The 70934-nt window shown below is 41.8% G+C and overlaps 1 protein-coding gene across 1 annotated transcript; it reads right to left on the bottom strand.

Annotated features, from left to right (window-relative positions):
- Positions 1 to 29670: 29670 nt before the first annotated feature.
- Positions 29671 to 61519, bottom strand: LOC115461854. The gene is made up of 9 exons (XM_030191910.1): positions 61066 to 61519; positions 54997 to 55233; positions 52047 to 52253; positions 50173 to 50400; positions 47226 to 47355; positions 43377 to 43480; positions 41620 to 41733; positions 40828 to 40971; positions 29671 to 29985 (listed from the first exon to the last, which is right to left on the bottom strand). Exons 1-9 carry the CDS (start codon positions 61126 to 61128, stop codon positions 29671 to 29673), a joined length of 1542 nt encoding a protein of 513 aa, XP_030047770.1. The 5' UTR covers positions 61129 to 61519.
- Between the last annotated feature and the right edge of the window lie 9415 nt (positions 61520 to 70934).

Genomic DNA, 70934 nt, shown 5'->3' with positions numbered 1-70934 from the left:
CTAGGGGTGGAAAGAACTGCTGGACTGCTGCGGTAGCCCGGCGGTACTTCCTGTATAGCGAGCGGTAAGCCCACGTTGGACTTACCGCCACTTAGTAAAAGGATCCCTTAGTTATAGAATATGGCCAAGTGCATGTAAATCTACACGCTGGGATTTGCGCCATGTTTTCATTGGTGTAAATGGAAGCATATACTTTTAGGGGCTAAGATATCAACTAAGCATATTCTATTTACTGTGCCTAAATTTAGACAGTGCTTACAAAATATGCTTAGTCGGCACTAATTTCCACGCCAATTTTTTAGGTGCCACCTCCCTCTTTATGGCTTCTCACTTTTAGTGATATTGGGTACTGCTTTGTGGCTGTATGGTGTTTTCTGTCTGCTGCTTATTTTGTGCTGGGGTTCAGTTTGCCAGTGTTCTGTTGTAGCACGGACATAATACTATGTGGGATCAGGTTGTTACTTGGTGCTGGCTTGTGGTGCTTGTGTGGAGTGAAATAATTCTTTATTCAGTGGTTTTGTTGTTTTGGGCTGTGGTGTTAATTTCTGTATGGGCATTAAAGAATTGGGTATTGGAGTTCTGGTCAATTTAAAAGAATTAAAGGAAGTTGTTTTCTGTAAAGGGGGAAGGTTTATTAGTTTTATTTAGCTGCTTGAGAGTGGATAATATGTTTGGGATAGCTGTATGACATATATATATATATATATATATATATATATATATATATATATATATATATATATATATATATATATATATATATATATTTAAAAATCATGTTTGCTTTATTGGGATTAGATCTCTGAATATTAATTATTATGGTATGTAAGGGGTGGATTTATAGAGTAGAATAATTTGGTTATATTACACTATTTAGAAAGTGACTGAAAGTTGTTGTGGGATTGTGCAATGATTTATGGGAGTGTTTTGGGGGAATATAATCTGAGGAATTATTACTTTTGAATGGCTCCTAGGAGAGACAAATGTAATAATGTTGTAAACAGAAGTTGTGGTACTGGGCGTGGGCATGAGAATCCTGGGGTTGTTGGTTTAAGTGGTCCCTGTGATGTGACCCAGCAGTTGCCTTATCAAAACGTGGTAGTTGCATTTCTGGAAAGAATACTGCATCTGCCCAATCTGCAGAATCCAGGAAGCAGAGAGGTACTTCTAAGCAGATTTTGGCTGCCCCGGTCCATCTTCAATGGTTACATCTCTTGCATAGAGAGAGGGACAGTCCACTTCTGGAGGAGATCATAGGTCTAGAATGGATTCACATGGTGTTACAGTGTATTCAGTGTGTTTTAAGTGGGATGGTTGAAAGTGAGAGGGCTGGTTCACAGGACGTGGGGGCACATTCACAGTTTAGGGGTCGGAAGCGATCCAGTTCTTTACGGAAGGGTTTGCATGATAGAAAGTTTTTGAAGTGGTTCAGACATGTGGTTAAACATATGCAGGTTGAGAAAAGAGAGTGATGGGGGTTTCTAGTGATGTTATGGGTCTTTGGGATTCCTCAGGTTTGTGGGATTCATCAGGTTTGACGTCTACTTTGTCTTCTGATTCTGAGGAGCAGGTGAGAGATTCTGGAGTTGGTTCAATGCAAACTACTATGGTACCTTCTGAACAGTCTGCTAGTGTTTCCTGGGAAAATCATACATTGTGTGCAATAGCTCCGCTAGATAGTATTATTTCTCAGTAATTGAGACAAAAAATTTTGAAAGGTAAATTTATTGATTTATTCATGCTAATTGCCCGGGAAGAGGATAATGTTGAAATGAAAAAGGAAGGGTTTAAAGGGGAGCAGAAAAAGAAAAAAAAGTAGAGTTCCCAAAATTATCATGGATTGGTTTTTGAGTTTCAATGTTTTTGCAAGTGTTTGGGGGGGACAGAAACCTGCCTCATACCCAGGCTTGTTAAAGTATTCAGATCTTATTCATCATGCACATAAAACTTATGGTGGTTGGCTATGGTTTAACTATGATGAGCATTTTAGGAAAAGCATGGCATGAAATAAGTCTGACGCTTGGGGTGTGCATAATGTGGATTTATGGTTGGTAGAAATGATTCTGTCCAGAATGTTGCCTTTTTGTGGAGGAGTCTCAGCTGGAAATGTGTCCGCGGTTAGTGTTTTCCCTTCTTCACAAATCGGAAATCAAGAGAGGGTTTTTGTGTCTTCCTCTAGTGGAGTGTCGATGTCTGCGGAGAATCCTGTAGTTGGTCGAGGGAGTCTCAGTATTAATGTGTGTTTTCAATATAATGTGGGGTGATGTGGGCGTACAAACTATAGGTTTCATCATTCTTGTAGTCAATGTTCAGGTGCCCAACCGGTTTTCCGGTGTGCAGGCTTAGCGTCATTGGGCAGAGGTCATCTTTTTCTTGGAGAAAGTAAGTGCCCTCTCCTATTAATTTAAGTATTTTGGAGGTTTGATTATCTAATTATCCTAATGGAGGGGATGTGTATTTGCTTTGGGTTGGATTTTCCAAAGGTTTTCCTATTCCTTTTGAGGGACCTCTGTTAGTCCATAGATGTCAAAATTCTTTTTCTGTTGCTGAGCATCCTGAAGTAGTAGCTAAAACTTTAGAGAAAGAGTTGCAGCTGGGTCAGATTGTAGGCTACTTTGTGAAACCTCCAATGAAAGATTTTATAGTATTTCCTTTGAGGGTCATTCCGAAAAAGGAACCAGGATCTTTTAGGTTAATACACAACCTATCATATTCTGAGGGTAGGAGTGTTAATTCATTCATTGATTCTCAGTTGTATACAGTCCAATACACTTCTTTTGATAAAGTGATAGATTTGTTGTGTCAGTTGGGCCCTGGTGCTTTAGTAGAAAAAGCAGACATTGAAGCGGCTTTTCGTTTATTACCGTTTCACCCCAGCTCAATTCATTTACTTGGTTTTCAATTTCAGGGACAGTTTTATTATGACAAATGTATGCCTATGCGGTGTTCAATTTCTTGTGCTTATTTGAGGCTTTTGTTACTTTTCTTCATTGGCTGGTCCAGCAAGTGAGTGGAATGAGTACAATTGTACATATTTAGATGATTTTTTGAGGGGGTGTGGAGAATTCAATTCAGTGTGCTAGTCTATTGTCTGCTTTCCATTGCATAGCTGCAGAGCTTGGAGTGCCATTAGCTTGTGAGAAGTCTGACGAGCCAACTGCTGCTTTGGTTTTCTTGGGCATTGAACTGGATTCAGTGCTTATGTAGTCTTTGGTTGGTCATTTTAATTTTGCAACCCGTGTGATTCCTATGGGGCCGTTTTTTTTCCTGCCGTTTGGCCTTGCAAGATAGTGGGCTTAAGAGATTGCATCATAAAGTATATATTACTAAATCTGTCTGGGCCAATCTAAAATTATGGAATACCTTTTTGGAGTCTTCCAATGGAGTTTGTTTTTGGCAGAAGGAGGTGGTCACTTCTGTGGAAATGCAACTGTTTACGGATGCTTCAGGTGAATGGGGGTTAGAAGTCTATTTTGGACGATCATGGTGTGCTAAGGCATGGCCAAATTGTTGGAAATTGTTGGTCCCGTAACATTGCTCTGTTACAGTTATTCTCTGTTTGGGTGGCTTTATGGATTTGGGAGGACAGATTGCAGAATAGAATGATAATTTTGTGTTCAGCTAATTTTGTTGTATTGTATGCTATTAATAAGCAATCTTCAGAGTGCCCAATTTTGATCATTTATTATTTTATTGAGATGTCTTCGGCTTAATTTGTATTTGCACAGCATGTACCTGGTGTTTGTAACCAAGTGGCAGATGCTCTTTCTCATTCACAGTTGATTTGTTTTTGGTCGTTGGCTCCTGCGGTGGATGCATCACTTACAAAGATGCTAGAAATGTTATAGATGTCCTTCCATGAAGCAGTAGAGAATTGTTGCTGCAGACATTAGTGCCCAATATGTGGAAAAGTTATGGTTCAGGATGGGCGCAAGTCTTGTGATTCCTTGAATATTTATGCACATTATTGCACACAGATATCAAAGGAGTGAGCTACCCAATGAATGAAGTGCAATAGTTCACCTGTTAGCAGTCTAGCTAGACTACCACATGGGTGTTTAAGTTTCTGAGGGTTCTCCTCTTTCATGAGTGAAAAATGTGTGTTATATGACATGTTATGCTTTAGAGAACTAGCTTTGAGACCGACAAGCTCTTTGTTAAAATGCATTTGGGTTTATAACTGTTATAAGTATTATTATGAAAAAAGCTGTGGCCAAATAAATGCAAAGTGCTGATAAGGAAGGCTAAGAGGGACTTCGAAAAAAAGATTGCATTGGACGTAAAAACACATAGTAAAAAATTTTTAGGTATATTAACAGCAGGAAAGAGTCTTTATATGCAAGTTCCCTTGACAAAGGGAGGCATCTGGAAACAGGTTCTGAATTTGTAGAGGAGTTGAGAGAGGGAGAAGTGCTGGATTTGTGGAAGGGGGCTAAGGGAGGGGGAGGGAGAAATAAATCTTTTTTCACGTGCAAATAGATGGAAAACACCTCACTGTTATATAAGTCAAATAAAAAAGAGGAGCAGCCTAGTGGTTCAAGCACTCAGATGACAAACAGGGAAGAGAACACAAGAGCAAGCTGACTAATGATTCAAAATTCCTTTATTGACATCCAAAATAATAACTTGTCATGATGCCACATGCTGTTTAGAGGTGAAAAAAAAAGACTTAAACCATATAAATATGATTAAATATAACTTATATATTGTAAAAATAAGACACAAATAATTTATTATATACAAACATAATTCAATGTGTCATATATAAAACAAATATAAAAACAAAAATAAAAAATAAAATCTTTCATTAATTTCAATACAGTGATTGCAATTTCATTACATACCACAAGCTCTGCATTATCCGGATTCAGCTATGAAAGTTACAGTTGTTATATATATAAGAAATTATATGTGTGTGTTCTATTTTTGAAGTATATATGTTATTTATATTTATATGTAGTTTTGTTCATTACCCCTGAAGCAGCCTAAGGGTGAAATGTGGTGCCATGTTGGGTTACGATTCTGAATGTCAGTTATGGAATTTTGAATCATCAGTGCAGCTCGCAGTTGTGTTCTGTTGGATGTGTGTGTGAGCTGATTATACCTTTGTTTGTTTACCTGACAACCAGGGCAGCACAGTTCAAATCCTGCTGCTGCTGCTCCTTGTGATTTTGGGCAAATCACTGAACCTTCTGTTGCATCAGGTACAAACTTAGGGGTCTTTTTACCAAGCTGTGCTAATAAATGGGCTTAAGGTCCAAGGTTGCATTTATTTGATTTCCGCTTAAAGATGTGCCATCAAAGCAGGTTATAATCACAAATAATCAATAGAGATAAAGGAACTCCATTTCATTAAAGTGACAGGAGGGAAGAAGAGGGAAAAAGAGGGAAAAAGAAAAAAAAAGAGAAGAGAAAGGAAAGAGAAGAAAAGAGCTGCTGTGTTCCACAAGTCCCGGGAGCAAAAAGTCACCGAAATCCAAAGTTAAAGTCACAGTCTATAGTCTATTTATTTATTTATTTATTGCATTTGTACTCCACATTTTCCCACCTATTTGCAGGTTCAATGTGACTTACATAGTACCATCAAAGGCGCTTGCCCAGTCAGTTAATAACAGATACAAGGTTGTAAAGTGATCGTATAAGCTATAATTGGAGGGTCAGAATGGATGAAGATTGCGTGTTGTCCAGTACGATTATAATCTTGTTTTGTTGCTGGATGGGAGGTTTACGTGGAGTCGTTTGGGTAGGCCGTTTTGAAAAGGTATATTTTAATGATTTCCTGAAGTTCAGTTGGTCGTGTATTGTCTAGATGGAACAGGTGCACTTTCAGCTTAGTCTTAAACTTGGCGTGCCCTTTCTGCGTAATGGTAGTAAAAGAGTATTCCACAATGAAGGTCCCACTAAGCTGATCATTAATTTCTGAAATGTTCCCAAAGGACCTCCTGAACAAAAGGCACAGTCAGCAGGTGTTGCCGACTGGAGAGCAAGGGCCAAGAAAGGAAATAAGGTATCAAATGGGAAAACAAAAAAGTAGGGGTGCCTAACCAGCTTATAATCGAACGAGAATAACGCCCAAGTTCCGACCTAAATCGGGAGATGGGCGTTTATCTCACAAAAACGAATAACGCGGTATAATCAAAAGCCGAATTTGGGTCGCTTTCAACTGCACTCCGTCGCGGATGCGGACAAAGTGGACGGGGGCGTGTCGAAGGCGTGTCGAAGGCGGAACTGGGGCGTGGTTATCGGGCGAACAGAGATGGGCGCCCTTCGCCGATAATGGAACAGTTTTGAGCTAGAATTTAGGACACTTTTCCTGGACCCTGTTTTTTTACGAATAAGGCCCCCAAAAGTGCCCTAAATTACCAGATGACCCCCAGAGGGAGTCGGGGATGACCTCCCCTGACTCCCACAGTGGTCACTAACCCCCTCCCACCACAACAAATGATGTTTCACAACTTTTTACTTTCACCCTCAAATGTCATACCCTCCTCCCAAGCAGCAGTATGCAGGTCCCTGGAGCAGTTGTTAGGGGGTGCAGTGGACGTCAGGCAGGTGGACCCAGGCCCATCCCCCCCCCTACCTGTTACAATTGTGCTGCTTAATGCTATTAGTCGTCCAACCCCCCCAAACCCACTGTACCCACATGTAGGTGCCCCCCTTCACCTCTTAGGGCTATAGTAATGATGTAGACTTGTGGGCAGTGGGTTTTGAGGGGGATTTGGGGGGCTCAACACCCAAGGGAAGGGTGCTATGCACCTGGGAGCTCTTTTACCTTTATTTGGTTTTTGTAAAAGTGCCCCCTAGGGTGCCCGGTTGGTGTCCTGCCATGTGAGGGGGACCAGTGCACTATGAATCCTGGCCCCTCCCACGAACAAATGCCTTGGATTTATTCGTTTTTGAGCTGGGCGATTTCATTTTCCATTATCGCTGAAAAGCAAAAACGCCCAGCTCACACCTTGACGAATAAAACATGGGCGTCTTTTTCTTTTAAAAAATACGATCCGCCCCGCCCCTTCACGGACCCGTTCTCGGAGATAAACGCCCATGGAGATAGGCGTTTCTGTTCCATTATGCCCCTCTAAGTGTAGTACCTTGAATAGCATCAATAAAATCTTGTACATAATATGACATTCCACACGTAGCAATGGGGTCCCATGATCAGATTTACTAGCATTAACAAGTAGCTTAACTGGCTAATTTTGGATCAGCTGTCCTTACATGGGTCTTTCCCATCCATGACCCTAATTGTTGAGTTTCTGGCCATGCACTAAAGTCACCATTAACGCACAGTCATTTAAAAACGAGCACTTACTGCCTCTTTTTTTTTTTTTTGATAAGGGCTTCCATGTTAAATCTGTATTATTCATTTTGTGTCAGTTTTCTACCTGAATAGTGCATCCACATCAATTCTTTGCTTCTGACATGCCACCTCCCAAAAACATTAAAAAAAAATAAATACCACATGCTTGCAAGTGCAGATGGAAAAACCAATGCAGAACAATTTAACACATCCCATGTTAGGCCATTTTTGCTGCATTAGACACGGGAAAGCACCTAACACAGCTTAGTAAAAGGGCTCCTTATATTGCATTGTAAGCCCTCCAGGGACGGGGAAATACCTAGTGTGCCTAGTAGTGCATGGGCTACTGAAAAAGGTGTCAGCCAAATCCAAATAAAAGAAGTAAGAAATCTATGAGGGACCAGCTGGATCATTAGATGACCAATGGCTAAAAGGGATGCTCAAGGACAATAAAGCCATAGAGGAAAAACTATGTTTTGTTTTGATCTTTATTGAGGAGAATGCTGAGGAGAGACCCATACTGGAAACAGCCTTTGGTGGTGGTGACTCAGAGGAAATGAAGCTAATGACAATGAACCTGGAATATGTCATAGAGCAAATTGACAAACTAAAGAATAGCAAATCATCTGAATAAGATGGTATACACCCTAGAATTCTGAAATAATCTTATGAAACGGCATTACTAAATATATGTAACCTAGTACTAAAATTGACTGCAATACTCAAGAATTGGAGAGTGGCCAATGTAATACCAATATTTTGTTTAAAAAGGACTCACAATATCCACAAAAATTCAACAACACAAAAGAAAGTGGAAAAGAAACCAACTTCAAGAGATCAGTCCAGACCCAGGGTAAGATGCTCCAATAAACAATTTTATTTGGACCCAAATAAAATTGTTTATTGGAGCATCTTACCTTGGGTTTGGACTGATCTCTTGAAGTTGGTTTCTTTTCCACTTTCTTTTCTGTTGTTTAAAAAGGACTACCAGGGAGATCAAGGAAACAATAGATTTGTGAGCCATATATCATTGTCAAGCAAAATGATAAAAGCCATTTTCAAAATCATAATTAATGAACATGTGGATAGATATGTCCTAAATGACTCAGAGCCACCATGGATTTAGTAAAATGGGGGGTCTTGTTTTACCAATCTGTTAGATTGTTTTGAAGGGGTTAATATACATGTGGATAAGCATAAGCCAGCTGACATAGAGGGGCATAATCGAACGCCCATCTCCATGGGCGACTATTTCCGAAAACAGGTACGTGAAGGGGCGGACCAGACCGTATTTTCTAAAACAAATGGGCGTTCATCTTTCGGTTCGAAAATACGGTTTGTGCAGACCAAATGTGCCATGGATTTAGTCGTTTGTGAGCTGGGTGTTTGTTTGTTTTTAGCGATAATGGAAACTAAAACCTCCCAGCTCACAAACGTCCTACTCCAAGCAATTTGGTCGTGGGAGGGGCCAGGATTCATAGTACACTGGCTCCCCTGACATGCCAAGACACCAACTGGGCACCCTAGAGGTCAGTGCGGTGGACTTCAGAAACTGCTCCCACATGCATAGCTCCCTTACCACGGGTGCAGAGCCCCAACCCCCCTCCCCCAAAACCCACTACCCACAAATGTACAACACTACCATAGTTCTTAGGGGTGAAGGGGGCACCTACATGTAGGTACAGTGAGTTTTGGAGGCCTCCCATTTACCAGCACAAGTGTTACAGGTGGGAGGGGGATGGGCCTCGGTCCGCCTGCCTGAAGTGCACTGCGGTACTCACTAAAAGTGCTCCAGGGACCTGCATACACGCAGGCCTCTAGGACTTGTTGCTGCTGTATAACCTTGGCACACCAGTTGACACCTGAAGACTAATCTCTCCGAAAACGCCGTTTATTGGAATAATCACGTTTACTCACAGTTAACTGCAGATCAGAGGTTGTGCCCCACTGGCAACGAGTCTCCCTGGTACTGAGATTAGCAGTAGGTCAGAGCTGGCAGAATGCTGTACAATGCCCTCTTTCAGCAACATTCAAGGTAAGAACTAGGTTCTGTAACGTGGCTAACACATGAAAGGGATCTAAAACTGGCTTACAAAAATGGCCACTACCTCATGGACTACCAGAAACAAAACAGGGCACACTCTGACCCAGTAGGCAGGGGGAAAAGCACTATGAGAGTAGAGCCTACCACCTACCAACATTGTGAGCATTTAACACAAGCTAGTGGAATCACAGAGCCCAATACCCTACACCCACCACAATGCATTGCTGATGTGACTCTGCAGTGCACATAACAGAAAAGGTGTCACACTCACCCAAGAGCCACATCACAACCAGGGAAAGGCTGTCACAGGATAGAACACATTCTGCTGTCATGGAGGTGGGTACAGCATTTGAGGCTGGCATAGAGGCTGGCAAAAAAGGTTTTTCAAGTGGGTTTTTTTGGTGGGGGGGTTAGTGACCACTGGGGGAGTCCGGGGAGGTCATCCCCGATTCCCGCCAGTGGTCATCTGGGCAGTTAGGGCCCCAGTCCCGCCTTCACCATGCCTCTGACACGCCCCTGTCAACTTTGGTCGTTTCCACGACAGATTGCAGTTGAAGCCGTCCAAAATTGGCTTTCGATGATACCGATTTGGGCACCCACGGGAGAAAGACGCCTATCTCCCGATTTGGTTCGAAATATGGACGTCTTTCTCTTTCGAAAATAAGCTGGATAGTACATCAGGATTTTCAGAAGATATTTGATAAAGTTTCTCATGAGAGACATCTGAGGAAATTAAAAAGTCATGGGATAGGAAGTTTTTTCTTTTATACCAGTTACAAACGGTTCATTCTGTATTTGAGCATGATGCATTTCATTCTTTAATCCTTTCCCTCTTTATGTCTCGCTTAGATTATTGTAACATTATCTATGTAGAAATTTCTAATTCATTATTCAAGAGACTACAGTCATAACAGAACACAGCTATTTTTCTTTTATGTCAACACTAGTAAAAAAGGCCCGTTTCTGAAACCAATGAAACGGGCGCTAGCATGTGGTTTTTTTTGTGTGTGTGTGTATGTGTCACAGAGTTATTTTGTGTGTGTGTGAGTGTGTGAGGGTGCGGTGTGTGTGCAGGTTGTTGATGTGTGTCTTTTTTTGTTTTGTTTTGTTTTTTGCTTTGGGGTTGGGGGATGTGCTGTGCTGTGCTGGCAAAGTGGGTTGGATTGGTGTGTGGCTTTGAGGGTGTGTTTCTGTTGTATTGTGTGTGTGTGGTTTTGTCTGTCAAGGAGGTTTGTGGAGGGGGGTCTTTCTGTTGGTGAAATGTAAATGTGGTTGTAGGGGGGGTCAGCTTTTGTTGAGTGTTGTTTTTTTTGTTCCATGTTTTTTTTTTGTGTTGTGCTGAGGCAGCAGTGTTGTTTTAGATGGGCGGAAGGTTGAGGAGCACGTTCTTTGTCTGTCGGTATTTTTTGGCCGTTTCAGGGCTGCTGTAGGGGAATGCTGGAAGAGAAACGTGCTGTTGTAAGCAGCGCCATCTTTTTCCATTGGGCTGGGGTTCTGGGCATCCTGGAGGTGGGTGACGGCTTGCCTGAGGACGGGGATGGTTGTTTTAAGTTGGCGGAAGGGAGAAGAGCACGGTCTCGGGCCGTCGGGAGGTGATCCGGTATGTTCAGTCCATTTCAGGCCAGCTGCAGGGGAATGCTGGAACATTTATGCGCTGCAGGAATCAGCGCCGTCTTTTTCCGGGTGCTCGGGGAATCCCTGAGGTGGGAGACAGCTTGCCTGAGGCTGGGGATGGTTGGGCACGTCCTTGGCCGCTTCGGCAAAAGGGGAAGAGGAAGGGGGTGGGGAGTTACCTGCAGTCGCCTGAGAAACCATGTATTCTTTGTTTGTTTTGTATTATTAGTTTGCATTTCTGTTGAAGAAAGAGTGGATGCCTTTCGAATGATGGAGGTGGTGCGTCAGTGTGCGGTTGTTTTGTTAGTTTGGCAGCCAGTCTCCAGCGATTCCTAGGCAGGGAAGGAGTAGGGAAACACGCGGAGCGTGTTTCCCTACTCCTCCCCCTTCCTTGGTCGCTGTTTGCTGCTGGCTGGGTCGCGGGTAATCCTTCCAGCTGGGCCGCAGCTTGTTCTGTTCGCCCACGTCCCAGATGGTGACGGGCACGTTGTTTTCCAGCTCCTCTGACTCCATGTCAAGCGATCCCAAATATAGTCTGTGCTATAGGCCCTCTGGCACTCTTCAGTACTGGCATTAGGTATTTAAAAATTTCCCCCCCCCCCCTCTCCACTGGTCTATTTTTGCACATACCCACAGCAGGAATATTCTTCTCTCGTTCCAGTGGTGGTTCTGTGCTCTCCGTGCTGCAGAGATAATGAGCCTTTCTGCTGGGGAATGCTCCTCCCTTATTGTCATGTAGTTTCCTCTGATTGGTCCGTCTTACGTTGCCTAGTGTTGCCTGGGAACGGTGTTGTGATGGTCCTTTGTGTTTCAGAATGTTGAGGGTGTTTTTTTCTGATTGGTCCGTCATGTGAGGGCGGGGCAGAGAGACATGGTCAGTGTTCTGGCTTCACCACCATGAATCCATGAACCCTTCAGTGAGTGACTGAGTGACTTCAGAACGTTGTCTTCAGAACATTGAGGGTGAGTTTTATTATAGTAGATGTATCCCTTAGAGGAAAGGAGAAACAGGGGTGGCATGATACAGACGTTCAAATATTTGAAAGGTATTAATCTGCAAATGAACCTTTTTCGGAGACGGGAAGGCAGTAGAACTAGAGGACATGAATTGAGGTTGAAGGGGGCAGACTCACGACTAATGTCAGGAAGTATTTTTTCACGGAGAGGGTGGTGGATATGTGGAATGCCCTCCCGCTGGAGGTGGTGGAGTTGAAAACAGTAATGGAATTCAAACATGCATGGGATAAACACAAAGGAATCCTGTTTAGAAGAAATGGTTCCACGGAATCTTAGCAGAGATTGGGTGGTGATGCCGGTAATTGGGAAACAAAATGGGAGCTGGGCAGACTTCTACGATCTATGCTCTGATCATGACTAACTAGATAGGGATGGGCTGGAGTGTAAATTTTAAGGGGCTTCGATGTTAGCTTCAGAACTTAGTACAAGAACAGTGCTGGGCAGACTTCTACGGTCTGTGCCCTGAGAAAGGCAAGGACAAATCAAACTCGGGTATACAAATAAAGTATCACATACCATGTAAATGAGTTTATCTTGTTTGGCAGACTAGATGGACTGTACAGGTCTTTATCTGCCGTCATTTACTATGTTACTAGAAAAGTATGCCCCGACCCACCCCCCCAAAACATGCTTAATTCAGTTTTATCTACTTTTAAAGATTTAGGGCCCTATTTACTAAGCCATGCTATAGGTGTGCTAATGTTTATAGCACGTGCTAAAAATTAGCGTGTGCTAATGTTAGAGATACCCATAGGAATATATGGGTGCCTCTAGCGTTAGCGCATGCTAATTTTTAGCATACGCTAAAAAGGCTAGCACACTTTAGTAAACAGCACAGTATTATTGTGAGTATATAGATTTTTTTGGATGTACATATATTTAAACAAGGAGATAAATTGAATACCATGGTACCGTAAGTAAGTGGAGAGGAATGCAAATTACATTTTCATATTTCTCACCCTCAGGCATTGAGAGCCAGAATACCTAATGGGCAATTCCTAAGGATTAGAAGGCTGTGTTCCGCTATTGATGAATTTAATATGCAAGTTCAAACATTGAAGCAACATTTTTTGGACCATGGGTACCCCCTTCCATTATTCATAAGACTTACCTGTGAGCATGCTATGCGCAATGAGATTTGATGGTACAATACACAGATAAAACTAAGATGAATCAATTGACTGCTGTTTTACCACTTTCAGAACACAGTAATGAAGTGAAGAAATTGATCCTAAAACACTGAGAAGTTCTGACTTTACACTCTTTTCTTCATGAATATCCAGTATTTGCATTTCGACACTCTAGAAATGTAGGAAAAATCCTATCAAACAAGAGATTGGACATGAGATCTCCAATGTTGAAACCACAGGGCATTTTCAATTTGGATCTTGCCAGTTGTGTGCATCCACTATTGAAGGTCTGGAGTGGACAGATATGCAAACTCCACAAACCATTATCACAAACCTGCAATTCCGCTGTGGTTATTTATTGCATTGTATGCCCATATGATTGAGTATAAAATTCTGATTAAAACACGATTGAGCTTAAGTCTAAAATAAACTGTCAGCACCATAGGTACAACACGGAACTGATCAACATCGTACTGTCGCTGATATCTGCTGGCATATTCTGGATCAAATTGAGATGAGGAGGGAAGATGGGGATCCAGTGTCCTTATTAAATTATAAAGAGCAAGGTTGGATTTTTTATTTAAACACCATAGAACCTTATGGTTTAAACTTTGAAATAGAATGGATGGCAGTGATCTAGTGGATGTTTAAATTTTTCTCTGCTTTTTGTTTTAAATAGATTAGAGAATGTTCTGATTGACTGAGTTCCAATTATCTATTTGAGTGGTCCTTGTATATGAAATCAGGTACGGCCACCATTATGTATATGGCAGCATTATAGAGAAAACTGTTAACTATCATGTGTCATTTTTTAAATATATTTTGATTTATTTTTAATGATAACGCTTCTTTTAGGAGACTGTGTTGCCCTGAAGCAGATCCAAGAAACATAGCTATGTTGGCATATGGTTCATTGTGACAGTTATTCAGATAAGTTCACGTTTTGAAACTAAAATATTGTTTTGCATGAGAAGATTTTCAATGTATTATGTGTGAAAAAGTCTTGCAAAGAAGGATTGTGATATTGTTATATTAAAAAAAAACAAGGACCGATGAGGAAGCTTAGCAGCATGATATGCCTACTATATGAGCCGCTTCTGATGGTCCAAAAAAACCTTTGAAAAATCAGTCTGAATGCTTGTCAGTGATTTGAGCAATTGTATGACACATGAAGGAATTTAAATAGTGAAATAGTTATTGGTGCTTTTTTTGTGATAGAGAAAGAAATGACAGGTTTTAGCAGTCTGTTGTTGGATATGAGCAGAGAAAGAGAGAGGAGTCAAAGATGCAAGACTGGTTTTCACAAGAAACAAAATCACAAAATTACTAGAAAGAAAATTGGGGGGTTGCCCATATGGCAAGATATTAATCCTTCTAAGAAAAGATGGTTTAAATCGCTCTGAATATTGGCCAGTTTGCTTTTTAACAAATTTTGGGGCCCTTTTACTAAAGGGTGGTAGGGCTACTATGCAGTTAGCATGCAGGAAATCAGTACTACCACTGTATTATTACTAATGTTTTTCTATGTAGTTCAATTTTTTATTTTAGACTATCAATAGAAATCAAACAAAATAAAACATGGAAAAGAAAATAAGATGATACCTTTTTTATTGGACATAACTTAATACATTTCTTGATTAGCTTTCGAAGGTTGCCCTTCTTCGTCAGATCGGAAAGAAGGGCAACCTTCGAAAGCTAATCAAGAAATGTATTAAGTTATGTCCAATAAAAAAGGTATCATCTTATTTTCTTTTCCATGTTTTATTTTGTTTGATTTCTATTGATAACCTTTAAGAGTGGACTAACACGGCTACCACACCTCTTTATTTTAGACTGTATGAGAATCCGACTGATTTAGTATATAAAAATAAATGTATTATTATGACTATGAAGAATTTGCATGGTTTGAGTTATGATGAGTGGTTTAGGGAGGTGGCTGACACCGTGCTCTGACTCACACACATGACTGCCAGAGTCACAGACTGGTAGCCATCTCTTTTGAAGACATGCAAACACTAATGTCTTATTTGTCCTATTTCTCTGTCTTGAATAGATTGTAAGCTCTCTTGAGCAGGGATTGTCTCTTATGTATTTGTGTAAAGCATCACTTATGTCTAATAATGCTATAAAATGATAATTAGTAGTAGTAGTAGTAGACTAGACCAAGCAAAGTAGCTCTGTCATTAAGTTGGCATTTCAGCAAAAATGAATGTTCATCACATGAATTATGCACTTAAATATATGCTTCATTTGCTCAGCCAAACACCTAAGTCCCCCAAAAAGGGTGAGAGGCTGGTAAATGAATCATTTACCTTTATTTGAGTTGTTGAGCCTTACAATGAAGCAGCAGTTACACTGCTGAATGGTTTCATAAATAGTTTGAGGGTGTCCTGCATAGAGCCACTATCCACATCAACTATTGCAAATGACTTTTTTTTGCTAATATCATCTACAATAAGCATTCTACTGGGGCATGTGGCAAGATCTTTCCTTGAGATGTTTTCCTCTTGGATGATCTTGAGGGTGGTCACAAAGAAAGAATCAAGTAAGTACAAGTTAGCACACAATCTCTTGATTTATTCCCTCTGAAGTATATCTATCTCGTTCATCTCCTTCGACAGCATGGTGAACATGTTTAGAGAATGTGATAGAAATGCATTAATGGATTAGGGGGGCACTGAGCTAGCATTTCTGCTGTTTTCTCTGCACCTGGCAGCTTTCCAATGTTGGGTCTTAAGGTTGAAATCTCATTATTTTGATGTGTATTCCAATGAACTGTTCAATATCTTTGTTTTATTTTGAAATATTTAACATATTTTTGCATTGGAGTTCATATAACTTTGAATTCTCCCTATTTTGTGGTCTAAAGAAGAGTATAGAATTACCTGATTGAAATAATTCTTGTGTATTATTCTCTCTGTATTTCTGGCAAGTTATTTTATTGCTTGTAAATTTGAATTCTTATTAAAAAAACATTAAAAATTGTGTGTGCAAATTTGGGTGCATGCCTAACTTGTGCACACAATTTAATTGAATAATAAGTCAATTAGTGTCAATAATTTAGATCTTAAGCGATAATTGGTGCTAATTGGATTTAATAAAAATGTATGTGCGTAAATTTAGGTGCAGGATCTGTGCATAAATTTTACACTTGGGTCCAAAAAGGGGGTGCAGGTCATGGGCATATCAGGGGCATTCCTTTAATTTGCATGCGTTGTTATAGAATAAAGGGGATCCACACCTAATTTAGGCAAGGGGATTTACACCAAGGTTTCATTGAAGTAAATGGTCACACCTAAATATAGTCACAGTTTCCGGCACAAGGCGCTATTCTATAAAAAGCGCCTAACTTTAAGTGCCATTTGTAGAATGGCACTAATATTGCTATTTTTTTCAGCAATGATTTTTTTAGGCGCCATTTATAGAATTCAGTCTACAGTGCATAGGAATCCTGAATGTGATTCATTATCTTAACTTCTTGATCAGCCCAGATGACTCCATAACCTACCAGGAATTCTTCCTAGAATTCCACACCTTGACATGCTGGTTTAACATCTCATTAAAGATTTGGATTTGATTTTTAGATTTAATTATACACCTTCTCCAAATCTAAGATCAAGGCAAGCGATTAGACACTAACACTAACATTTTTGGAAACGGAGTTGGACTCTACATTAGTGCTGAAACAAGATATCACTGAATCGTATGAGATTCCTAGCTGGAGGTCTAGTATTGCATTCATGATGATTCTTATATGCTGGATATTCCTGTACAGGTTGACTCTTAGAATATGGTAGGAAGCCTTAACCACCAATAGTGGCATGAGGAGCTAATAGTATGAGAATCCTACCTGACTGGTTCCAATAGAGTAACTATATGGTTTCCACCTCCAGTTAGGTGAGAAACACAAAACAGGAAAAAACCTCTAGTCCAAACAACAGTAGTCCAAAAGAAGTAGAGAATGACACAAATGCTGATCAGCCTTGGAGATGAAGACAGGAAATCTTTATTAGAAGCACCAGCAATGTAGACCCGACACAGGTCGTGTTTCAGTGGGCACAGCCACCTGCGTCAGGGGTCACAGGTCTTACTCCGGCACGCATAGTGGACACACATAAAAAATAAACTTACCACCCGGGCCACACAGTAGCTGGGCAGTAATTCCAAATTGATGCATGTTGTGCACGTGTAGGTGCCAACGCAGCTTAGTAAAAGGGCCCCCGAATTCAGAAGTTGAATATTATTAAAATTTGGATAATTTATTGGTGCTGCCTTCACTGCATTCCTCCAGTGTACTGATAGTAGTGGACCAATTACACATATTTTCAGCCTACCACTACCTGTATATTGGCTGAAAATACAAGTGTACTGGAGCTCCATGTTCAGCAGCCACCATATTAACCCATATAGTGACCCATATATTGTTTGGACTAAAGATTAAATGTTAATCTAGTATAGAAGCTATTTAGGGGTCCTTTTACTACATTTCGATAAGCACTAATGTGAGCTTACTGCAGCTAAAAAGCCTTACTGAGGGATTTGCTCAAGCATCCTGCAGTAATTTTGGAATCAACGCTCACTACCCATGTGCTAAAAAATAGACTTAATTTTTTAGTGCTGGGGGAGGGTCTGGGGACAGAGACTAGGCGTGTTCTGTGCTAATTGGTTAGCACATCTACATCAGTGCATTCTAACCAATTAGTACGTGGTTAGCTCATGAGCAGGGCTGTGCCAACACGGTGAGCGGGATAAGCACCACAGGGGGGCGCCGACCTCTGGAAGGCGCCTACCGGCACCTTTTTCCTGAGGTCAGCTCACTTGCAAAATGTTTTACCTGAAGCTGTGATTCTCCTCTCTCCCCTGCCCTCCCCTCTTTGACCGCAGTGCTCACTGAGGCAGGCAGGCTCTGCTGAAGTTGTTTGAAAGAATTCAACCAGTGCTATATATGTCTTTGGTGTGGGAAGAACTCCTCATTCAGGGTGAGTTCAAACAACTTTCAAATTAAAGAGAACAGCCAGGTTTGGAGGGAGGTGTGCAAGTGAGACTGGGGAGAAATAAAAACTAAATAGTGTAATTGTTAAAATCTGTAAGTGGTTCAAAGTTTTTGGGTTTTTTTTCTGAGCTTGTACACCGAGAGGAGGGCATGACTGCAATGATGTGTGCATAATTATCAGGTAACCGGATAGCTACAACTAAAAGCCATTTCATTGGCTGGTGGTTCCAACAGTAGTTTCAAAATAGGAAGTTTAGCTGACGTGTAGTGTAGAAGAGCTGGTAAGTGAAAATCTGATTGGTTTTTTTTTTTTTGGTGTTTGTTTTTATATAAAAGATTATCCTTGGATAGGAAGAGTCTGTGATATGTGAAAATATATTTTGCTTTAATGAAATTGCTAAACTTTAGAGTCAGAGACTTACCAATGATCAGAAAAAGAAAGTCACCAAAGGTAGAGAAAAATCATTTTATTTTCATTTTAGTGTTTGGAATGTGTCCTCTTTGAGAATTTACATCTGCTATCTTATTTTGCAATATATAGCAATTTGTTTCTAAGAATATTGCTGACAATTCCTGTCAGTGTGGCAAGTGGTGAGCGATCATTTTCACGGTTAAAAATCATAAAAAACTAGTAAAAAAATGCCTGTTTCAAAAGGGAAGGAAACGGGCACTAGCAAGGCCATCCCCCACCCTCCCTCCCTCGCTGTTCCAGACTCTGCCGTCCCTCCATTTTCACCCCCCCTTTCCGCAACCCAGTCGACCCCCCTTCTCGGTGAAAACCGTCCCCCGCCGCCGTCCAGTACCTGTGCTGACGGGGGACCCCAACCCCCGTCAACAGAAGTCCTGTGCTGGCCTTCGAGGCATTGCTTCTTCAATGATTTTGTGTCCAAGTTGCTCTGCGTGCGTCTGACGTCAGGTACTGGACGGCGGCAGGTGACGGTTTTTGCCAAGAAGGGGGGTCGACTGGGTCGTGGAAGGGGGGTGCAGTGGGCTGTAACACAGGGGGAGGAGTAGGGAAACACGCTCCGCATGTTTCCCTACTCCTCCCTTGCTTTGGTATCAGCTGTCACTGATGTCAGTGTGTGCCTGCCTAGCAGACCACCTCCGAGGGTGGCACGGTCCCAGGCACATCCTGTTGGAGGTGAGAATTATTATATAGGATTATTTGCGATCAAGTATTTTGCAAGAAAGGCTTGTAAGACTTGCCATGGTTGCTATTGAGAATGATATATGTGCCCAGTTAGATATCAAAGATTTAATTACTAATTTTGTGAACATGAAAGCACGAAAAGCTAAGTGGTTGTAAACCCTCTATTTGTTTGGCAATCCCACAAAGATGCACTCCATCTTTCAGCTCCTATTTCCTTTGCATCTTGTGCCACACGGGAGGGGGGCGCCAACTGATAGTCTGCAGGGGGGCACCAGAGACCCTAGGCACGGCCCTGCTCATGAGCCCTACCGCCACCAATTTTATAGGCGGTAAAGGCTCACACGTTAATGAGAAAATTAGCCATTAATAAACAAACTCGGTAATTCGGCCATTTTACCCATGCAGTACAAATAGCCCTAGTGTGCAGGAATGACCCAAGTAAGCACACGCTAAGGCCATTTTGACCACAGTTTAGTAAAAGGGCCTTTAATTAGCTGTGAGTTGCTGTGTATATTTTATTTATTTTATTTGTTTTAAAATTTTCTATACCACCTATAACTAGGTGGTTTACAAAAAACATTCACATTATTCATAGCACAAAACATAAAACAGAACAGACCATAATAACAATAACAAATTTTTAAAATGCTGAGACAAACAATTTCGCCTTTAACAATTTCCTAAACTGTATTACACTACTACAATGCCGAAGTTGTCCTGGCAATGCATTCCACAGTAATAAAGGCAGTAGCTCGTGTTTCTGCATACTGAAGTTCTTTTACTATCAGGCGTATTTTTGAAAGAGAAGGGTGCCAATCTTTTGACACAAATCACAAGATGGGCGTCCTTCTCACAGGGTCGCCCAAATCAGCATAATCGAAAGCCAATTTTGAGCGTTCTCAACTGCTTTCTGTCATGGGGACGACCAAAGTTTACAGGGGCATGTCGGAGGCGTAGCGAAGGCGGGACTTCGGCGTGCCTAACACATGGGCGTCCTCGACTGATAATGGAAAAAATAAGGCCGTCCCTGACAAACACTGGTCCTTTTTTTCTTATGACCAAGCCACAAAAATGTGCCCTAAATGACCAGACGACCACCGGAGGGAATCAGGGATGACCTCCCCTTACTCCCCCAGTAGTCACTAACCCCCTCCAGCCCTCAAAAAAAATTTTTTTAATATTGTTTCCAGCCTGTATGCCAGCCTCAAATATCATACCCAGCTCCATGACAGCAGTATGCAGGTCCCTGCAGCAGTTTTAGTGGGTGCAGTGCACTTCAGGCAAGTGGACCCAGGCCCATCCCCCCCACCTGTTACACTTGTGGTGGTAAATGTGAGCCCTTCAAAACCCACCACAAACCCATATCTAGGTGCCCCCCTTCATCCCTTAGGGCTATGGTAGGGGTGTACAGTTGCGGGGAGTGAGTTTTGGGGGGCTCAGCACACAAGGTAAGGGAGCTATGCACCTGGGAGCAATTTCTGAAGCCCACTGCAGTGCCCCCTAGGGTGCCCAGTTGGTGTCTTGGCATGTCAAGGGGACCAGTGCACTATGAATGCTGGCTCCTTCCATGACCAAATGGCTTGGATTTGGTCATTTCTGAGATGGGCATCCTCGGTTTCCATTATCACCGAAAATCGGGGACAACCATCTCTAAGGTCGGTCAACCTAAATTTCCTGATTTGGGCATCCCCGACCTTATTATCAAAACAAAATATGGCTGCCCATCTTTTTTCGATAATACGGGTTTCCCCGCCCTTTCTCCGGGACATCCTGCGAGGACGTCCTCAGAAAAAAGTGGGCGCCCCTATCGATTATGCACCTCCATATCAGTTGAAAGTCTCATAGCAGTCTCTGATCGCAAATCACGTCTTGGATGGTAAACAGTCAATATATGTTTCAAATAGAATGGCACAACTGCAAACAATGCCTGATGTTTAACTGTCAGAAATTTAAATTGGATCCTTTGAAAAACTGGCAGCCAATGTAGTTGTTTAAGCATTGGTGTTACCTGGGAAAACGTTAACCAAACAAGAGTGGAGGATGGCCAATAGATACTCCAATACAGGAAATTGTGCTTAAAAGATGCTTTATTCACTGCTTGGACACTTTGAACACTTTTCACATTCATATAAACACAAATTCACCCAGTTTTCATATAATTAATTTTTTGTTAACGTAGTCAATGTTTTTTTAGCCATTTTATAGTGTACCCCTAAATAGTTACCTTTTCTGCTAAAGTCTTTACCTATGCAAACCATATTGTCCCCTATACATATTTTTCAAATTAATCCGTCCGACTTTTCTAATGAATCCATTAGATCCATCTTTTATTGCTCTAAATAATTTCCTGGGATGTATCATCCCTTCATTACTTACTTTTTTTTTTTTTGTTAAGTTCACAACTTCGGAGACGTGTCCAAAATACGTGTTACAATTAAGAATTTATTTTGCTTTTATTTTTTTTTTTCCTTTTTTTCTTTTTTATTGTTCATTTTTCCCCCTCTTTTTTTGTTTTTTTTTTATTTCTTTATTTTTTCCAGTAATCACTTCACTTTAGTTTCCCTATCACCCATTCTGTTGATTTCTTAATGTATTACACCTTTTTTCCTCTATTATACTAATTTTTCAGTTACCACCTACAGTGTACCAAGCTCTTGTTTGTTTTATGTTTCATTTTGCATCATATTTCTTACCCCTCTTGACCACGTTTCTTGCCCTCTCCCTTTTCTCACCCCCCTTTTGCCCCCCCCCTTTCTTTCTCCTTTTTTTTCCTTCTTTTTGCTTTTCTTTATTCTGTCTTTTCGCCCTCGTCCTTTTTTTTCATCCTCTTCTTCTTTTTCTTGACACCATTCGTTATACTATTCTTTTTTCTATTTTCATAGTTCATTTCATCATATCGTTTTCTGATTGTCCATGTATCTTTAGAATATTTTATTTTCAGAGTCACTGACAGGGTAATTTATTATTCTATTATTTTTTAACTTTTTTTATCATATTTATTGTTATCTTTCACCCCTTCCCCCCTTTTTTCCACTCTTATAATCATTACTGCTTTCTTCATTCTTAATCATGGGACAGCTTTTTTCACTCATTCATATACTCCTAGTTTCTAAGAGCCGTCATCTACACATAGTTTCTCTTTCCTTTTTTTCAGTACCGTCATTCCTTCACACATCACGTCATTCAATCAGTGAATTAACCAGGAAGTACTTTGCGTTTTCTTAATCTAGCGCGTTAACATTACAGTACTATAATTTGTTCTTTGTTCAGTGTTTCCCCCCCCCCCCCCTTGTTTTCCTTTTTCCTAGTTCATTTCTCATTTTACAGTTACAGTTTTACTCTTTAACTTAATCACCCCTGGCATCATTTCCGACGCCCCTCAAGCTTTTTAAAGGAACATCTAGGCAATAGAGTTCCTTTCATGATTTTTAAGACACTCAATTTGTCTAGGAGCAAGCTCATCACCAAAGGTCTTTCTAAAGGTAAATTATTGATTCACTTGTCTTTCCTTCATTAAGCTACCAACAGGAGAGCCTTTACTTTCAAGCTTCACCATGTCTATTTTTCCCTTCCTTCTGCTACCTTGCCATTTCCTGCAATTGTTTTTAAACTATTCTACTGCTTCTTTTGTTGTTAACAGACCCGTACAACACATCACATGCTACCTACTGCACATATCAGCTGTTCTTCTGAGGTCTGAGGTTAGTATAACACTAATCAGTTTTGCATATCTCTTAGTGCAATATCCTTTACAGATCATTGTTTCAATCATTTTTCATTGTGTTTTATTTTTACTTTTACATGTATTTCTTTGTTCCCATGCATTTACAGACTCAATAAACGACACGTTATTGAGCAAGGTCAGTAATATTCTTCACTCTACGTATGGTTTTAGCTTCCAGCTAACGTGGTGCCCACAATCAAGCATGCATGCTATCGATAACAGCATTAACACACATAGAAGCATGTCTCGTTTCAGCACTTATGCAATCCTGGTTCCACTCTAGTACTTAACATAACATCTCAATATCCTGTTTCTATAACAATGCATGCATGCTATTGATAACACCATCTGCAAACATAGAAGCACGCTCTGTTAATGCAATCCTAGTTCATTCTAGTATTCAGATGTTTCATGCATTTTTTTGTATTTTTTAATTTTCTATTCCATTTTATGGTTTCTCTGTCCCATACTTTTTACGTTCATCTATTCCCCTCTCATGTTACTATTCTTCCTCTTCTCTTCTCTTTTCTTCCTCCTCCTTTCTCTACCTTCTTTTTTTCGTTCCCTTATTTTTTCTTTTTTCCTTCCCCCCTTTTCTCTTTTTCTTCCTTTCCACTTTTTCCTCCCCCATTCTCCCCCTCCCCCACTCCATTTTCCTCGTTACTTCCCCTTCCCCCTTCCCCCTTTCCTCTCTTTTTGCTAGCACATTCTTTTTTACTTTTATTTTTATTTTTATTATTTTCATATTTTATTTTATTATCTTTCAGGTTCCTTTTTTCAATATTATTTTCAATGCATCTAACTTTTTGCAAGTCCCCCTTTTTCTTAACTTTTTTCACGTCCTCACGTCTCTACGTTTGAATCATTTTTCCAATCTATCATAAAAGGGATGCATAGGTACAGACACAATTATGTTTTTTTTTTAAATGTCAGTACACTACATATCATAGGATATCCTTTTAATACACAATTTCATTCATATGTCCTGTATGCCTAGTCCCTTTTTTATTTAATTATTCATTTATTCATGCATTTATATGGATTTTATTGTACAGATGTTTCATGCGGCATTAGCATTCTATGAGTACATTGCACATGAGAATATATATTTATGTAAATATATTTATGTTTTCAAAAAATGTCAGCACATCACATATATTATAGGACATTCCTTTAATACACAACTTTATTCACATGTCCTGTATGCCTAGTCCTTATTTTATTTATTTATTCATGTGTTTATTTAGATTTTACTGTACAGATGTTTCATGCAACATTAGCATTCTATGGGAATATTGTACATGCGAATATGTATTTATGTAAAAATCTTTTCAGTTTTCATTATAAGCTTACTACCCGTAACTATACACATTATAGCATATCCTTCCAATATACTATTTCATTCATATGCTCTGTATGTTTAGTCCCTATTCTATTCATTATTTATATGTATTCTATTATACGCATTGTTCTTGCAGTATTAGCACCTTATGAGAACATTGTATATGTGAACACATTTTTTGACGTCTAGCAAAGGATGTTATTCCCACATTTTATCTTTTCATTTTATTTGTTTTTTCACCATATGTTATTGCTTACTGTGGTTTTTTATCTTATATGTTTTATGTTTGTTTACTTATTTTTTCTTTATTTGCATATGTATGTTTTATAGACTCCTGATGCAGGCCTGACGGCCGAAAGACACAACAGTCATGTCGAGTCTTTTCATCAATAAACAAACTTTTTAAGATTCTTGTCTCCAGGATTTGTATTCCCATGGTCAAACATCCCACTCTCACTTATACTTGTGTTTTCCCATGGGGCGTTCGAGTTCTCCTCTTGGTTGCGGATTCTTCTGAATCAATAGAAACTCCAACACAGGAAATAGTGCTTAAAAGATGCTTTATTCACTGCTTGGACAGAAGGACATGACACGGTCTGTGTTTCAGCTTAATCAAATGCCTGCCTCAGGGGTCACAATGATGTTCAAACAGATAGTGAATAAGTAAACCTATCCAAAGAACTCCATTCGGGAGAAAGTCCAAACACACAGCATTACCTGAAGGCATTAGCTCAAAGTCAGGAAAACTTTGCCACCCCCATAATTGTTCCTACTGCTGCGTTTTGAACCACTTGCAACGACCTGACACTCAGACGACATACTGATGTTCAGGACATTGCAATAGTCCAAACGCACTAGAACCATACTTTGACCCTCATATCGGAAATCATAAAGAGAAAGCATAGGATAATGGTTTTTAATAGTTTTCATGGGTGCATAATGGGTGGTTTTGGCCTTTATATAATAGACATATAATAGTTTATTTTTTCTTTTCCTTAGACGCCACATTATGAAATTAACCCCTACTCACACACACACACATACACACTCACCATGATTCAAAGGCAGTGGTTCTCAACCTTTCTTCTGTTGTGACACATCTGACAGACAGTGTTCATGTAAGGGGTCCTTTTACCAAGGTGTGCTAACAGATTTAGGGGCCCTTTTACCAAGCTACAGTAAAAAGGGCCCTGCAGTAGCAGCAGGGGACATTTTTCTCACACACCAGGGCCCTTTTTACCATAATGGGTAAAAAGCCCCTAAAAATGGCCAAGCTGTAAGATTACTCTTCCCACGTGGCCATGCAGGAGAGCACTTGCTGCCACCCATTGAGGTGGCAGTAAGGGATCCCACGGTAACTTAGTGATAACCAGATTACCGCTGGGTTAGCGCTACAGTAAAAATTTAAAACTATTTTCTGTAGCACCAGAAATAGCGTACGCTCGAGGCAGAACTACTACTGGAGGCCACGTTGGGCCAGCAGTAATTCCGTATAGCAAGCCTGCTGCTGCACGGCAACCCTTTAGTAAAAGGGCCCCTTACTTTTTGCTGATGATTAATGCACACTAAGGGGTCTTTTTACCAAGCTGCAGAAAAAAGGGCCCTGCGCTAGTGGCAGGGGCCATTTTGCCCACGCACCAGGGCCCTTTATGCCACATTGGGTAAAAAGCTCCCAGACACACATGGCCACGCAATAGAACTTTTACCATATGGCCATGTGGCGGCGAGCCCTTACTGCCACCCATTGAGGTGGCGATAAGGGCTTCCGTGCTTACCCAGTGGTAACCGGGCAGCAAGCTGTGATGTCCAATTACCGCCGGGTTACCGCCATGCAAGCCATTTCCAGGGGTTTTCTTTTTCCCCCAGAAATGGTGCGCGCTCAGCGGCCGCGTTGGGCCAGCAGTAGTGATGGAAGAGCGAGTGGTAAGCCCATGTTGGGCTTACTGACATTCTGTAAAAGACCCCTAAATGCTAAGAAGCCTATTATATACTTCTGGGCTTCTTAGCATTTAGTGCACGCTAAATCCATTAGGGCACCTTAGAAAAGGACCACTAACATTCACAGCTGATCAAAAAAAAACCTCCTAAATATTTCATTGTTAAAAATGATGCAAGGGAAATATAAAGATATACTATTCTTAAACAGAATTTGCTTTAAATTTAACTTCAGTTTATAAAAACAAATAGTTATTAATTTATTTTCAAAAAAAGTTTTGATCTTTATTAATGAAAAATCTGGGACTGATGAGTTGCTTTCAGTTTTTCCATGTGGAATTGTATAGCAGGCAAATTCATAATAAACTTATTGTCAAATCAAAGAAGCATTTATCCATTCTTGAGTCTATACAGCTTATCATACCAAACAAATACATTTTCTAATTCTGGTGTCACCTCAGTAACAGCAACACAAAATTCCTCTACTGCCAGATACTGTGAAGTAGCACAACACCCTGCAAATACTCAGAAACTATGTAGCAAACAGAATATATGAACAGCAGCAACATTTCTAGTAGGGTCTGATGACAGCAGTGTAGTCAGGAAGCAAAAATATGGACCAGTTATGATTATTTCACGGGACACATCTTCCACCTCTTGGGACACACCTAAGAACTACTGTTCTAAGAAACAGATATTCAGTATGGTTTAAGTGAGAAGGAGAGGCTTCCTGCTTAAGCCAAGCTGAGCAGACTTGTGCAGCACTTAGTATCCACCATAGGAGCCAACTTTTCAAAATGATTGGGGGGTGCTGAAATTTATTTTTTACAGGTGGTGCATTCACCCCTCCCCCTCATCCCCCTCCCTCTCCCCCTGCCCCCTCCCCCATCCCTCTCTCTCTCCCCTGTCCCCCCTCCCTCGTCCCCCCTCCCTCCGAGTTCCAGGCCCCTCTTCCCTCTGAGTTCCAGTCCCTCCCTCCCAGTTCCAGGCCCCCCTCCCTCCCAGTTCCAGGCTCCCCCCTCCAAGTTCCAGGGTCCCCCTCCCTCTGAGTTCCAGGGTTCCTCCGAGTTCCAAGGCCCCCCTCCTCCCTCCCTCCCTCCCTCCCTTCCTCCCTCACTCCTTTCGAGTTCCAGGCCCCCTCCCTCCGAATTTTAAAAGTCATCTTACCTCGTCGGGGTTACGGCAGCAGCAGCAGTGAAAAGCATGCAGGCTCAGAGCTTAGTTCAGTCTTCCCTTCTCTCTCTCTCAGCTCTGGTCCCACCAGACTGAACTAAGCGCCGAGCCTGCATGCTTTTCACTGCTGCTGCCGCAGTAACCCTGATGAGGTAAGATGATGACTTTTAAAATTCGGAGGGAGGGGGCCTGTAACTCGAAGGGAGGGAGGGATGAGGGACGAAGGAAACTTCCGGTGGGTGAAATATTGGGGGTGCTCAAGCACCCACAGCACCCACGGAGTCGGCGCCTACTGCATCCACTATGACCTAAGACCAATACAGCACTATCCTGTTATTGTTAGGGTGGTCCGTGGGTGGAGCCAGCACTTATCCTATCAGCAGGCATATTCAGGCCACTAACTGGATAGGTAAGCAAATAAAGTTAGGATGGACAAAAGGTTGTACGACTTTATCTACTTACTCATCTGGGCATTGGGCCGGCACCCCAATGATTGTCGGCAGCTTTACATGACCCAGATTTTCGGAGCTTGAAAGCCACTGAACACCAAAAGCTGCGTATTGGGAGGGGGGAGGTAAGTGCTTATATATTGATTTTTGAATGTGCTGAAAATTAGCGCTTATCAAGTTTTTTATGTCACAAACAATAAATACATTTTAGGTGGATTTTTTTCAAATGTATTTTTTAAAATAAAATCTAATTTCTGGCAGCCACACCCTTATCGAACAGTCCCAGTATATATCAATCACACCCTCCGCACACCCATACACATGCATACATACACACACATTCCTATTTGACCCCTGAATCAGTTTTCAGATTCAAATTTTAATGTGTGCCTTATGTTAAATGTTCTTCATTCTTTTATCATTCCACTGAAACATTCAGCTTCCACAGCACTCAAGAACTGATGGTAAGACAGAAGGCGGTAAAGTACAGTATATATAAAATATAATAGTTTAATAAAATATTTTGTATATTAGATTTTAATAATGAAATCAATAAAGAAAAAGCACATTTTTTTTCTATGCATGATCTAATGAGGGAAATAATTAAACTATTTGCAGTGATACAAACACCAGAGGTAGGTGTTACTGGTGGAGTTTGTACCAGTAATCAAAGCCAGACTACACACAGTTCTGCTTGGATAACAACCCCCAGGTAAAACAATGCAAACAATTTCATAATAAATCTAAAACTTTATATGCATTATAGCTTCTCCCAACCTACTACTGCCTGTGGGATTGGCTCTCCAGGGTGTCGGTAAAGAATGGTGTGTTGTGAAATGTGGTCAATTTTCAAAAAGTCCACTTCTGCAGATTAAGCAGGTTTACCCTACAAAATGGCTTAGGGGCCCTGCATTAGCGGTGGCGGCCCCTTTTTACCGCAGCAGGTAAAAAGGGTAAAAAATGAAATGGCCGTGCAGTAGGTTTGCACCTATTGCATGGCCTTGTGAGGGGAGCCCTTACTGCCACCCATTGAGGTGGTGGTAAGGTCTCCCACGCTACCCAGCGGTAACTGGACAGTGTACAGCACTGCCCGATTACTGCCGGCTAACCCCCTGCAGAAATATTTTTGAAATAATTCCGCTAGATCTGAAAATGCCAGACGCTGGGATGGAAGTACCGCCGGCACCCACGTTGGGCCAGAGGTAGTTCCAGATTAGCTCATGGTAAGCTCATATATAAATTAAAATATGCATCCAACTTCTCCTACATAAGCATGCAGCTCTGCAATGCATTACCACTCGCCGTGAAAAAAATGCACGACCTAACTAACTTTCAGAGATCACTGAAGACCAGCCTGTTCAACAAGGCATGCAACATTGATCCATCTTAATTCCAGACAACGAACCTCAAGCCAGAACTGGATAAAACCTAACTCTCTATACCCGACTACCAAGGTCTACTCTACCACGAATGAACTCTAACGCAATACCACTTTATCCCTCATTCTGAATATGTACTCATTCACTTGACTGCTTAATTTACTATGTCAATCATGTTTAATGTAATACCACTTGTATCTCTCACTCCGGAAATGGCGATCGCCATGACGGAACAATGTAAGCCACACTGAGCCTGCAAATAGGTGGGAAAATGTGGGATACAAATACAACAAATAAATAAATAAGTCTGCTGCTTAATAAAAGGGACCCTTAATTATTACCCTCCGTATTAATTCTCATTAGTATTATATATGACAGCATTCTAAGATTTAACTATAATATTCTCATTTTTATCAGGGTCTATGGAACTATATGAATCTCATTTGTATCAGGGTCATATATAATAATTTGTTCGTCTGTGAAAAGTGTGGTAGTAGCAGGTGTAGTTGTAGTTGTAGTTGAAGGTGTAGTTGTAGTTGTAGTTGAAGGTGTAGTTGTAGTTGTAGTTGTAGTGGTAGTTGTAGCTGTAGTTGTAGTAGGTGTGGTTGTTGTTGTGGTTGTAGTAGATGTAGGCCCAGTAGTAGTAGACGTAGTACTTGCTTGCAACTGCCTAATCATCTGTTCCAAAATGCTCCTTATATTTTCAGCTAAAGAATTCAGGAAAATCGTTTCCAGCTGCCAAAATACATATGGAAGAAAAGGTAAATCTTTTTTGAAACTTTATTCATGTTCTAAATACAGCTTATTAGAAAAATAAGATTGGTCTCACATTCAGGCTTATTTTCGAAAGAGAAGGACGCCCATCTTTAGACAAAAATGGGAAGATGGGTGTCCTTCTCAAAGGATCACCCAAATCGGCATAATCGAAAGCCAATTTTGAGCGTCCCCAACTGCTTTCCATCTCGGGGATGACCAAAGTTCTTGGGGGCGTGTTGGAGGCGTAGCGAAGGCGGGACTTGGGCATGCCTAACACATGGGCATCCTCGACCCATAATGGAAAAAAAGGGCATCCCTGATGAGCATTTGGATGACTTTAACTGGTCAAAAAGGTGCCCGAACTGACCAGATGATCACCAGAGGGAATTGGGGATGACCTCCCCTTACTAGCCCAGTGGTCACTAATCCCCTCCCTCCCTCAAAAAACAATTTTAAAAGTCTTTTGTGCCAGCCTCTATGCCAGCCTCAAATGTCATACTCAGGTCCATCGCAGCAGTATGCAGGTCCCTGGAGCAGTTTTAGTGGGTGCAGTGCACTTCAGGCAGGCGGACTCAGGCCCATTCCCCCTACCTGTTACGTTTGTGGTGGTAAATGTGAGCCCTCCAAAACCCACCACAAACCCACTGTACCCACATTTAGATGTCCCTCTTTAGCCGTAAGGGCTATGGTAGTGGTGTACAGTTATGGGTAGTGGGTTTTTGGGGGGGGGGGGTTTCAGCACACAAGGTAAGGGAGCTATGTACCTGGGAGCAATTTCTGAAGTCCACTGCAGTGCCCCCTAGTGTGCCCGGTTGGTGTCCTGGCATTTTAGCGTGACCAGTACACTACGAATGTTGGCTCCTCCCATGACCAAAGGGCCCATGAGATGGGCGTCCTTAGTTTCCATTATCGCCGAAAATCAGAAACGACCAAGTCTAGGGACGACCTAAATGTCAAGATTTGGGCATCCCCAACCGTATTATCGAAACAAAAGATGGACGTCCATCTTGTTTCGATAATATGGGTTTCCCTGCCCCTTCGCCGGGACGTCCTGCAAGGACGTCCTCAGGAAAACTTGGGCGTCCCTTTCGATTATGCCCCTCATTGTCAATGCAGTCATTCTCAGGTCTACATCAAAGCTACATTTGTCAATGCATTTATTGAACCCCTATCTCACTTCAACTTTTGCCAGTTTATTTTCTTCTTTATTACTGTTCATGGATTTTCCTCTAGATAAAAACTGACTGGTCCTGTAAGGAATTTCTCAGGGTTCTATTCTTTTGCTCATTTCTTTATCTGTACGGGGGTATTTCAATAAAGAGTCATCTAGTTTTAGACAGCAAGAGTGTGCATAAATGGTGGTATTCTAGTAATTTACGCACATAAGATGATCCCTACACGTGTTAATGACTTTTTATAGACTACAGACTTCTGCTTTGATAGTGCACACTTTCCCAGTGGGTATGTGCATAGACAGAGTTTGGGAGGAGTATGGATGGAGCACACATGTATTCACATAAATTAGAGACTAGAATCATTTATAAGTGTTTAATCATAGACGTTTCGCCAATGGCAGACTGCTTCAGAGGCAGCAACTAATGGGGGATTTAAAAACTATTCCCAGGAAGGGGTGCCATTGCCTTCACTAAAGGAAAGTGAGACTTTAAATTCCCCTTTAGTTGCTGCCCCTGATGCAGGCTGCCATTGGCAATACGTGGCCATAGCAGGCAATTTTAATAAAAGTTTATTTTATATTAACCTCTTTGATCTATTGTTGCTCCTCAGACTACAGTCTGTGGATCACAACTACTTCTCTTGTGTTGTTACTAGACAAAGGTGTAGACATTTAGACCACCTATAGGGCTGGTGTAAATGGTTGTGCTTATATACTACTAATAATAATAATAATAATTTCTATAGCACTACTAGATGTATGCAGCACTGTACACATTATTCCCGGGATTCTATATATCGCACCTAGCATTCCGCGCTGAAATCCAAGTGTACTCTTTAACAATGCACATAACTAACTTACCGTATTTTTCGGACTATAAGACGCACCGGACCATAAGACGCACCTAGGTTTTAGAGGAGGGAAATAGGAAAAAAAAAATTTTCCTCTTTCCCTCCTCTAAAACCTAGGTGCTCCGGTGCGTCTTGTCCGGGTTTTGGACCTCCGTCCCGTACTTACAGGATTCTGTGTTCCCTGCCCCGACGTCACTAGACCACCAGGGAACATGGAATCCTGTAAGTACGGAACGGAGGTCAAAAAACGCTACCTTCGGACTATAAGACGCACCCCCCATTTTCCTCCCAAATTTTGGGGGAAAAAAGTGCGTCTTATAGTCCGAAAAATACGGTAATTGGCTTTTAAAAACCAATCAGCATTGATAACAGCGCTTAACAAGCAATTATAAACACTAATTGGCAATAATTAGAATTTAAGTGCATAACTCACTAAGCGTATTGTGTAACATACTACACCTAAGTTCTAATTTTCGCATCCAAAAAGGAGCGTGGCTATGGGCAGAGAAATGAGTGTTCCCACAAACTACGCACCTCTGTGCACAATTTGGGCACCAGTTTTTATATGGATGTGTCTACAGTTCAGTGCAGTCATGGCCACTACATGTATTCTGTATACCACGCTTAATTCTAAGCAGAGTTTACAGAATATTTCTATATTCTGCAATGATTTTTCAAGAGCCAGATAAGGAATTTAGCCCTATATGCAGATACTTTTTCTGTCCCTAGAGGGCTTACAATCTAATTTTTTTGCACCTAGGGAAATGGTGGGTTAAGTGACTTGCCCAAGGTCAGATGGAACTGCAGTGGGAATTGAACCCAGGTCACCAGGATCAAAGCCTGCTGCACTAACCATTAGGTTACTCCTCCACTCTATATGCATTCTCCACCACTTACACTACCGGTAGTATTCAGTAAAGAAACGTAAGTGTTTATTTACTAGAATAACTAGAATAGGATTCAGTTTATGGGGATAATTCTATAAAAAGGGTGCCAAGATTTAGGAATCAGGAACACATATAAATAACCAGAATATCAGCATACATGCATGCATGTCCTTATGCTTTGTAGTGCTATAGAAATGCTAAATAGTAGTAGTAGTAGTAGTAGTCCTTGCCAATACTCTGCCTGTGCTGTATTCTATAACATGGCACTGCGTAGTTTGTAGGTGGGTGTTCATTTACATGCATACATTAATCTGCATGCATTCTTTTGCAAATTAGGCAACAATTATTTACCCCAGGTCTATGACTGTTGAATATATGTTTATTAAAGTTAACCAAATAAAGAATCGGCAGAACAGTATAGTATCAAAACAATGCTCCAAGTAACAAAGCTCAGGTAAGAAAAAGAAGCAGGTTACTACAAATTCACTACCCCATCCCGACTCCCTACCCTCCCCACCCCAAAGCCCCCATGTGGTTAACTTTAATAAACATATATTTTTTTTTTAATTCTGGCTGTGGAATTAATTTTGTTCAAAATGGGCCACCTTTCCATGTTTAATATTAATAAACTAGTGGAACCATGCTCGTTTCCTCAACAATGAAACAGGCCCTAGGAAGGCTGTCATGTAAGCTTTTTTTTTTTTCTCTCCCCATGTCCAGCGATTCTCCTCTTCCCTGCCCTCCCATCCGTGTCCCGCAATTCTCTCCTCTACTGTCCTCCCATCCCATCCATGTCCGTCAATTCTCCTCAGCCCTGCCCTCCCCTCCCTTTCCCTTCCTCCCTCCCCTCGATGTCCCGCGATTCTCTCTTCCCCTCGATTTGTACCTGAACGTTCTCTGGCTGGCTGGCACTGGCTTCTGTTCCGTTCGTAACATCCCTCCTGATGTCAGCTCACCTCCAGCGTTCCCTCCCTCTCACTGTTTCGCCCTCTGACGTCATTACGTCTTGACGCGAGGGCGGGACAGTGATGGGGAATGGAACGCTGGAGGCTGGCTGATGTCAATAGATGTTACCAACCCAGGCAGCCAGACAGGGAACGTTGGAGGTGCAAATTATTATATAGGATGATAATGCATACAATTTTCTCTGTATTTGTGTCATTTGCCTTTTGCTTCAAAAATAACTTTCTGTCTGCATCTGTTTTTCATGCTGAAATTTTCTTTATGTTATACAAAGTCACAGGAACCAAACTTGGAATCTGAAACTAAGATGCAGGAATCATATCAATTTATGACTCCTCCCTGATTTCTTGCAAATGAACTCGGTTACAAAAAACATGTGTTAAAAATAAAGTTCATATGAACCAGAATTATTGTTGTGTCAATTTCTATCCTCACTATGTTTTTTGCATCTCAAGGGTGTGATATGATTCAATTTTTGGAAGAAGGATTTTGGTCATTCCTGAAAGGTGATCTACTATGCTATGGTATGTTATTCACTGAAGGGACTTACATTAAAAAAATGCTCCAAAAATGTGTAAAAACACTGAGGGCCAGATTCAGTAAACAGCACTCAAATTTAAGTGCTGAAAAGATCTATAAAGGGCACTCCACATCAAGGGCCAGATTCTATATATGGCACTTAAAAAATCCGCATGGAAAACATTTCCACTTAAGCATATTCTGTAAGATTTAGGTGTGGTATTTAGAATACGCTTAGTTGATATCCCTGTGCCTAGAACTACCCACCTCCATTTACAGCGACAAAAACCTGGTGTAAATCCCTGCACATAGCTTTACGCAGACTGGGCCATATTTTCTAACATGTGTAAATTTTGGAACGTCCATAAAATGCCCATTTCTCTGCTCATGGCCACATCCCTTATGAACTGCATGCATTAGAATTTAGGAGCACTCCATTACAGAATATGCTTAGCGAGTTGTGCATGTAAATTCTAACTATTGCCAATTAGTACTCATTATTGCTTGTTAGGTGATGTTAACAATGCTGATTAGCTTGCTAAGCCAATTAAGTTATGCGCATTGCTATGAAATACGCTTAGATTTCAGCACAGAATGCTAGGCACACTATATAGAATCTGGCCCCATGCGCCCTTTATAGAATAGCGCTTAGTGCCAATTCCCGTGCCCAACTTTGGGTGTGAGGACTTACACCTGCTGAAATCTAATGTAAATCCTGCTGCGCAAGTTGGGCAAGCATCCCTGAATATTTGTAATGTCCATGGCCATGCCCCCTTTTCGGTTGCTTGTGAGACACTTTGGGTGCGCAGCATTATAGAATAGAAGTGTGCATAAATCCAAATTACTGCTAATGCCAATAATTGGTGTTAATTAGCTCATTAACTAATTTTCATGCACATCTGCCCTGCATGCCCAAATTTGGATGATTTTTATAGAATCCAGGGGTAAAGGCTCAGTGTCTTAACACATTTTACCACATAAAGCTCCATGTGCAAAAACATATGCAAAAATCAGCTGGTTTTATAGGAAACCTTTACTCATAATCCACTGACCCTCTATAAAGCATGCACACTGTTTATGCAATCACGCTTAGCGTCGATTTTTGGAGGTCTGGAACTTTGAGTGCCATTTACTTAATTCCCTCCCATGTGTGAAAGTTTATTTAAATTCTCTATTACTGAGCTGCTGTGATACAGAATTTGTGGACTTTTGCAAAAATGAGTTCACAAGAAAATTCCACATGGCCATTTTTGTAAAAGCGATAGATAATTCTTTTTTTTTTTTTTTACAGCTAAATAAAACTAAGGGCCCGGTTACAGAAAATATGACATAAACCAAAAACCCATTCTCAGATTACTATTAAACTTCCTACCAACATGCAACTTAATGAACTCTATTGAAGGATCAACTTGCTTTAAATGTATCTGCCAGTTCAGTGAGCGGATGCACTGACTGTGGAGTTGACTGAAATCCTTTGTGTGCAAGATTTATGCACTTTCTGAATGCAAGTAAAATATCAGATATCAAACTCATATTGTATTTGGGAACTCCCTTGGTTACTGAATTAGTTTGAAATGGTCTGTTTGAAGCAGTCCCTCTAGATTCAAAACTACATAAAGAGGAAAGGTTCCACTTAACTTTCTTTCTGAGAAGATCTGAGAGAAGAGGACATTTCTGTGATAAGTGAACATTATTTTGCTATGTACATTGGGAACTTAAAGATTGGGGTTCAAAGGAGGAATTTGTAGGTTAGTGATAGGCTGAATAAAAATAGCCAAAAAGCAAACTTTATCAGCTAATTTCTATACTCTTTTAACCCTAATTTTAAAACTTGAATTTTGTACTACAGCATTAACAGATAGCCTCTAGCAGGCAAGGAAGGACCTAGTTTCATGGCCGCTGAGAGACTGGGCCAGGCCCGAGACAAGGCCGCCCCCGGGGCCCCCCCACTCGAGGTCGCCGGGCCCCCCTCCACCCGCCACTGGGCCGGGCCCTCTCTCCACCCCTGGGCCCTCTGGTACTGACCTTAAGTGCCTCCTGCTCCCTCACCTTCGAAAGCAAGCAGTGGCAGACCACTCCTTCCGTCCGTGCCCCGCCCTCACGGAAGTTATGTCAGGCGAGGGCGGGACACGGAAGGAAGGCGTGGTCTGCCGCTGTTTGCTTTCAAAGGTGAGGGAGCAGGAGGCGTTTAAGGTCAGTAACAGAGCGACGGAGGGCGGGCGGGCCGGACTGCAGCAGCGGCGGCGGCGCCGGGCCTCCCCCCCCCCCGGAGGCCCAGGCCCGGGGAATTTTGTCCCCCCTGTCCCCCCCTCTCGGCGGCCCTGCCTAGTTTAGTCAATAACCCCACCCACCCTCCCCAACTCCCACCCACTCCTAGTACAATTCTTCATTTATAGTTAGTTATTCTAATTAGAATAACAAGTGAGGAGTGATCTTACAGAGTTTTAATTAGATTTCCTTTCTTTCTAAGAAGAAAACACTAAATAAATCACATAATAAACCATATAAGCTAAAGACTTTTTTAATTTAGACTAATATCATTAATACCTTTGCAAGTGTTAAATTATTGAAAAACTCAAAAATACTAAGATGGAGACAGCAGTCCAGCAGCAAGAGGGGTGCCATCAAGTCTTTTGCATTGAGTGTCACATATATGAATATCTCCCAGTTGGTGAGCAGTTATATGTGTGTGCCCAATGCAAAGACCTTCTAGCTATCAGAGAACGGGTACGCTCTCTTGAAGCTAGAGTAGCAGACTTGGTGGAGCTGTGGAAGACAGAGAAGTACATAGTGGAGACCTACAGAGATATTGTAGAGAAGACTCACCTCTAGTCTGGAAACCCCTGTGCTGCCTTGAAGGAGGGAGATCTAGAAGGAGAGCATCTCCTGGTGAAGTAGGAAATACTTCTGTAGCCAGGACTTGCCCACCAGGGGATGCACTATCCTCTCGCACTGAGGATATGTCTCTGAAAACATCTGCCCAGGCAGGAAGGGTTAAGACAGCTGTTGTAGTTGATGATTCAATCATTAAGAATGTAGACAGACAGCTGGGTGGTTGGTGGACATGAGGATCACCTCATCACTTGCCTGCCTGGGGCGAAGGTGGCAGACCTCAAGTCTCACCTAGACAGGATCTTAGATAGTGCTGGGGTGGAGCCGGCTGTCTTGGTATATGTGGGTACCAATGACATAGGAAAATGTGGGATGGAGGTTCTGGAAGGCAAATTTAGGCTCTTAGGTGGAAATCTGAATTCCAGAGCATTTTCAGAGATGCTCCCCATTACACGCGCAGGACCCAAAAGGCAGGCAGAGCTCCGAAGTATCAATGCATAGTTGAGATGATCGTGCAGGGATGAGGGATTTAGATTTGTTAGGAACTGGATCACATTTGTTAGAAACTGGGAAAGGGGGAGTCTGTTCCAAAAAGATGGGTTCCACCTTAACTGGGATGGAACCAGGCTGTTGGCGCTAACTTTTAAAAATGAGAGAGCAGCTTTTTAACTAAAATGGGGGGGGGGGGAGAAAGCTGACAGTCAGACAGGGGATCATGGTTCTGTGTGGAGTATCCTTGAAGGATACTATTGAAACAGGACATTTAGGGAAATCCAGTAGAGAGGTTTCAACAATGCTAAAAGTAAGCCAGGTGTGCTTAATGAGAGAGTAGGGTAAAGGATGCACATTACCCGCTTCAGCTTCTAAGCAGTTAGTAGATCAAAGTTAAAAAACACAGTTTGAAGTGCCTGTATGCAAATGCTAGGAGCCTTAAAATAAGATGTGAGAGTTACAGTATATAGCACTAAATGATGAGGTAGACCTAATAGGCATCTCAGAGACTTAGTGAGAAGAGGACGATCAATGGGACACTGTGTTACCAGGGTACAAACTGTATCGCAGTGATAGAGAAGATCAAATTGGAATGGGAGTTGCGCTATATGTTAAAGAGGGAATTGAGTCAAATAAAATAAACATTCTACATGAAACAGCAGCGTGGAATCTTTATGGATAGAAATTCCATGTGTGAAGGAAAGGAATATACTTGTAGGGCTGTACTACCATCCGCCGGAACAAAATGAACAGATGGATGAAGAAATGTTTACAGAAATTAGGAAAACTGGCAAATTGGGCAACGCTATAATAATGGATGATTTTAATTGCCCCAATATTGACTGGATAAATGTTACATCAGGGAGTGCCAGGGAGATACAATTTCTAAATGTAATAAACAACTGCTTCTTGGAGCAACTGGTCGAGGAACTGAGAAGAGGGGGAGCCATTTTGGATCTGGTCCTTAGTGATGTGCAGGGCATAGTGCAAGAGGTGGCAGTGTTGGGACCCCTGGAAACAGTGATTATAACATGATCAAGTTTGAGCTACTATACGGGATGAACCCGCAAATGAAATCTACTGTAACTGCATTTAATTTTCAAAAGGGCGACTATAATAAAATGAGGAAAATGGTTAAAAAGAATTTAAAAGGATCAGCTACTAAGGTTAGGACAATAAATCATGCATGGACGTTATTCAAAAATACCATCTTGGAAGCCCAGTCTGGATGCATTCCATGTATTTGCAAAGGTTGAAAGAGGAAAAACAACAGCTGGCATGGTTAAAAGGTGAAGTAAAAGAGGCTATTACAACCAAAAGATTCTCCTTCAAAGAATGGAAAAAGGACCCAAAGGAAGAAAATAAGAAATAACATAAGCACTGGCAAGTCGGATGCAAAGCATTAATAAAGAAGGCTAAAAGAGAATATAAAGAGAAACTTGCCACAGAAGCTAAAACTCACAGTAACAACTTTTTCAGGTACATCAGAAGAAGAAAGCCTGCGAGGGAATTTGTGGAACTGTTAGATCATGAAGGAGAAAAGGGGGCACTCAGGGAGGGCAAGGCCATAGCGTAGAAACTGAATGAATTCTTTGTTTCTGTCTTTACGAAAGAAGATGTAAGAGATATGTCTGTACCAGAAATGGTTTTCAAGGATGATGATGCAGAGGAACTGAAAGAAGTCTCAGTGAACCTGTACTGAGCCAAATAGATAATTGAAACTCCTCTTGTATAAGGAAAGGCTAAAGAAGCTATGGCTCTTCAGTTTGAAAAAGAGAAGGCTGAGAGAAGACATGAATGAGGTCTACAAAATCCTGAGTGGTGTAGAATGAGTAGAAGTAAATCGATGTTTTACTCTTTTTTACTCTTTCCAAAAATTACAAAGACTAGGGGACACTTGAGGAAAATACATGGAAATACCTTTAAAACAAATAGAAGGAAATATTTTTTTATTCAACGAATAGTTAAACTCTGGAACTCTTTGCCAGAGGATGTGGTAACAGCGATTAGCATATCTGGGTTTAAAAAAGGTCTGAATAAGTTCCAGGAGGAAAAGTCCATAGTTTGCTATTGAGACAGACATGGGGAGGCAGCTTCATAAATGAAAACCCGGGAAATGACCTGCATGGCGGTAACCCAATGGTAATCGGGCATTGTCGTTTGCTGCCCGGTTACCGCCAGGTTACCATGCGAGCCCTTATCGCCATCTCAGTGGGTGGCAGTAAGGGTTCCGCACTGCATGGCCATGCGGTAAGAGTTCTCTTACCGCATGGCCATGTTTATTTTGGGGCGTTTTACCTACTGTGGTAAAAATGGCCCTGGCGTGCAAGAAAAGCAGCCCCCGCCGCAAGTGCAGGGCCCTTTTTCCCTGTTTTATGAAGATGAATAGCTGCCTACTTTGCAAACATGGACATTTATACCTGTTCATGAACAAGTGTAGAACTGTCCATGTCTAGATTATTCATGTAAACATTTTATAGTTTATCCCCCCCAATATTTAAAAGAATTTAACTGGCCAGGAACGGCTCCTGACCAGTTAAATGGCACTTAGCCAGCTATCTGGCAATATTCAGTGAGAGAGAGCCTGATATCTCCCTCTGAATACTGCCAGTTACAGCCTAGTGGATAACTGGCTATATCGCGTGATATAGCCGGCTATCCGCAAATATTCAGTGCATTGCCGGATAAGTTTGGCAGCCAAATTAGACCCCTGGAATATCTTTGGCTGGTTTAAACTTAACTGGCCAGCACTGAATATCTGCTTGGCTGATTATGTTTAAACTGGCCAAAAATAAATCGGACATTCAATGCCAGATACCAGAAACGGCCCGGATTGTATATCTGGGCTTAGCGCCAACTGCACCGTATCCAGCAAAGTAGGAGCCATCATTTCACGGTGCATACTTTTACACCTGTCAGTATTTTATGAGGCCATTTATGTGTCTATGTGGCCTTATATGTATGAAATTTACTTTATAAAATTACTCCTTCAAGTGCATATTTTATTTCCAGTACAAAAGTGAGCAGTAGGTCTCTGAGCTCACCTCCTCCAGAATAATTAACTGATGTATAACCTTTCTATTATGATAACTTGTTTGCTCACCTTGCCACTGACGCTGTAAGCTACAATTATAACCAAATCTTCATTACAAGTGCTCCTGATATAATTCATGGTTCCAGTAGGGAAGAAGAAGACATCGCCATGTTCAATGTCAAAATTAGTTGCAACACAGCCAACAACTCCAACCTATATAAACAAATCATCACACTAATTATTATTCAGTGTGGAAAATTATGGATAAATGTTACAGCATTGAGACACATTTAATGGATACAGCTTTTGTAAAGCACTATCTATAAAAATTTAGGTTAGAAAGAATAATGGGAGAAAGCTCACAGTCTTAAAATACAGGAAGTGCCACAATAAGGGTCAACCTTACCAATTACTCAAAGCAAGAAAAATAGGGGTAAAATATTTAAAATGATTTAAGTTGGCAGGAGAGGCTCCTGCCTGGTTAAATCATACTGGCCAGATCAAGAGCAGATATTCAGTGGCACTTAACCAGATAGTGCCACTGAATATCTGATTGACCACCATGGCACTATCCAGAATAGAATGCATCTCAGTGGTTTCTGAGCATTGACTGAGATCCATTCTGTTCTTTGACTGCTGTGATCTACAGATCGTAGAGTCAGGATAGATGAGGAAGTTACCCAGTGCCCAACTAAATACCTGAATATGTTAGACCACATGAAAAGCAGTCTTAACTATCCCCAGTTACCTATCTGGGCACAGCTCTGAATATCTGCCACATCTAGAGAACTTCCTGGTGCCACCAAAATCCCAAAGAGAAGGAATTTCCCAGAAGCACATAAATGAGTAATCAGACATTACCTGTCCACAGCCACTGAGGACATATCCCATTGTATTAGCATTGAAGTAATAGTGAGGCAGCAGAACAGCGGATGGATATATTCGAAACAATCCAAGACTCAAGGTATTTGGAAACTGAAAATAAACAAGTTCTTAATCACAAACCATTCTGCAAAACATGAGCTTAGTATGATGTTAAATGTATGTAGTTCATATTTAATGTGACATGCATTGGCTAATGTCCCAGTTAAGTATGAAAAGAAGAGGTGAGGCCTGTTCCAGTTAGGCAACCTAGTACTGTGACAGATAAGAGAATCCTTAGCTCATGGGATGACAATACAGCAGGGGAGAGCAACCTTTGTACAGAGGGCTGCATGAATGTCAGTACTATCCCGGGGGGGGGGGGGGCACAACATTATGTAATATTGGAACCAGAAATGCACAGAGCTCCATAGACCTTCTGTGATAAATAAATAAATATGTAAAATGTAATTTAAAATGATAGAAACAAACTGCTAGATGGCTATTCTGAAAATATTTGTGAAATACAGTATTTGAGATTGCCAAGGAAGTCCGGTACCTCTTCAGAAGGGGTGGGTAAATGACACTGGTATAGATTGGGAGGGTGGGAGGGTGAGGCTGCTACTAATCAGGGGGTGATGCTGCCTAGAGAGGATTGGCCTTTTTTTTCCTGCAGTGTACACAGTCCCCCAGATATTTGGGTTCAGATCCAAGATTTAATGTAATTTAATTTAAATTTTTTATATTCTGCTGCGCCAGCCAGTTCAAAGCAGATTACAAAGAAATATCAATATACATACAAATACAATATAAAACCAATAAATCAGTACCATCATAACAAACATAATAAAGCATCTTACCAAAAGCTGTTTATAATCAGAAAAAGCTCAAGAATGAAGAAGTAAAAGCTAGGAGAACCTGGCCAAATGTCTTTTGAATGGCCAAGTCTTTAAGCTGCGTCAAAATGTCATATAATCCTTGATATTGCGAAAAGGTGATGGGAGCAAATTCCCATCCAATGTTTGTTGTTCTATAGATTTCAAATTACAAACTAATTAATTAATGAGCCATTTACAATCAAGTAATCATGTCAATTGGCACTAATTTGGACTTATGCAAAGTATATCACGTACAACCCAAAAGGGGGTGAGGCCAAGGGTAGTTCAGGAGCATTCCAAAATTTGGGCATAGTTTTATAGAATACCAGGATTACATGCCCAACTTGTGCGCCAGGATTTACATCAGGTTTCAGCAAGCATAAGTCATAGTACACAAAGTTGACTGTGGGAATACGCGCTATTCTATAAAGGTCACTCTTTATAGAATAGCGCTTGGCGTAATTGTTTCCAGCACCTAACTTTGAGCACCATTTACTGAATCTGGCCCAGTACGTGTGTGCTGATTTCACGGACGCACCTGTCACCTCCTCTTGAGGGGGCGGTAAGTGTAATTGCACTATCTGCAGCAATGACAGATAGTACATGGTAACATCGAGTACTAACCCATCCATTCTCCACCCTTTTCCTGCCCCTTTCAGCAGTAAGAAGTTATCAGTAGAATTAGTGAATAGTAAATGCTGAGGCTGTGAGGTAACTTAAAGCATGCTAATTCCCACAGTTTACCACACTTTAATAAAAGGGCCCCACAGTGTTTCCAATGCTCCATTCCAGTGTTCCCCAACTGTCTCCCAGAGGTACAGTTAACCAAACTGAGTTTGAAAATACGACTCTATTCAAATCGGTTTAAAACCTACTTACCGAACGTAGTGATGTACTAAAAATGCGTACGAGTGGATATGTAGGTCTAACATAAGACCGTGCCCATTGTACTTTTCCTCCTGGATAAGTAAGAGTAAATGAGCCTAGAAGAATATCATTTAAGTTGAATGGTTAATATGTACCACAGTCCAAACATTTATGCATTTACCTCCAATTCTGCACACAAACTAATTAAATAACAAGCCGTTAACAATCAATTACTGACATTAATTGGCACTAATTAGGATTTCCGCACTATTCTAAAACACTGTGTGCCTAAACTGTCTCATGCGCAACTCAAAAGGGGGTGTGGCCATGGGAGGGGCATGGGCAGGTCAGGAGTGTTCTCAAAATTTAAGCTCAGTGTTATGGAATAGGGTCATTTGCACGCCCAACTGCCACCAGTTGGGTGCAAGGATTTACACCAGATTTTTGCAGGCATAAGTTGGGCACAGGAATCAGCACTAAACATTATTCTATAAAGGGCACTTGGCATGGAGCGCCCTTTATAGAATACGAGTTTAGCACGGATCTTTCCGGCACCTAACAATGGGCACCATTTACTGAATCTGGCCCAATATTCATATCTCAGTGAAATTAGGGACCCTTTTACCAAGCTGCAGTAAAAGGAGCCTTGCGGTAGTGTCAGCATGTGGATTTACCGCACACTGAGCCTCCCCTTTTTTACTGCAGTGGGTAAAACCTTTTTTTTAAAGGGAAAATGGCCCTGTGGTAAGTGAACCACTGCCACATGACCATTTCCCAGGAGATCACTTACTGCCACCCATTCAGGAGGCGGTAACGACTCCTGCGCTAGCCCAGCACTAACTGGACAGCAAGCAGGGCTGCCTGATTACCGCGGGGTAAGCCCCTGGTGCTAGAAAATAAAAATGCATTTTGTAGTGCTGCAGTTGGTGCGCAGCAGAGGCCGGGACTATGATTTGCTGTGTGCCAATGCAGCGGTACTATCACCCTTTAGTAAAAGGGCCCCTTAGTACCTTATTTGTTTAAAACTGGCAAATTCCAGAGAAACTTCATGTCATGAAAAAATAGTTTCCAAAATGATTACTTTAAATCCTTAAACACATTCATTAACCTCCTTATTATATAAATGGCACCCAAAGATAGGCATCAATTGAGTGTGTAGTTATAGAATATGGTCAATTATGCGCATAAATAAATTGGCTCAATTAGCAATTGGTGATAACTATCAATAATTGGCCTTACCGAGCACTAATTGGCTGTAATTAGTAGTTACATAGGTAATTGATATATGTGCTATTCTATAAACAGTACACCTAATTTCTATAGCGTGCATCTCCAAAGGGGGAATGGCAAAGGGAGTGGCATGGGTGGGTCAGGGGTATGGACAGCATTTAGGCACGGTTTTATAGAAAACTTGTATTTATACACCTAAAAGCCAGTAGTTAGGTGCCAGCATTTACACCAGCCTTTGACTGGCGTAACTTCTCACTCCTAAAGTCAAGCCATTATAGAATTTGCACTTAGGGGTCCTTTTACTAAGTTGCAGGAAAAGGGCCCCGTGCTAGCAGCAGGGGCCATTTTACCCATGTACCAGAGCCCTTTACCACAGCGGGTAAAAAGCCCCCAGACGCACATGGCCATGTGGTAAGAGAAATTTTACCACATGGTCGTGTGGCTGGCAGCCCTCACCGCCACCCGCTGAGGTGACGATAAGCGCTCCCACGATAACCTGGTGGTAACCGGGCAGCACATGGCGATGCCTGATTACCGCCTGGTTACTGCCGCACAAGCCATTATCAGGGGGTTTACTTTTTCCCCCAGAAATGTCATGTGCTCAGGGCAAGACTACCACCGGTGGCCATGTTGGGCTGGTGGTAGTCCTGGAAGAGCAGCAAGCCCACGTTGGGCTTACTGCCACTCTGTAAAAGGACCCCTTAGTGCCCGGTATCCCAGCGCTTAATTTTAGGTGCCCTTTACTGAATCGGCCATTAAGTGTAAAAAGTTGCTCGTAAACTAGCTTTAAAGGACCTAGTTTAACAATGAATATGCAATGGTTTAAACAAGCAACACGCTTTTGCAAAGTGATAAAATAGCAATGTATGTTGATATAGTAACATAGTAGATGACGGCAGAAAAAGACCTGCACGGTCCATCCAGTCTGCCCAACAAGATAACTCATATTTGCTGCTTTTTGTGTATACCCTACTTTGATTTGTACCTGTGCTCTTCAGGACACAGACTGTATAAGTCTGCCCAGCACTATCCCTGCCTCCCAACCACCTGCCCCTCCTCCCAACCACCGGCTCTGGCACAGACCATATAAGTCTGCCCAGCACTATCCTCACCTCCCAACCACCAGCCCTGCCTCCCAACCACCGGCTCTGGCACAGACCGTACAAGTCTGTCCAGCACTATCCCCGCCTCCCAACCACCAGTCCCGCTGCCCACCACCGGCTCTGGCACAGACCGTATAAGTCTGCCCAGCACTATCCCCGCCTCCCAACCACCAGCCCCGCCTCCCGATCTTGACTAAGCTCCTGAAGATAGAAGATCAAAGGTCTATCGCATGCAATCTTCAACATGCCAGCTAGAATGAGATGATTCTATATTGGTGCATGGTCACAAAGCCGTTCACCTCTGATGCAAGTAAGACAAATTATTGATCTCCATAAGTGAAATAAGATGTTGATATTCACACAATGCACCATCCACTTAAGCTTTTAAAAACACCATTAAGACGAGCAGTTTCCAAACTGCCTGCATATCTGAAAAGTCCTAGTTTTATCCCCAGACTTAGTACTGGTTCTCAAAGGGAAAGTATGTACATATTTCTCCTTCAAAAATCACCTAAGGAGGTCGTCCCTGCTTGCTTGTGCATCTCCTTTTTGTTCAGGTACTCTTTCTATGTAAAATAGCACATATAAGGGTTATACTAAGGTGTGCTAACGGATTTAGCGCATGCCAAATGTAAAGATGCCCGTTGTATTCCTATGGGCATCATCATTTTGTTAAAGGACCCCAATCCTTTGAAAATTCAGTCATATATGTGTATTTCCATACTTTACCCCAACTATACCCTAGGTGCGTCTTCACTACCCTCTAAATAATTATGCAGTTCTATCTGCAGCTCCATGTGACCCTGGGCAAGTCACTTAGGGGTCCTTTAACTAAGCTGCGGTAAAAAGTGGCCTGCAGTAGTGTGGGTGTGCCTTTTGGACGCGCGCTGGGCCATTTTTTTACCACAGCTGAGACAAGGCTATTTTTTAATGGGCCGTGAAATGGGCGTGTACTAAAATTAAAACTAGTGTGCGCCTTTTTACAGCCTGAGCCCTTACCACCACCTACTGACCTAACGGTAAGGGCTCTTGCGCTACCCATGCGATATCCATGCAGGACACACCAATGTGGCCATGCTGCCGATTACCACCAGGAACACCTTCCACGGTAGAAAACAGAAAATTATTTCTACTGCAGGATTCAGCGTGCACCAAACTCAGAATTACCAATGGGTGCATGCATTACCCCAGTGGTAGTGGCAATACGGGATTCGCTACCTAGCCCTATCGCGACTTTGTAAAAGGGACCCTCATTCCTCCATTGCCCCAGATACAATATACTACTTGGATTGTGAGCCAATTAGGGACAGTGCAAGTATCTGTATAATTGTATGTAAACCACCTTGACTCGTGCTTGAAAGAGGCGATATATCAAATTAATAAATGATATACAATAATAGCACTTCATTTTATCCACGTAGCCAGTAAATAATTTTTGAAAAGTGCATTTTTGTAGCAAAGCACTGTTATAGTTGTGCAACTGTCTTTCAAAATTGTCCTCTTTTTGATACAATATTTATCACCGTACCTGCCAGATTAAAAAAGTACCTCCACACATCTGTATTTGCAGACTGAGTATAGGTCCATGCAGAGTCCGGAAGAATTATAACCCCGGTTCCAGTTGGTCTTGCTCCAAAAAGACTAACTCCATCAGCATTCTAAAAGAACAACAAAATTAGAAAATAAGAAATTCAAACAAAAACAAGACTGTGGCTTGTTATATAGATAACATAATATGATTATACTTTAGTGCTTAGTTGTAAAATGTGTCATGCAGAGTTTACTGTTGCACTAATTAGTAGTTTCACTGTGCCCTCATTGCGGTTCAGTAATATAATTCTAACTTTTGGAAGAATACAGGAGAAAGATAAAAAGAATTTTAAAATGTTTCTAATGCAACCAAGTTCAAAATCATTTTCTATGAAACTTACCGATCAATTAATTTCACATTTAAAGAATATCACCCATTCATGCATATGGCAGTAAATTTTGCATAGTGAGCTTTCTAGCTACAAAACCAGGTTTTAAACATAGAAAGCCTTTGTAAAATTATCATCCACATGCATTATCCTCATTATTCCTCTTCCAATGTGCAGAATAACTCTGTTGATATCACCAACAGCTGAGACTGTGAGGAAAAACAAAATGAGCATCCTCTAACTTTGGTTCCCTTATGAGCTGCACTGCACCTCACCTCACCTCACTGTGAATCATTCCTTTCACAAACACATCTCAGCCTTCCAAAAACAACAAAGCATCAGATTTCACTAAATCCCTTCACACATTATATGGCATGCGCTGCCTACTATGCTGTTTCTGGCTTCAATCTTTCTGTAGTCATCACTTTCCCTTATCCTGTCATGATCCTTCCATATCTATTACCTCAAATGCTGTCCCTGTTATGGCTGTTATCACTTATACTTGAGGCCACTTATGAACTCTCCTGTGATAACATTCTCCTATATTCTTTTTGAGCCTCTGTTCCTCTAATTTCACCTGATGACCTTGGACCCTGAGTTTCTCGTTCTGCAGAAAATGCTATCCTGAAGCTTGCTAGATATGTGAATGCTCGCATTAGATCTCTTATTTATTGATTGATTGATTGATTTTAAAAATTAGTAGCCCAGACTACATCAAAAATTCTAGGCGGTGTACAAGCAATAACATACATAATTATAATAACCAAACCAAAACAACAGACAATACAAAAATAAAATATCATAAGATACAATAAAAATATCAAATAACAGCAAAGACGTGAAGAGGCATTTTCCATATGAGGTCTAAGTCCAACTTTTGATGTTTTGCTAAAAATGTCTAAAATTCAAGTGGGGATTATAGCCATTTTCAAAACAGAAAAATGTCTATCTTTTTTTTTTTTGTGCTCTGTGCATTTATTTTTTTGGTCCATATTCAGAAAAATAATGTTCAAGTGAAAAACGCACAAAATCAAGCCATTGGGATGTAGGAGGAGCCAGCATTCTTAATAGACTGGCCACATAGACACACCAGGAGAGCAATGGGACACCCTAGGGGGCACTGTTGTGGACTTCAAATAAACGCTCCTAATTACACATCTCAGCACTGCTCCATTATCTTGTCTGCTGAGCCCTCCAAAACCTACTACCCCCCCCCCCCCAACTGTACACCACTACAATGGCCCTTATGGGTGAAGGGGGCACCTATATATGGGTTCAGTGGGTTACTGGTGAGTTTTGGAGGGCTCATAGTTTCCACCACAAGTGTAAAAGATATGGGAGATATGGGCCTGAATCCACCTATGTTCAGTGCACTGCATCCACCATTAGACTACTCCAGGGACCTGCATGCTGCTCTATTGTACATGAGTATTATATCTGAGGCTGGCATAGAGGTTGGGAAGTAGCATTTTTAATCACATTTTTAGGGGGGTGGGAGTGGGTCAGTGACCACGGGGGGAGTAAGAGGAGGTTAACCCTGATTCCCTCCAGTGGTCATTTAGGGCATCTTTTTGTGCCTTATTCGTTATAAAAACAGGTCTAGGTCTTACCAGAAGCCTGGAAATAGGTAACAGAATTTTCCTCTTCCTGCTAGTGATACTTTTCTGTATACACTAAAGCATACTTTCAGTTTTCCAACTTATTTTGTCATTCTGACTGGTATCGAGTTAATTTGATGTCCCTCAGGTCCTTCACTGATTAGTGACTTTTAGATCTTCCTGACTGATTACTGACTTCTAGATCTTCCTGACCAAATTTCTTCTCTTATGCATGACAGTTGTTTGAAAAATATGCAACATATTCTTTTCACAGTTTTCAATAATGGCCCATCTATAATAGCAGTAGAGAGGGTTGGCTGCCTGATGCCAGAGCACAATGTACTCAGGCATGCGTTAGCCGGTGAGGAACAGGCAGGTAGATGATACAAGGCTGCCACAAGAACAAGTGTATCATGGGGGCTGAAGATGATAGAGGAGGCAGGGAACAGAGACATAGTCCCAAGGAGGAAGGGAGAAAGGAAGGGGGGGGGGAATGGTGTGTTGTGCAGGGAAGGGGGCTATAAAGGAAGAGAGAGAGAAAGAGGAAGGAGGAAAAGGAGGGAAGAGTGCTTTAGGGGGAAAGAAAGAAAGAAAGAAAGAAAGAAAGAAAGAAAGAAAGAAAGAAAGAAAGAAAGAAAGAAAGAAAGAAAGAAAGAAAGAAAGAAAGAAAGAAAGAAAAAGGAGAAGAGAGTGGGTATATGTGTGAGCGGGGGGAAAGGGGGGAGAGAAAGAGGGAAAGAGTTCTTGAATTGAACTGAAGCAGCATGGCAAATGATAACTTCCCACAATGTAATCCATAACTGAATTGTAACAAATTGTATTTCCATTATTTACAATGTATTGTAAGCCACACTGAGCCCGCAAATAGGTGGGAAAATGTGGGATACAAATGCAATTAAATAAATAAATAAATAAATATCTGCTCGTATGACTATAATATAGAAAAGGATATACAAACCATTAATGCTTTTATGTCATTCGGAGTGAAGAAAAGCACGTCACTGACATCCAAAGTTATGATCTCTTCATCTGTACTATAAAACATCACAATGAAGGCATCTGTATTTCCAGTGTTCCTTATCCAGTAGGTGAAACCTTGTGGGATGAACATTACTTGTCCAGTTATAACATTGAATGTGACAGGTGGTTCAGTTGAATTTTGTACTATGCCAACCCACACAGCACCCTTGAAAGACAAAATAATAATAAAAGATAATAATATCAGAAATCACAAATTTCACGGTGTTCAGGGTTTATCTGTTATGACCATATCTTCATAAAAGCATAGAACTGTTTAATAAATTTCCTGAAATCTTGCAGCACAGTTTAGAAAGCCCTCAAACAGTGCAAACTATTGGATTTTCTGAGACTTCTATATCAGATGTAATTGTATTTTATTTGTTGTTATTGTTGTAGCTATATGTTATTTTGCATTCCACAGAGGTTAGAACTAAGGATCTGCACAAAGTCAAATTCTCACTTTGCAAATATTTTCATAAAAAGTATAAAAACTTATGCATGAATCTTGCTAAGTGTATTCTATAAAGATGTATACATAAACTCTAGTGTGTGGATCTGAAAAGGGGGTGTGGTCATGGGAGAGGCATGGGTGGGGCATAGACTTTCCAAGTATTTGCAAACACTATTATAGAATACGACTGATCTGTCCCTAATTTAGGCGCAGGGATTTACACCAGGTTTCAGTTGGTATAAATCCCTGTGTCTAAAAGTTAGACGCATCTCCTAAACAGCGCCCAACCTGGAGCACCATTTATAGAAGCACTTATTTAGAAACTAGTCCAAAATGTTTTTAATCTTTGAATGTGCCCATACTAACTGCTAAACCAGCATATAAACTGTTACTGCACTTGTGCAATAGCACATACCATGCGCTAATTCATGCGTTAACAGCCTAATGCACTTTAGTGAAAGGGCTCGCAGAGATTTCAGTTTAACATTCTGACACATGCTTTAATCCAGTTATTTAGATTTCGCTCACACCTTTTTCAGTAGCAGCTCAAGGTGAGTTACAGTTTGGTATTTCCCTGTCCCCGAGGGCTTGCAATCTAATTTTGCAACTGAAACAATGAAGAGGTAAGTGACTTGTACAAGATCACAAGCAGCTTTCTCAGTTGTCAGCCAGGTGCTCTAACCACTAGGGGGTCCTTTTACAAAGGCGCACTGAAAATGGCTTGCGGTAGGGTAGACGTGGGTTTTGGGTGAGCGCCAAGCCATTTTCTAGCATGCCTTTTTTGCCGAAAATGGACGTGCGGCAAAATGAAAATCAACTTGCATCCATTTTGGGTCTGAGACCTTACCACTAGCCACTGACCTAGCGGTAAAGACTCAAGCGGTAATTGGGCGGTAATGACCTATGCGCACGAAATGCCACTTGGTGCGCGTCCGTTACATGCACCCAAAAATAAAAAATATTTTTCAGACACGTGTATCGGATGCATGCCAAAAATGAAATTACTGCAAGAGCCACATGGTAGTCGAGTGGTAACTCCATTTTGGCATGCGTTGGGTGCACGTAGACGCTTTTGCAGCTTAGTAAAAGGGCCCCTAGGTTACTCTTCCACACCATGTATCTTGCATCTCCTTCAAATCAGTTACAAATATCCCTGTGTTGCTCTGGCACTGCAAAATTTCAAAAGGATACCCATTAGGTACTGTGAAAATTGCCGCTCACAGCTTTTTGAAAACTGTCATCTTGAAAACTGTAATATTTAAAAGTCTGATGACTGAAAGGCTTCCAAGCACTTGTTTTGTCTAACTATCTGACAAAAACAACAATGAAATAAATATATTTAACATCTTTATACAATTTACCTGTGAAACATATCCATGTATGTTGCCATTCATAGTCCAGGCAGGGCTATACAATCCTCCTCCAAAAATCCGTATAGTGCACACTGAGATTTTGGATTGATAAGTGTTGATGCTAATTCCAAAAGCTGCTGCTTCCATACTGGAATACTGGGTAGAATTTCCCAAGTATCCTGCGCAACTAACCAAACCTCCTTGGTACACATTAGCCTGAATAAATACAAACATGATGGTTCTGTGTTATTTAGGAACAACATCAAATTTATCAGCACTTCAATCCATTGCTTAACCTTGTGTTAAAATATGTTCCAAAGTTCAAAAGTTTAAAAAGTAGCATAAAGCAGCATTTTGACATTTCGTATTGTATTATAGCATTTATATGTAGCCTTTAACCAAGCTAAAAGCAGATTACATAAAACCGACTTCTCATCAGAAGGACTATACATCATACATTTAAAAAATATTACTATCAAAACAACTACAATAAATCATAAAATTCACAATGTACATAAAAGCCTATAGGATAATCATTGATTCTGAAACAAATAGGTTTTAAGGGCTTTTTGAAACAGAAAATATAAAGTAATTTGCTGGATTTTGATACAGGAAAGAACATTCCCAAACTGATTTTAACTTTATATTCTTCGTCAAGGGAAAATCCAGACTCAATCTATATAAACTTGCTTGCCAAAACACTCAAAACGCTATTTTTTTAAACCTGTTTTGCAGACGTTTATCTATGCGGTTCGTCTGCAGCGAGTCCAAATCACAAGAGGGTGTGTTAGGGCCAGGATTAGAGCGTTCCTAACACTTGGATGTTTTGCTGCCTTAATGGAGCAAAGCCAAAACGTCCAGGGCTACAATGTAAACATTTTGGTCTAGACCTGTTTTTATCACAACTAACTCAGAAAAGGTACCCTAAATTACCACTGCAGGGATTAAAGCATGAATCTCCCTTATTCCCCCAGTGGTCACTGATCCCCTACCACTACCACCCTCACCCTCACGCTGCCCTACCCCTAAAGATGTGAAAGAAACAGTACATACCAGCCTCTATGACAGCTTCAGATGTTATAGCTAGTCCTACTGGAGCAGCAAACAGCTCCCTGGAGTAGCCTAGTGGCTGGTGCAGTGCACTGTAGAGAAAGGGGCCCAGGTCCATATCCCAGTCTAACTCTTACACTTGTGGTGGAAAGTGTAAACCCTCCAAAACTCACCACAAACCTACCATACCCACATATAGATGACACCTGCAGCCATAAGGGCTATTGTAGTGGTGTACAGTTGGGTATAGTAGGTTTTTGGTGAGTTTTGGAGGGCTCACCATATAATATAAGAGGGTAACGGTAAGATGTGTACCTGGAACCTTTTATCTGAAGTCCACTGCAGTGCCCCACTAGGCCTGCACGACTTGCCAATACGTTTTATTTTCATTATGTATATTTTTATATAGACATATTTATATTTTAGACTCTTGATGCAGGCCTAATGGAAAAAACATGGCCCATGTTGAGTCTTGAATATTAAGAATAAAAATCTTGTGATTATACACAGTGTCATCAGTTTGTGGGTTTGACACCTTCATTGTGTTGTTGGTAGATAAAATATGTATGTATATCACAACTCTGCTTCCACTCCACCCAATCTAGGCCTGTAGGTGCTGATCACAGAAAAGTTGATTCACTCTTATTTTTATTTATTTATTGGTACTTGTATCCCACGTTATCCAAATTTCATTATTCAGTTCTATATGAAGAAAAAGGTTGTACGCGATTTCTAACTCAGTGTGTAACAAAACTAGGCTTCCAAATGATGAAAAGGGGGTTATTAGCAATAGGTCAGACTGTAATAGGGTTTATATATATATATATATATATATATATATATATATATATATATATATATATATATATATATATTTATTGGTGTATTTAATATTTATGATGTCTTTGTGACCTTTTAGGGCAGGAGGGTGGTTTTTTAAATAAATAAATGTATGATATTAGGCTCACTGTAACAAATGTTGGTAGTAGGCTTTGTCCACAAAAAGTAATTAGTAAAATGAAATTACATGAAAGTATATCTAAGTGGTTAAAGCGCTTAATCCCCTAGAATATGAAACTCCTCAGATGTAAGGTTTAAGCTCCATTTCCAGTCTCTACCACATTCAAAGGCTGTTTTGCCATTCTATGTTTATGGGGGAAATATAGGGGTGTTTTTACTAAGCCGCGGTAAGAAGTGGCCTGTGGTAGTTTAGGCGCGGGTTTTGGATGCATGCAGAATTATTTTTCAGCGCACCTACAAAAAATGCCTTTTTAAATTTTTTTCCGAAAATGGGCGTCTGGCAAAATCAAAATTACCGCGCATCCATTTTGGATCTGAGACCTTACCGCCAGCCATAGACCTAGTGGTAAAGAATTTGGGCGGTAATGACCTACGTGCGTCAGATGCCACTTGGCGCGCGTCCACTACGCACATCCGAAATATTTTTCAGACGCGCCTAGTGGACACGCACCAAAAATTAAATTAAGGCAAGAGGCATGCGGTAGTCGGGCGGTAAGTCCATTTTGGCATGCGTTGGGCGCGCATAGAGTTTTGCGCGGCTTAGTAAAAGGAGCCCATAGTAAATATGGATTTTTACAGTGAGAAAAGTTGTTGAAATATTATTTCTGATCTTTTTTTCATATGTAAACAAGATTTTTGAAGGTTTGACCATCCATCTGCTCTTAACATAGGGTTGCCAACTGGATCCACATTCACCTGACAACTTGTAGGTCTGATTTCCTCATTGCATTGCCTAAGAAAAGCAAGATTACAAGTCCCTGCCTGCAATGGGGTAAACCCAGGACTGGATCAATCCAGTCAGGCGAATCAGGATCTAGTTGGCAACCTTAGCTTAACACATTAGCAATGCTTTAAACTGTAAATCACAATGTTAAAAAAAACATCATACCTTAGCTTTGTGCAGATTATTGAGGAATAGAAATTTGGTGTCAACATTAAAAGGAGCTTCCTTTAAACAAGCGCCAAGTCCTAATACAGGTGAATTTACTAAAGCATCTGGATTTGATGAAGGCTTGTTGTTTTTGACATAGAGCAAGGCCAAGATCAACACTGCTATTGCTGCGGTAATTAAAGAGGCCAAGAAACTAAGCAGGAAATATCTGCACCAGCGCCAACATTGACGTCCCTAAAGAGATACAACATACAAATGTGAAAAACATGCAGCAAAGACATTGACTATCACCAATAAAGTAATTCGCCTGATTTTCAGACCGCGGAAAATAGCCAAGCAGTCTTCCGCGGTCTGGGCTAAACCTGAATATTCAATGCTAGGCTGTTTCCGGTGACCAGCATTGAATATCAGGTTTAACTATGGCTGATCTGACTTTAACCGACCAAGCTGATATTCAGAACTTTAAAGTCAGACCGGCCAAAGTTATTCCACCTATTGCAGCGGCCAAATATAGCTGCCGAATTTGTCCAGTCTGCCTTTATAAATAGGCAAATAACCAGTTATAGTGTGCGATATAATCGGCTATCTTTAAGCAGCTAACCGGCGATGTTCAGTACTGGATAGCCAGCTATCCGGCACTGAATATCGTCGGATAGCCACCTAAGTGCAGTTTTAGCAGCCATTTTCTTTTACATTTTGGGAAGATAGTTTTTTTTTTTATGCCTTTTGGGACAGGTATCCATAATAATTTATGCATTTATGTATCCTTTCATCAATAAGATTATTGTCACTTTAACCACAATTTTTTTCACTGTCATGGCATCAATGTTTATACCCCTCCCCCATTTACAAAGATACACTAGCAACTGGTGGTATGCTAATGTCAACACAGCCCATGCAGCCTTGTAAACAGGGGGGGATAGTCTTTTCCACCAGCCCTTTCTAGCAAAGACTGACAATGAGTCAGCACATATAGGGCCTCTTATACAAAAGCGATGGTACCCGTAACCGCTGGTTTGCCACATGCCAATCCTACACTACTGCTGGGCTACTGCAGGAGCCCAGCGGTAGTGACTGCCTCCACCATACACCATTAATGGCAATGAAAAAATACTCTTATTTTTTTTAGAGCTAGGGGCTTACCCAGCGGTAATCGGGCAGCCCCGTGTCCTGCCCAGTTACTACTGGGTTAGTGTGGTAGGTCCTTACCACTTCCTAAATAGGTGGCAGTAAAGACTCCCCGGTAAATGGCAATGCAGCAAGTGTTCACCTTAATGCTGCTCTGAAATGTTAGCAAAGAAGGATTCATTCCATTTACATACTGCACATATAATACACAGCAGGTCTTAATTCATAGTTTTTGCCTTGTTCTTCATTTAGTAGGCAAGGCACATCACATTTACTTATGAAATTTATATATATATATATATATATATATATATATATATATATATATATATATACACACATATATATTTGTTGTTGATTGATTTTACAGTTGCAGTGTGTTCTCTGGAGCTTTTGAATGGTTAAATCAATATTTGCCCAGTCTGAATCAATCAGTATTGCTACACTGCTTCTCCTAAAATGCCTCACCTTGTCTTATTGCTAAACTCGCTCGTTACCTCTTGTCTTGACTATTGCAACCTTCTCCTCGCTGGCCTCCCGCTTAGCCACCTATCCCCCCTTCAATCTGTCCAAAATTCCGCCGCACGTCTTATCTACCGCGTGAACCGATACTCTCATATAACCCCTCTCCTCAAGTCGCTTCACTGGCTCCCAATCCACTACCGTATACAGTTCAAGCTTCTCCTATTGACTTTCAAGTGCACTCCATCTGCTGCCCCCCATTACCACTCTACCCTCCTCTCCCTGTATGTTCCCACCCGTAACCTCCGCTCTCAGGACAAATCACTCCTATCTGTACCCTTCTCCACCACCTCTAACTCCAGACTCCGCCCCTTCTGCCTCGCAGCACCTTATGCCTGGAACAGATTTCCTGAGCCCATACGCCATGCGCCCTCCCTGCCCATTTTCAAGTCCTTACTCAAGGCCCATCTCTTCTCCCTTGCTTTTGGCGCCTAACCACCTTCCCCATTCCTGTTACCTACACTGACTACGTAGTCTGTTACCGTTAGATTGTAAGCTCTCTTGAGCAGGGACTGTCCCTCCCCGTGTTTAAACTTGTACAGCGCTGCGTAACCCTGGCAGCGCTATAGAAATGCTAAGTAGTAGTAAATGCTAAGTAGTAGTAGTAGTAAACAATTTGGTCTCATTTTACATTTAATTGCTAAATAAGTGTAATGGTGTTTTTCTTCATGCATCAGTGTACATTGACAGTGCTTCCCTTTGGAGTGAGATTACCTTCACAGATGATGCACACATACTAAAACATTTGGGGGCCCTTTTACCAAGCGGCAGTGAAAGATGGCACACAGTGGTGTCATTGCATGGGATTCCTGCTCACCGAGGCCACCTTTTACTGTGGTGTGTAAAAAGATATTTTTGAAATGGTGATGGTAAATGGCCATACGCTAATTGAAAAACTGTCGTGTGGCCATCTACTGCCTGAGCCCTTACCATCTCTTATTTAGTAGGCAGTGAGGGGTCCTGTGGTAATCGGGCAGCACATGCCACTGCCCAGTTACTGCCAGGCACACCTACTGCCTGCTCACCTGTGCTAGAAAGAAATTTTTTTTTCTAGTGTGGGAAAGGGCACACCCAGAAGTAGTGCTTATTTGCTGCATACTACCCCAGCAGGAGCCCTACCACCAGTTCATAAAAGGGCCCCTTACAGAGCAACTGGGTATTCTCAAATAAGAGTCAGGCACCTATTCTATAAAGGAGCATATGCAGCTACTTTCTTTTGTAGAGTTACTAGTTTAACATGTCAGATGCACACATGTATTTTACGTCTGAACACTTACACCAGCCATAGAGTTGGTGTAAATGATTATGCCTAGATTGCAAATGCATGCATCAGGGGTCCTCAAACCCAGTCCTCAAGGTCCAGAACCCAGCCTGGTTTTCAGGATTTCCATAATGAATATGTTTGAGATCTATTTGCATTCATTGCTTCCATTGCATGCAAACAGATCTCATACATATTCATCGTGGAAATCCTGAAAACCAGGCTGGGTTGTGGATGTGGACCTCAAGGACTGGATTTGAGGACCCCTGGCTTGCAATATAATTTTCTATACCTGTAAGCAATGTGCATCTTTCTTTAAATTAGTCACCTTATTTTCTAACTCCTCTTACTCTTTTACCTATCTATAGATTAACCATCTCCCTGACATCATGTGCAACTTTCTTTAAATTAGTTGCCTTACTCTCTAGCTCTTTTTTTTTGTTGTTACATTTGTACCCCACGCTTTCCCACTCATGGCAGGCTCAATGCGGCTTACATGGGGCAATGGAGGGTTAAGTGACTTGCCCAGAGTCACAAGGAGCTGCCTATGCTGGGAATTGAACTCAGTTCCTCAGGACCAAAGTCCACCACCCTAACCACTAGGCCACTCCTCCACTCCACTCCACTCTTCTTACTCTCTTACCTATCTATATGTTCTACCTTTGCTTATACCCTTTACTGTCAATCTAAATGTTCTATTACATATTGTGTTGACAATGTAAGTAGTATACTATGCCCATACTTTGTATTGTTATTTGAATATTTTTACTGCTGCAATTGCCTATTGTTCATGTTTGAATTATTCTTTCTGTAGACCGCCTTGAGTGAATTCCTTCAAAAAGGTGGTAAATAAAACCTAATAAATAAATAAATATATGTTTACAGAATAGCACTCACATAGACATGTATATGCTAGTATTCTGCCCTAGTATCTGGCGAGTAAATGTTATCATCTATTTTATAGAATTGGCACCTTGACCACCAATCAGTTCTTAAAAGCACGTCAACTGAAATGGTTTGATTAAACTTTCCCTCCTATGCTTCGTTTCCATCTTATGCATATCTTTAGCCCATTCAGAAAAGAGCATTTACAGAAGATGAGTTTATACAAGGGAAAAAGAACAGCCAGCATTTTTGACATTTTCAGAAGCATGTACAAACAGCAGGTGCTCTATCATGCTTTTGTGGCTGCTAATTTTCAGATGGAAACAGCATTCATTGTTTCCCTTTGAAACTTGCACCAATGTGTATGGGCTAAAACTACACATTCGTATCACAAATGACATGGCTGATTCTAATCTGTCTTTTTAAGGTTACAGGAAACTACAGTTTGGCCAATCTAGAATTTGTGATCTGTTTATCATGCTTTGGAATCTGTTGCTGGAATCGGTGATTCATTTGGGTTTGTGTGATTATCTCCTGTGATATGCAAGTCACTTTTCATGAGGGTTGACTTGTGGAACCTGATTTGCATTTAATGGTTTGAGATTTCAAAATCATGTTTGGGAGGTGTCACCTTTACCCTACTTTCTAAAAGAAAAGATGATGTATGAGATTGCAGAGTATGTCTGTGCATATAATCTTTTGTTTGGTGTTTTATCTGCACCAAACTTTCAGGACAAGCCAGAGGAGATATGAAGGCACTGGAAAATGGTTAGGATTGGGTTTTTAAAAAAAAAATTATATTCATGCATATGTTCACATGTGCGTGTGTGAGTTCCATAAAGGAGGCTCCTTTAGTTCTGGGTGATTCTTATTCCAATAAAGCAGTTCATAGATTAGGATTTAAGGAGGTCATAGTAACATAGTAACATAGTAGATGACGGCAGAAAAAGACCTGCACGGTCCATCCAGTCTGCCCAACAAGATAACTCATATGTGCTAATTTTGTGTATACCCTACTTTGATTTGTACCTGTGTTCTTCAGGGCACAGGCCGTATAAGTCTGCCCAGCACTATCCCCGCCTCCCAACCACCAGCCCCGCCTCCCAACCACCGGCTCTCTCTACAACATGCTATACCAGTTTGGAAAGAAACCAAAACCCTCAACTAGTAAACATTACAAACATTTGAATACAAGATAATTGATCGAATCAAGATCCAGTGTGTTAAGGAGATGATTGCAGATCCTAATAAAATTTGCACTATACATGAATTGTTACATCCTGATTAAATGTGTTCTTATAAATGATACACTAACCACAGCAGATACAGGACTGTGGACTCAATAGAATCAAATTCCAGGCCCTGGTTTTGACCCACTGATCAGCTCATAATCACTCTCTTTTATGCAAAAAACATCTTTGTTTAAGGGTCTGATATTTTAAAATGCTGGATTTATCTTTGTACACACGGCCTTGTGGGGTTTTTTTTCTACTGAAATGTATTTGAAAATGTGCCCAACAATGTCATATTAAAACATGTAGGACAGTATCAAAAAGGATTTATCCACTTGAACTTAACAACAGCACTGCCCAATTACCACAGGGCACAAAAATAAATATGTGTTTTCTAACACCAGAAGTGGCGCGCAGCAAAGGCGAGCCCAGCGGTAGACACGGCTTGTCATGTGCCAAGTCCACGCTACCCCTTCCGCCCGTTAGTAAAAGGAACCCATAATGTTCTAGTTTTTGCCATAAATGCATTATCGCCTCTACTCTGCCATGGATGAAATCAAGATACCATTACATCAGTAAGAGATCTATCAGTTATAATATCTACTTATTTATATTCATATATTTATACATACTTGGGTTCATTTAGATATTTTGTTAGTCCAGATAATAATTTAGTGGAAAGAAAGGGATTCACCTCTTAAGTAACATTTCTTAAAAATGAACTAGATGTGTAAAACATTTTTCCCGTAGACACAAAATTGAAAAAATCTTTTGAAAATATTTGACTCATAATGAAGTAAATAAATTAGAAAATGAGGATAATTGACTATCCTGCTATTCTCAACAAACAATTTGTTCTTAATTGTTTAGTATGCCAAAAATTGTCACTTGTTTCTTTTCAGTCTGTGATCACTTTTCTAAATCAGCAATTAAGCATTTAACAGATTAGCATGAAAATATACAGCATTCAGGATTTTCCATATCACTGTTTCTACTCAGTCCTTGTTATATGGAACACAGATTTGCTACTGTACTCACCCAGGCAGTGGGCTCTTCAATCACATCATTGTTCGGTATTGATGATACTCGGCGTCTAAACATTTTAAAGAATTAATATTTGAATCTTAGCTTAAACAATATACAGTGTATCCTGAGACTGTCACTTCACTTATGATCATTGCCCTTTTATAGCTTTTTAATGAGGAAGTAATGACTGCATTTAATGAACTATAATTTGTTGTAAGACAATGAGCTCCAGTCATCTGCCCAGGCTACAATCCTAAAAATGTTTCCAGGTTTTAAATCATAACTTGAAATTCTAATGAAGTTATTCACATGAGATCATGTGAGAAGTTAAAGGCAAAAATAAATGTTGGTACAATTTCATGATTTTTATCAGTGAATAATTGTGGGTAACAGAAATAAAGGCATCAGAACACCTTTTTGTGATGGAGGAAGGACAATCAAACCAACCTCTACTCCTACCTTCCAAGACCCCTAGGGGCCCTTTTACAAAGGTGCACCAAAAATGGGTTGCGCTAGTGTAGGTGCATGTTTTTGGGCATGTGCAGGCAGTGCACTTGTAAAAAAGGCTTTTATTTTTGCCAAAAACGGATGTACGGCAAAATAAAAATTGGCGTGTGTATTTTAGGTCTGAGATCTTACCGCCAGCCATTGAGTTAGCGGTAAGGTCTCACGAATTAACCGTGCTGTAATCAGCTACGCACGTAGAATGACGATTACTGCCCGGTTTCTGCCGCGTGCCAGAAAATAAAAATTATTTTAGGGCACATGTAGCGGACGCACGTCAAAAATGAAATCACCACAAGGACTATGCTATAGCCAGGTGGTGACTCAAAATTGGCACATGTTGGGCGCTTGTAGGTGCCTATCAGGCTCATTTTCAAAAGTGATTGATGGCCATCTTCCGACATAAATCGGAAGATGGTCGGCGATCTCCTGAACCTGGCCAAATCGGTATAATCGAAAGCCAATTTTGGCCGGGTTCAACTGTTTTCCGTGGCGGAGCCAGCTAAATATCAAGGGGGCGTGTCGGTAGGGTAGTGAAGGCGGGACGGGGGTGGGATGGGGGCATGGTCACGAGATGGCTGGCTTCACCTGATAATAGAAAAAAAAAAGCCAGGCTTGACAAGCATTTCGCCGGCTTTACTTGGTCACTTTTTTTTCACGACCAAGCTTCAAAAAGGGGCCCCAACTGACTAGATGACCACCGGAGGGAATCGGGGATCACCTCCCCTTACTCCCCCAGTGGTCACCAACCCCCTCCCACCAAAAAAAAAATTTTGCCAGCCTCTATGCCAGCCTGAAATGTCATACCCAGCTCCCTGATAGCAGTATGCAAGTCCCTGGAGCAGTTTTTAGTGGGTGCAGTGCACTTCAGACAGGGGGACCCAGGCCCATCCCCCACTACCTGTTACACTTGTGGTGGTAAATGGGAGCCCTCCAAAACCCACCCAAAACCCACTGTACCCACATGTAGGTGCCCCCCTTCACCCCTTAGGGCTATGGTAATGGTGTAGAGTTGTGGGCAGTGGGTTTTGAGGGGCTAAACAACCAAGGGAAGGGAGCTATGCACCTGGGAGCTTTTTATTTTTTATTTTTAGAAGTGCCCCCCTAGGGTGCCCGGTTGGTGTCCTGGCATGTGAGGGGGGCCAGTGCACTACAAATGCTGGTTCCTCCCACGACCAAATGCCTTGGATTTCACCGGGTTTGAGATCGCCAGCATTATTTTCCATTATGGCCGAAAGCCGATGCCGGCCATCTCAAACCCGGCGATCGCTGACATTTGGCCGGGCCCAACCATATTAGCGAAGAAAAAGATGGCCGGCCATCTTTTTCGAAAATACAGTTGGCTCCGCCCACTTGCGGCGCCGGCTCTGGAGATGGCCGCCCATAGAGATGGCCGGTGCCGTTCGATTATGCCCCTCTATGCAACTTAGTAAAAGGGCTCCCTAGCTCCTAAGTACTGTAGGGACAAAAAGTTGGGCAACCCTATAGCCACTTTATCCCACCCTATTCCATTGCCTATGTGGAAGATAAATCTAGTGGTTAGAGTGGAAAGCTTTGAACCAGCAAAATCAACATTCAGATCCTATTTTTTCCAGCTAATATACTTGGTCGCTATAGGCAAGTTAGTTCACCCTCCACTGCCTCAGAAACAAACTTAGAGCTCCTTTTACAAAGCCATGAAACTGATTCCCGTACGGCAAATGTGATGAAACCCATAGGAATTGAATGGGCTTTGTTGTATTTGCCACACCGGGAATCACTACCGTGGCTTTGTAAAAGGATCCCTTAGCAATTGGAGTACTAACCGCCTTATTTTCGAAAGAGAAAGAGGCCCATATTTCGACCCAAATCGGGAGATGGGCGTCTTTCTCCCGTGGGCGCCCAAATCAGAATAATCGAAAGCCGATTTTGGGCATCTTCAACTACAATCTGTTGCGGAAATGGCCAAAGTTGACGGGGGCGTGTCTGAGATGTGGTGAAGGCGGGACTGGGGCGTGTTTATCGGCCGAGGAGAGATGGGCATCCTTGGCCAATAATCGAAAAAAGAAAGGCGTTTTTAGCGCGAATTTGGGTCACTTTTTTGGACCCTTTTTTTCCCAAGCAAGTCCCAAAAAGGTGCCCTAAATGACCAGATAACCACCAGAGGGAATCGGGGATGACCACCTCTGACTCCCCCCAGTGGTCACTAACCCCCTCCCACCCAAAAAAAACAACTTTAAAAACTTGCTTTTTCCAGCCTGTATGCCAGCCTCAAATGTCAAACCCAGCTCCATCACAGCAGTATGCAGGTCCCTGGAGCAGTTATTAGTGGGTGCAGTGGACTTCAGCCAGGTGGACCTAGGCCCATCCCCCTCCTACCTGTTACACTTATGGTGGTAAATGAGAGCCCTCCAAACCGCCCCCAAAACCCACTGTACCCACATCTAGGTGCCCCCCTTCAGCCATAAGTGCTGTGGTAATGGTGTAGAGTTGTGGGATGTGGGTTTTGGGGTGTATTTGGGGGGCTCAGCATCCAAGGGAAGGGAGCTATGGACTTCAGAGGTAGTTAACTTTTTTTAATTGTTACAAGTGCCCCCTAGGGTGCCCGGTTGGTGTCCTGGCATGTGAGGCGCAGGGCCGCCGATAGCCAGAGCCGGGCCCGGGACAAGGCTGCCCCCGGGCCCCCCCCCACCTGAGGTCATCTTCGCTGCCGGGCCCCCCTCCTCCACCCGCTACCGGGCCCTGAACTAACCTTAAATGCCTCCTTCCTTTCCTTTCACCACGTTCGCGGCAAGCAGCAGCAGGGCAGACCTCTCCTTCCTTCCGTGCTCCGCCCTCATGGACATTACGTCAGGTGAGGGTGGGACACGGAAGGAAGGAGTGGTCTGCCCTGCTGCTGCTTGCTGCGAAGGTGGTGAAAGGAAAGGAAGGAGGCGTTTAAGGTTAGTTAGTTCGGGAGCGACGGCGGGTGGGCCTGACTGCGGTGGCGCCGGGCCCCCTCCAGAGGCCCGGGCCCAGGGACTTTTGTCCCCCCTGCTCCCCCTCTCGGTGGCCCTGGTGAGGGGGACCAGTGCACTATGAATCCTGGCCCCACGCACGACCCAATGCCTTGGATTTGTTCGTTTTTGAGCTGGGCGCCTTTGGTTTCCAATAATCACTGAAAAACGATACCGCCCAGCTCAAATCCGCACAAATCCGATGCATTTGGCTGGCACAAACCGTATTATCGGAAAAAAGATGGATGCCCATTTTTTTTTTAAATATGGTTTGTCCCGCCCCTTCACGTACCCATTCTTGGAGATGGACGCCCATGGAGATTGGCGTTCGCGTTCGATTATGCCCCTCCACGTGTCATGGATTCAGGTATAGTGAGCCCTTGGACCGCAGCCAGAGCTGAGGCAGACAAGTCACATGGACTGGCACAAGGCAGAAGTTAGAACAAGACAGGACTAGGCAAGGCAAGACTGAACTAGAATAAACCAGGAGACTAGATAAAACAAGGCAGAGGTAGCAAAGTACAATAGACAAGCAACGACCAGATCCAGACAAGGCAAGGAAAGCAAGGCAAAGGGGCTAGAACTAAAACCCAGACAGGGCAAGGCAAGACTTGGAACTAGATTAAAACTGGGACTGGACCCTGGCAATACAAGGCAAGGCAGAACAAGGCAAGACACAGAACTAGATTAGAACTGAGTCCAGAAAACGGCAAGACAAGGACTGGATCCAGACAGAACTGGCCTGAATAAGACAAGGCAAGGCTAGGCACAAAACACGGCAGTCAAAGCAGGAGCTTGGCAACAAGAGGAAGCAGAAGCAAGCATATAGACAAGGCAGTAGCCAGACGTGGCTTGGCAGTCGCAGGAACCAGGAACAGACTTGGCTTAGCAACAGGAACAGACTTGGCTAGACAGAAACAGGATTCAGGAACTGACTTGGCTTGGCAACAGGAACAGACTTGGCTTGGCAACAGAAACAAGATTTAGGAACAGACTCAACTTAGCAGGAACAGGAACAGAGCTTGTTTTTAGCAGAAACAGGGTCTTGGCTTTAGCAGAAACAGAGCTTTGGCAATAGCAGAAAGCAGGAACAGAGCTTTGGCAATAGCAGAAAGCAGGAACAGGGTTTAACTGTAGCAAGAGTCTAGAGCAGGGCTAGGGCTAGACTAAAAGCAGGAGCCAGAGGTAGAATCAAACTGTAACAGACACCAAGAGAAGGTGTGTCTATAGAGTCAGGCTTTCAGGAACAAGGTTCAGAAACAATACACACAGAAACAAGGCTTTCAGGAACAAGACTCATAGAAACACAGTTGCTTTACTTTTATTTATTTTTGTGGGACTAGGAAGGCCCCATAACTGGTATTTTTATGCAAATTTCTACCAGCCTCCCCTATGTGTTTTTTTCCACTGTGGGTTGCATGTGCATGTCCAGAGGCTACACAGAGAATATACACCAAACTGTGGGAACCTTTTTTTTACTTTTTTTTTCTGTGTGCATAGGGAAAGGCTGATGGACGAGACCTTGAGGGGCATAATTGAACAAAAACGTCTATCTCCATGGGCGTTTATCTCCGAGAACGGGTCCATGAAGGGGCGGACCTAACCGTATTTTTGAAAAAAATAGACGTCCATGTTTTATTCGACAATTTGTGAGCTGGGCGTTTTTGTTTTTCAGTGATAATGGAAAATGAAAGCACCCAGCTCAAAAACGAATAACTCCAAGGCATTTGTTCGTGGGAGGGGCCAGGAGTCGTAGTGCACTGGTCCCCCTCACATGCCACGACACCAGCTGGGCACCCTAGGGGGCACTTTTACAAAAACAAAAAAAAGGTAAAAGAGCTCCCAGGTGCATAGCACCCTTCCCTTGTGTGTTCAGCCCCCAAATCCCCCTCAAAACCCACTGCCCACAAGTCTACACCATTACTATAGCCCTAAGGGGTGAAGGGGGGCACCTACATGTGGGTACAGTGGGTTTGGGGGGTTGGATGACTAAGCATTAAGCAGCACAATTGTAACAGGTAGGGGGGGCTGGGCCTGGGTCCACCTGCCTGAAGTCCACTGCACCCCCTAATAACTGCTCCAGTGACCTGCATACTGCTGCCAGGGAGGTGGGTATGACATTTGAGGGTGAAAATAAAAAGTTGTGAAACGGCATATTTTGTGGTGGGAGGGGGTTTGTGACCACTGGAGGAGTCAGGGGAGGTCATCCCCGATTCCCTCCAGTGGTCATCTGGTCATTTAGGGCACTTTTTGGGGCCTTATTTGTGGAAAAACAGGGTCCAGGAAAAGTGCCCTAAATTCTCGCTAAAAACGCATATTTTTCTTCCATTATCGGCGAAAGGCGCCCATCTCTGATCGCCTGATAACCACGCCCCAGTTCTGCCTTCACCACGCCTTCGACACGCCCCCATCAACTTTGTCCGCATCCGCAACGGAGTGCAGTTGAAAACGTCCAAAGTCGGCTTTCCATTATACCGCTTTATTCGTTTTTGTGAGATAAACGTCTATCTCCCGATTTGGGTCGCAATATAGGCGTTTTTCTTTTTCAATTATAAGCTGGCTTGTGTCTTGTCACAGACTCCAATAAATAACACATGTACCTGCCTCATCAGTCTCAACTGATGGGAGGGGTGGGGGGGATCAGCTACACAAGTGGACCTAAACAGAGTCCCTAATAAAACAATTTTGGGTTGTTTTCTTGTCATTTTTAATTTGAACAGCTGCCAGAATTATGACTATAAAAGGACAGTGTTTTGAAGCTGTAGTGATTTAGTGGACTCACTTTAATTGGCAGTAGACATAGCACTCAAATCATGCCCACAAATGCTTGCCTTAACAGACACTGAGGTGTTAAGATGATGGTATGACCTACTAGAAGCTCTCCCAAGCCCGCAAAATTCTGAAACCATCTGGGGAGGGGTCTCGCAAGAGGATCAGTGAGAGTGCCTCATAGTAACAAGTCAGCCAATCAGTTGTGCTTTGATATCAGACTCCACCAGTCCAGGAGCCTGCATGCCAAGCACTGACATTGAGCCACATGTCATGAAGTAGAGCAATTCACTGGTCACCCAACATTGCAGCCAACAGAAGGAGAAGGCCTTAGCCTGCCTCATTTGCTACCAAAAGAGGGAGAGATGCTGCTACTACTAAATACCCAGGAGAAATCCTGGATTTTGATATCCACAACCCTCTGTGCTGGACCTACCTATCCCAGTTCAAGAAATCAAGGATTATCTTAGACCGTTGTGATTTAGTGGACCCAGTGAAAGGCCTACATTGCTTCTGAGCACAATCTCTGGTATTCCTCCAGACCCAGTATGTGGACTGTATTGTACTGCTGTTCACACCAGAGCCATATCTTGGAATCATACCATGATCAAATTGGATCTGTGTAAGCAAAAAGTGTTTGGAGCCAGAGAGGAGGTACACCTGGTCTTGATATCTGATACACACTCCTGTATCATTACCATTATCAATAGAACCAGGGGACACAAGATGAAATTAGAATGTGGTAGGTTTAAAACAAATCGGAGAAAGTTTACTTTACTCAGCGCGTAGTTAGACTCTGGAAGTCATTGCCAGAGAAGGTAGTAACGGCAGCTAGCCTTGCTGAGTTTAAAGGGGGTCTGGACAGATTCCTGAAGGAGAAGTCCATTGAATGCTATTAAAGTTTGGGTTTTTGCCAGGTTCTTGGGGCCTGGATTGGCTGCTGTCTGAGACGGAGTGCTGGGCTTGATGGACCTTTGGTCTTTTCCCAGCGCGGCGGTGCTTATGTGCTAATGATGAGTGATTAAATTTGCAGATGACACAAAACTAATCAAAGTGACAGAGCTCTAGAACTTTTTGTTTCCATTCATATTAGTTCTGCTTATATTTCAGCTCCCAAGTCATGCCTACATCTTTTATGATCTAGTTTTGCTCTGCATATGATTCAGCTGATCTCAATCCCCACCGGTCCTCCAATGACCTTGCTTCTTACTGCCTTGAACTTGCTGTTGGATTTGAGCACATTGCACATCAATGGCCTTTGTCCTCTGAGACCCTCAACTCTCACTTGTATCTCTGCCGATCTTATTTCTCATTGCCCTGAGCAATTCCAGCCTATAATTCTGATGCTCACATGACTTCATAAGTGACTTTGCATGGGATTCCACCTGCAAATTGTAAATATCCCAAACACATTTTTCAAGCTCTTAAGCTTTCCCAAGCTCACTAACTGTTCTCTTCTGAAGCCTGCATAGAGTTCTTCTCAATAACCCTGTACCTTCCACTATAACAATGAGCTGTCCTTGGTTGCTACTGCTAGTCCTTCTGGGCCTTCCTAACCTGCACATCAATAAAGGTACTCCTTTATACCATAACAATGATTATTTAATTATATATCATTGACAAAAGTACATACCAAGCTTTTTTCCTTAGATTCAAAGGAACTCACTCATCCATGCCTTTCACTTCACCGTTCATACCATGACCTATACCATCCTATAATCCAATCACATATACTATCACTCATATTCTGAACCCAGTCCTCAAAGATCAATCCTGACAGTAGATCAATATTATCCAACCGTCTGTTCAGATTATAATCTCTTGCATCAGCAATAGTCATATGTTGAAAAAAATCCGTTGTTTCCCTTAACAACAACAGTCACTAGTGGATCCGTTGTTTCCTGGATCCCCAGATAGGTCCATGCAAATGGCTCGGTTGGGGACGGTTGAAGGTGATTCCCTCTTTGGATATTTATTCCCGAAGGTTTCAGGTGTTGCTCCTCCTGATTAAGGGCAACATGAAATGTGGTCTCGCATACAGAGGAGCTAGTTGAACTGAAGTGAATCCAGTGGGTGATTTTCTGAAGGGTTCAAACGGAAGCACTCTTCAAGCCGCGTGAAGATATTAGCTCAACACAGTCAAAAGTGAAATCCTCTTGTCCACTGTGAAAATATTTACAGGAATGCAATTCAACTTTGTACAATTTATACAGTTCTTGTCCTTGCCCATCCCTTATTATGGCAACCTCCCAACGGCTATATTACTTTCTCACTCTGGTCCATATCTCTGAATCCAGCCTCATTTATGAGATGGGCTTTCCCCATCTCTCATCTCCTGCTCCTGGATTTGGTCCTCTTTACCCCTTTCCAGGGCTCACTTCTCAGTCTCTGCTTTTGCAGACAATGATGCCTCTTTTTTCATCTAGCCAAAGGTCCTCAGATCTTCCTCACGGACTCCCCTTCTCCTCCTCTTGGACCTATTAGCAGGGGAATATTCAGGCACCAAAAGACCATGTGCACCCACATGTTAACATTTTTATCTCCCTCTAACTCCTCCCAACATGTCACTCATCTCTCTTCCTGCACCATTTTGCTGCATTTTATTTCCTAAACACACCCCTAGGGCTGGGCTTTCTCCCACCCAGGGACCTCCCAGTCACTCCCCCCAGTGACCTTCCACCAGGACTCCTTGTCTTCAGTAACCCCATCTAAAATGGGGCTTACATAGAGTAGTTATTTGCTTTATTGTCCTTGAACAGTTGTATGGGGTGAGGTTGCTCAGGTGCAAAAGGTATGGATCAGTGATGCATAGTCAATTCTTTTGCTGATGGCAGCTTCCCAGATCTATCTTGTATCCCCTTCCTGTATTAGGAGCAGCATTAGCAGGTATCCTTTATTCCTCTTCTTCTGTCTTTTTCTTTCTAGCTTTGGGGTTTCCTCTTGTTGGCTACAAGAGACACGTGCCTTTACTGCATCTGCTTCAGCATGCACTCTAGCAGTTGCTGTATTGTTTGAACACTGGATTGAATGCACTGTCTTTTGCAATCTTGAAGACCTTGATGCACATTTACAGGCAAAATAATATTGGACTATATTGTTCGTTGCATGTTTTTCTGTCTCTGCCTCTCTTATGTTTTTTGCCACCAAACTCTTGTGCGACAAACAGAAGTAGCTGAGGATCAATGTGGCAAAATGAGCCTTTATTAAAAACAAACAACCCAAAATGGCCATGTTTCAGCTAATGCCTTCATCAAGGGTCCTATCAAACCATAAATAACACTAAATAAACAAATAAACAGAGCATTTTTATATGGAATTTTTTAAAATGTCATATTAAAAATATAAATAAAACAAAAGTATGATAAACATCAATGTTTTGATAGGACCCCTAACACAGGGACAGTATGCAGACACACAGGATTTTTTGTCAGCATCGGCTGAGGATTGTGTTCTCTAGAGGACGCAACCTTAATAAACTTTTGAGTCATACTGATTTACCGGCAAAGTCAACAGAGGCTTCAGAAATAGGCAGCAGCCACTTTAAATGTGGAAAATGTAGGATTTGTTATATTACTTTGGAATGTATGGAATTTATTAATCCTACAGACTTAAAGAGGTACCAGCTGAAATCTA

The sequence above is a fragment of the Microcaecilia unicolor genome, chromosome 2 (genome assembly GCF_901765095.1).
Source record: "Microcaecilia unicolor chromosome 2, aMicUni1.1, whole genome shotgun sequence".
NCBI lineage: Eukaryota > Metazoa > Chordata > Amphibia > Gymnophiona > Siphonopidae > Microcaecilia > Microcaecilia unicolor.
Note: the sequence above shows the minus strand (reverse complement) of the source record. Positions and strands in the feature narration are given on the sequence as shown.

Excerpts from the sequence above, each read along its gene's own strand:
- LOC115461854 (XM_030191910.1), bottom strand. The coding sequence starts at position 61,128 with ATGTTTAGACGCCGAGTATCATCAATACCGAACAATGATGTGATTGAA. Across the intron at positions 50,401-52,046 it reads TACATGGATATGTTTCACAG|GGTGCTGTGTGGGTTGGCAT; the intron begins GTAAATTGTATA and ends TTGTCTTTCAAG. Across the intron at positions 40,972-41,619 it reads TCCTCAGTGGCTGTGGACAG|GTTGGAGTTGTTGGCTGTGT; the intron begins GTAATGTCTGAT and ends TTGTTTATATAG.